Source organism: Cupressus sempervirens, chromosome 2, assembly GCF_028749045.1.
Source record: "Cupressus sempervirens isolate cs-2001-9-10 chromosome 2, ASM2874904v1, whole genome shotgun sequence".
Taxonomy (NCBI): Eukaryota; Viridiplantae; Streptophyta; class Pinopsida; order Cupressales; family Cupressaceae; genus Cupressus; species Cupressus sempervirens.
Genome location: NC_143119.1, coordinates 16518928 through 16591016, shown reverse-complemented (window position 1 = coordinate 16591016; position 72089 = coordinate 16518928). Strand labels below are relative to the sequence as shown.

General features: G+C 37.1%; 1 protein-coding gene across 3 annotated transcripts; it reads right to left on the bottom strand.

Annotated features, from left to right (window-relative positions):
- Positions 1–35428: 35428 nt before the first annotated feature.
- LOC149570862 (uncharacterized) lies at positions 35429–61922 on the bottom strand. Of its 3 annotated transcripts, none has more exons than XM_089812419.1 (3): positions 61510–61922; positions 50637–51178; positions 35429–35888 (listed from the first exon to the last, which is right to left on the bottom strand). In XM_089812419.1, the coding sequence occupies exons 2-3, from the start codon at positions 51038–51040 to the stop codon at positions 35876–35878; spliced, it is 417 nt and encodes a 138-aa protein (XP_089668545.1). In that variant the 5' UTR covers positions 51041–51178; positions 61510–61922; the 3' UTR covers positions 35429–35875. The 3 variants fall into 3 exon arrangements, with proteins under 3 accessions (XP_089668545.1, XP_089668546.1, XP_089668547.1); XM_089812420.1 differs by having other exon boundaries at positions 35429–35885; XM_089812421.1 differs by having other exon boundaries at positions 35429–35885; positions 50695–51178.
- Between the last annotated feature and the right edge of the window lie 10167 nt (positions 61923–72089).

Sequence of the window (72089 nt, the reverse complement as noted above, 5' to 3'; positions counted from 1 at the left end):
TCGAATTTTTGAATAGGAGTAGATTAAAGTTTCATATAGTTTAACCTTATATGTTTGATTTATATATAGGATTCAAAAACTTTTTGATTTAGATATTTGATAATACATTTCTTTTGCATATTTGTAATGTGCATGTTTCAATTTAGTTTTACATTTCCATGTTTTACATTAGTTTTAGATTTGCATATTTCAAAATACTTTTGGTTTCCATGTTTTAGATTTTTATGTTTCATAATAGTTTTATACTTGCATGTTTCAAAATATTTATATTTTTAATGTTTCATAATTAAATTTAATCGTTGATGTGGACAAGAAGGTCACCTTATCAATAAAATTTGCATTTTATTAAAGTTAGTGATTAATTTAAAATAAACGAATCATATATTTAGTTTATATTGTCATTATTTAATTAGATTATATATGTGTTTTATTTAAATATTTTTCATACTATATATAGATTTTTATTAATATTTATGTTTGTAATGTTTGAAAAGTGGAAGACAATGCCACCATATTTCAAACATTACAATCTAAGTATTTCATTTGAAATAGTTTTGATTTTTATTTAGGTTATTTTGAACATTATTCATTTGAAAGAATTTATGTTAACTATTAATACTTTTTCATTATGATTATTTCCATATGTTAATTTTTGTTTATAAGTTTGCAGGTTACTATTTGAGTTATGGATACCTCGAATAGAGAATCAAACATTATTGGATACTAGAGCCTAACTACTTCAATGATCTCAAATGATTTCTTCAAGATTGAGTTTGACAAATGCCTACAAATAATTAAAGAGGTGCACACAACTATAATTAAAGTTGTAGAGAAGCAATATTTCTGATTGACTATGTTGAGGAAATGGAAGAAATGCATATGGAAGATGCATAAAAATTTCTGTGTGACACATCTACAAAAGTGGATGGGTTTCCCTCAATGATGAAAGAAGTATTTCATAATCATTGTTCAAATAAAGGTTACAAAAGAATCCTAATCATTGAAGAATGTGATATGTATTTACACCATCATAGATATATTTTTTGTATATAGTTTATTCTTGTCTCCGGTTTCAAATTTTTACTTCTAATTAGTTGTATTGGCAATTTTATTTCCCCATTGTTCAATGTAACTTTCATGAAGAAGAGAGCAAGACAAAATAAATTTATTGTTGTACGAAAAATTTCTTCAATGGATGTGGCTACTAAATATATTAATTAAGAAAGAAAATCATAAGTCTAAATGGATTCCTTAATGATAGGGAGATTTATTGATTACTAATGGATGTGGCTACTAAATATATTAATTAAGAAAGAAAATCATAAGTCTAAATAGATTCCTTAATGATAGGGAGATTTATTGATTACAATTCTTAATCATTGCAATAAAAATTGCATTAGCATTATTAAAAATTCAACAATATATAATGTTCTCGCATCATCATGGAGAAATAATTTTCATAAAATTAACTCTTATATATTCTTTCACACTTTTAACATCATTTGAATTGTTGTGTTGGAACTTATAACTTCCCTTTCATGAATTAATTTTTCCACTATTCGAGTCATTTGTATAACATATATCCCAAATTTGACCATAGTTGTACTCCAAATACTCCAACACTACACCTAAATCTCATACTTCCCTTAACCCTGTCCCTTATTTTAGTGTAACATTTAACCACTTATTAACCCTAACCATAACACTGAGTGTCATATTAATGAAATTGTAAACCTTGGACCTAACTTTAACTCTTACTCTATATATGATTATACTAATCATTTAGTAAATTATATACCTTAGCCTAACCCTAAATGTACAAGTATCTAGAAATAATATTATTTTTTTTATAAGTGATAATATGTACACACACACACACACACACACAAAATATCTGTAGACAAGAAGGAGCTCATATTATGTTTCTTATAGAGGCATGTTTTATGTAGAGAGAGAGAAAAATAGATTATGAGGTGTATCTAGAGAGTAAGCACAGAGAGAGAGAGAGAGAGAGAGAGAGAGAGAGAGAGAGAGAGAGAGAGAGAGAGAGTAGGGGTGTGAGCATAAAGGGATAGAGAGATTAGGAGGATTATCTAGAAAGTAGGGTAGGAGAGATAAGTGGGTGTATCTAGAGATTAGAGAGACATATTAGAGGGGCATTACTAGATACTACACAGAGAGAGGGTATATTTAGATAGTGGGGCGAGATATTAATGGGTGTAGTTAGAGAGAGAGGGGAGAGAGAGGGAGGGGGAATTACATTATTAAAAAGGTTAATAACTTGTATCACAATGGCACTAATCATGGGCACTATAATAGAACTAACCCACATTAAAATTTAACCTGTTAGTTATCCTGACACCAAGGTAAAGTGTAATAATAGCACTAACATCAGCTATAATATGATTAGTAACCAAAAAATTATCTTAACCACAATAATAACAAAAACCCTAACTCTAACTCTAACTCTAACTAGATGATTCTAATTTTAACCCTAACCCTAACCCTAACCCTAACTCTAACTGTAACTCTATCTCTAACTTTAATTCTCCCCCTAACCCTAACCTTAACCCTTTATAATCCTAAATCTAATGCTAATTCTAACCCTAACCCTAATTCTAGCCCTAACCCTAAGCCTTACTATAACTCTAATCCTAACTCTAATTCTAACTCTAATGCTAATTCTAACCCTAAATCTAACCCTAACCCTACACCTATCCCTAATTCTAACCCTAACTCTAACTCTAACTCTAACTCTAACCCTCACTATAATTATAACTCTAACTCTAATTGTAACCCTAACACTAACCCTAACTCTAACCCTAATCCTACCCATAATCCTAATCCTAACACTATATATAACGCTAATCTTAACCTTAACATTATATGTAACTCTTAACTCTAATCCTAACCCTAATTCTAATCATAAACCTAATCCTAATTCTAACCCTAACTCTAACTCTAAACCTAAATCTAACCCTAAATCTAACCCTAACTCCAACCCAAACCCTAAATCTAACCCTAACCCCAACTCTATCTCCAACTTTAACTCTAACTTGATCCCTAACTCTAACTCTTATTCTAACCCTAACCCTAGCCTCAATTCTAGCCCCAATTCTAACCCTAACACTAACACTAACACTAAAACTAATAGTAATTATAACCCTAACCCTAATGCTAACCCTAACTCTAACCATAACCCTTATGCTAACCATAATCCTAGCCCTGATTCTAACCCTACCTCTAACTCCAACTCTTGTTCTAATTCTAATTCTAACTCTAACTCTAGCTCAAATCCTACCTCTAAATCTAACCCTAACCCTAACCCTAATTCTAGTCCTAACTTTATTTGTAACCCTAATTCTAGCCCTAACCCTAATTATTACCCTTGTTGGGGTTTGAAAATGTTACCCATTTCCAATTACCCTGATGAGAACAAAATGCATCTAGGGGTAGCTAACTCCCATTATCAACACATCCATTCAGACACCAAGCCAATTATAAGGCTATACTCCTTCTGCACTTCAGGCTCTGCAAAACCTAGGCGGGTGAACCTATAGATTCCTTATATGGTACCAGTTGTCAAAGCATACACTGAATCTATTATGAAGCAGATAAAAACCCTTATTTCTCCTAATAACTTATGAAATAACATATATTTGCAATAGCTAGATGCAAAACAATGAAATTCGTAAGCTGAGTGAGGGCATTCTATTATAGCTCTTCAACATGAAAGGGGAAAAGCGTTTGATTTTTTATGTTGATTTCAACAACCCTTAGATATGCAGTAGTGAGAAAGTAATGACCCTGTAGCTTATCAGTGCCTAGTCCATTGGGCAAATTCATGGATCGCAAACATATATATGAATATCTGAGACATGTGTGTATCTTTAGATATAGATCTATCTATTTAACTTGTAAATAGATATCTATGTTCAGTTTAAAATCTCGTTCTTACCTGATATCCTCCTCAATAAATCTACAACCCTGTTGATTTCTATGAAGCATTTACACAATTCCTTGAACTATCAGCAACAATGAAACAACATATAGTCTTAGGGGACTGCAACTACGACCTAAACTCTTTGTTCAAAGATTGTAAAACATTGAAATTCAATGAGACTGGAGACAAGATTCAATTGAAACTTAATTATTTGTTGCTCTTTGCATTATTTCTTTGAAAATATACAATCATATGCATGAAATGAAAGACATGAAACAGCCTAACAGATCTGAGCTATCTGTATTTATCTTCCTACTGTTGTTCACATGAGAGAAATTGCTTAAGAAATATGTGGTATCACAGTATGGGAACATATCAAAACTGGATCCAAAATCTGGTATCTCAGTAGTGACTGATTTTTCTCCAAAAACTGGAACCATTTCAATAGAGAAAGAAAAGAAAGATATAGGAGAAAGATAATTCCCGGATCTGAATCTGCAACTGACATCTGTCCACCTGAAAAAACCTTCTCAACAGGTTAAAAATAACTTTCAAATCTTTTCCCTCAAATGCTGAACCAAATCCTTTTCCGTTATGGCTCTATGAGCATCAAATATCTGAAAAGTATGATTAGAAACAATAATTGATTTGATGCCTGATCTTTACCCATGGTAAAAGTTAAAATCAGTTTAAAATTCAACTTCTAAAAGCCAAGAAAATCTTCTGGAACTGATTTTCTTCACATTTAGACTTTACCAAGCCTTCTAAACTGCTCTGGAACCCACTTTGATGCTTTGTGATCAAATTCTGCCTACTACACTGAGAATACACCAAAAAATTTAAAACTGCTTACAGACTGAACTGGCAAAGACCTGTGCATAATCTGACTCCATAAATGGATAGTTCATTTTCTCCCAGTTCCAACGGTATATTGGAGTGCACATTTCTGATAAAAAATGCCCCTGTTAGAGCAATTTGAAAAACAAGCCCAATCCACTAAGAACAGAACATTAAAATGAAAAAATTTTAAAATTATATAGTTTGGACTATATAAAATTTAAAATATTTGAAATTTTTCATTTGATGTGTTGATCCTCTTTGAAAATTCATTTTACTTTCAATATCCCAATCCCCCAATTTGCTATTGCCACATGTCGAACTCTGATTGACTGAGCAAGATTTAAGATATTTTAAATTAATTAATATTTTAATATTAATTAATTTTCCTGAAGCCTTTCTCGTAGCACCACGAGCAGTCAAAATTTGCTTCACATTCTCATGTAGAACACTTCCCTTTTAGGTTCTTATGCATCACCATAAACCCGGGACCCTTGAAAATTTCATTTACGCCCATACAGGCACCAGCGTACCACCGGAAGCCTTTATTTTATGTCTTACGCTCTTACGTGAACTCCATTTTCGTGTCCCCAGAGGCACTTTAAAATTTGCTTACGCTCTTTTGCGCACATGAACTTGTGAAGCGTATGAGCGTAAGTCTTTAAATTTCTTCTCCCGACCATCCGCAATCGGAGAAACGTAAGCCTTTTCAAACCAACTTTCGCTCATACGCGAGCGTAACCTCATAAAGGCTTTTGCAATCAACTTCTGCTCTCCCGACTGCCTCCCGGAGTTGCCACGTGTTGTCGTTTCCTTCAATCTCCGGTTTTGGGAACCAACTCATCATTATCGCAGGCTTGTTTAAAAATTTGCTCTGTCACGTTGACGTCAATCTTTACTATTCCTCCGGCCGACCACGGCCCCACACGCAAGCTTTTCCTTGCCCTTTGGAAAAGGTGCGTCTTTAAGACATTATACTTCCTGCTTAGAATCATACTTAAACGTTTTAAAACATCCCCCACATGCAATGTGGGATTATTACCTTTACTGGTTTCCTCTTTGACTGCATTGTTTTCTCATGAGTTGTTTCTTTCTACATGGCGTGGAGTGTTATTTGACTGGGCAGCCTTTTTATTGTTCAAAACTCCTCTGCTAATAGCATTCACTGTAGGTTCATGTTGATTTTTAACCTTCTTTCTATGCTTTGAACTCTCCAAACTGCGGCTTCTTCTACTATTGGCACTAGGTCCTCACGTGGCTGCCCTCTTGATGCGTGGACTGAGAATGAGGTCCCCCTTTTTATCTGCGGGCATGGAGTGTATTTTTTTCACAGGTGGGATAATCAACTCTTGCGAATGATTCACGATAGCTGCTCACGCTCTCCACCAATGTCAAATTTCTACAGCAACCTTTGAATCTGCACACCCCATAATAAATCCAAAATCTGCTTTGGCGTGGAGTTGTAGATTATGTTTTGCAAAACAAAAGTTCATCCTATGCATGCGTAGGATCTCTGTTCTATGGCTGAATCGACTTCATGCTCCTTCTTAGGCATGGTCATTGTCTTGTTCTAAATATACATGCCGATTTTAATACTCTATTTTCTTTGAAAAATGTGTGACCATTATCACTACGGGCTCTACTTTGTGGTTAGCGCTGATGGTTTCCTTTTAAATGCTATTCCCTGTTGGAGTCATGTTCTCCTCGACAAAGTAGCTCTTTCCTTATTTTACTGGCGACTTTCAGCTTTAAAAATGGCGGATTTTTCCATATTTGTCTCTTTGCTAAAACATGCATCTCCATCTTGCCTTGCATTCTCTTCCTGAGCCATTCAATGCCGCCCTCTCCTTCATGTTTGCATTCCTTTGAAGATGCCCTTTCAAAATTTTCGGCTTTTTCTTTTTATTTGCAATGTCTTTCAAGGGTGAGTGTACCATTTCTTTTAAAATGGCCAGGCGTCTACCTTCATTAAATGTTGAGTATTTAGATTTGCCAATGTTGCCTTTGAATGATATGTTTTGAATGTCTTATCAACGAATCATCAATGAAGAAGCCTCACCCAAACTATAATCCACATTTTTCTTTCAACCTAAGAAGAATATAACTAAAATTTTACCATTACAAACATTGCAAATCCCTGAATACAACGTTCCACGCCCAAACATCTTGACAATTCTAACTGGAGTTAGTCGGGCCCCAGAGTGGGTCTGACTAAAAAAAAATTCATTTTCGGGCGACTGACATTACAAAGTAACCTATTGATCAATCTGATACTAATTAAACTCAAAATCAAGCATTGATTGATCATTAAAAGTTATTTCACCACTTTTTGCAAACTATCAAATTGGTGCCAGATGGTCCATTGACTGGCCTTAAAAACTGCCCCAAACCTCTAACCGGGCTCTGAAATCAAACATATTGATTCTCTGTTCTGCACTCTTTTACCTTGTCAGATCTCATCTTATGACGAATTCCCAATCAAAAGATATTTACTGTCAAAATTGCCTTCTTAGATTTACCTGCAAGAAAACACGTCAGAAAACAACAAACAGGGTTCAGATTTGGCTTGGAAAACTGGGCAAATGAGCACATGGGGAGATGAAAACTGGGCGTTAAAACTATGTCATGAGGTGAGTATGACTATGCAATTTTGGCTCATGACGAATAACTGGGCGCAAATGGCGTACATTCAAAGTAGGCTACCTGGATTTGCAGGACAAAGGACATGAGTAAAATATCATTTTTTGTGAATGGAATGACCCTGGTAAAGTGTGAAGACGGATTCATCAAATTCTAAAAACTAGCACATTTGTAGTATTTTCAGTGTACAATGTAGGGGAATGAACCATTTGGTCCTGCCAATCCTAGATCAAAAGATATAGCATCACGAATAGGGCACCTGAACAATCTGCATCTCTGATTACTAGTGAAATGCTATAAATTGCAACCGGAATCGCATTTGAAAACTGATCAAACGGATTCATCATGACTTCAAATCTAGAGCGTAGCTAGTCTTTGACCCCTGGAATATGATGCAATAGGGATTTTCTCATTTGGTTCAACTGGTCAAAAGTTATGATATGTCGAACAGGGCTTCCCAGAATTGTGAACAACTAGTCAAATGCACAAAACAGTAAATGACCAACTTTGGGGGGTCGAAACCTAGTCAAATGGACTCGAAACGACTTGAAATCTGAAACATAGGTTCTCTGGTATGGACACTAAATAGGCTCAAAGCAATGGTTCATGAAACATTCCTGGGTGCAAGATATTCATATGCAAACATGGCCTCCTATCGTTCTTTGGCACTTAGGGCAGAATTGCAAATTTTGACACTAGCTCAAAATGGGACTTCGTAGAATGGTTTGAAATGTCAGTTTAACTTCATAGAACACATAGATGCACTAAATGAAAGGTGTTAGAAGCATTAAACACCTCTTATGCATTAATTCAACATCGGGGTACATAGGCTTCACAAAGCATTTATAGGTCTGATTTTCTCAAAAATTTTGAAATGTGACTAAAAATGAAGCATGCAATTTTTAGTCCCAACAACCCTTACCCTAACTCTAGCTCTAACTCAATCTGTATCCCTAATTATATTTGTAACCCTAATTCTAACCCTAACCCTAATTCTAACTCTAACTCTAATTGTAACTCTAATTCTACCCCTAATCTTAACCTGAACCTATATAACCCTAACTCTAACCCTAATTCTAACCCTAACCCCAACTCTATCTCTAACCCTAACCTAATTCTAACCCTAACTATAACTCTGTTCCTAACTCTAACCCTAACTATAACTCTAATTCTTACCCTAACCCTAACCCTAACCCTAACCCTAATTCTAACCCTAGCTCTAACTCTAATGCTAATTCTAATCCTAACCTTGATTCTTACCCTAAATCTAACTCTAACTCTAACTCTAACCCTAACTCCAACTCTAACTTTATCCCTAATTCTAACCCTACCCCTAATTCTAACCTCAACTCCAACTTTGACACTTTTTGTAACCCTAACACCAATATTAACCCTAACCCTAACTTTGACTATAAACCTACCCCTAATCCTAACCCTAACACTATATATAACTCTAACTCTAACACTAACCCTATTTCTAATCCTAATCCTAGCCCTAACTCTTACCCTAATCGTAAATCTAATAAGGTAACTTTAACCCTTACCCTAATCTAACCCTGATCACAACTCTATCTCTAACTTTAACTCTAACTCTAACTTGAACCCTAACTCTAATTCTAACTCTAACTCTTATACTAATACTAACACTAACATTACCTCTAATTTTAACTCTTACTCTAATTGTAACCCTAACTCTAATGCTAATCCTAAGAATAACCCTAACCCTAACCCTAACCATAACCCTAACACTAACCATAACCCTAACACTAACCATAACCCTAATCCTAACCTTAATTCTAACCCTAAATATAACCCTAACTCTAACTCTAACTCTAACTCCAACCCTTATTCTAACTCTAATTCTAACTCTATCTCTAACCCTAACCCTAACTCTTATTCTAACCCTAACACTAACCCTAACTATATTTGTAACCCTAATTCTAACCCTCACCCTAATTCTTACCCTTACCCTTACCCTAACTCTATCTCTAATCCTAACTATATTTCTAACCCTAATTCTAACCCTAACCCTAATCCCAACCCTAACTCTAATTTTAAACCTAACCCTAACCCTAACTCTAACTCTAACCCTGACTATAACTCTAACCCTAACCCTAACTCTAGCTCTAATTGTAAACCTAACCCTAATAAGAACCCAAACTCTAATTCAAACCCTATCCCTTACCCTAATTTTCATCCTAATGCTAACCCTAACTCTAATTCTAACCCTAACCCTAACCTTAACACTAACCCTAACCTTAATTCTAACCTTAACCCTAACCTTAACTCTAACTCTAACCCTAACCCTAACCTTAAAACTAACCTTAACCATAAACATTAATTTTTCCTTAACTCTAACCCTAAATCTAACTCTACCATAATTGGACTCTAACCATAACCCTAACCCTAACTTTAATCTTGGCTCAAAACTTTTCCCTAACCATAACTCTAGAACCTTAACCCTTACTCAAGCCCTAACCCTAAACCTAACCCTAACCCTGGCCCTACTATAACCCTAACCCTAACCATAACCATAAGTCTAACCCTAACCTTAACCATGAGCATAACTCTAACCCTAAACTTAACCATGAACATAACTCTATCCCTAACTCTAACCCTAAATCTAACTCTACCATAACTAGACTCTAACTCTAATCCTAACCCTAACTTTAATCCTAACTAAAACCCTAACCCTAATCCTAAATCTATCCTTAGCCCTGACTCAAACCCTAACCCTATCCCTACAATAACCCTAACTCGAGCCCTATAATAACCCTAACCCTAACCCCAACCATAACCATAACTCTAACCCTAACCTTAACCACATGAGCATAACTCTAACCCTTAACTCTAACCCTAAATCTAACTCTACCATAATTGGACTCTAACCCTAACCCTAACCCTTACTTTAATCTTGACTCAAACCCTAACCTTGACTCTAACCTTAACCCTGACTCAAACCCTAACCCTAGCCTTACTATAACACTAACCCTAACCATAACCATAACTCTAACCCTGATCTTAACTATGACCATAACTCTAACCCTAACCTTAGCCATAAACATAACTCTAATTCGAACCTTAACCGTAACCATAACTCTAACCCTAACCTTAACCATAAACATAACTCTAACCCAAACCTTAACCATAACTCTAACAATAACCATAACCGTAACTCTAACCCTAACCTTAACCATAACTCAAACCCTAACCCTAACTCCAGTCCTAACTCTAATGCTAACCCTAAACCTTATTCTATCCCTAAGGTTAACATTAACTGGAATGGTAACTTTGTCCCTAACCATATATCTATGTTTGACTATAACATTTTACATTACAATATGCCAAAAATAAAATTACTTTTTTAAAACCATAATCCTACCCCTAACTCTAACCCTAAATATAACCCTAACTGCAAATCTAACTCTACCATAATTAGACTCTAATCCTAACCCTAATCCTTAGTTTAACCTTCACTAAAACTGTAACCTAACCCTAACTCTAACCTTAACATTGACTCAAAACTCTAACTCTAACCTTAACCCTTACTTTAATCTAGATGAAAACCATAGCCCTAACCCTAACCCTAACCTTAACCCTGATGTAACTCTATATACTACCCTAACTCTAAATATAAACCTAACCTTAACCATCACCCTAAAACTAACCCTTTCTCTACCCCTTTCTCTAACTCTAACCATAAATCTAATTTTAACCCTAACCCTAATCCTAATTTTAACCCTAATTATAATCCTAATTTCAACTCTAACTCTAGCCCTTATTTGAGCTCCAATTCTAACTCTACCTCTAACTCAAACCCTAACTCTAATTCTAATACTAACCCTAACTATATTTTTAACCTAAACCATTATTCTTACCCTCGCCCTTACCTTAACCCTAACCCTAACTCTAATTCTAACCCTAACTATATTTGTAACCCAAATTCTAACCCTAATCCTAACATTAACTCTAACTTATATTCTAAACCTAACCCTATCTATAACCCTAACAAGATTCGTAATCCTAAAAATAACCCTAGCCCTAACCCTAATGCTAATCCTGACTCTAATTGTAACTCTATTCCTGACTGTAACTCTAACCCTATCCATAACTCAAATCCTAACAATAGCCCCAACCCTAACACTAACCCTAACCCTAACTATAACTCTACTCCTCGATATAACATTTTACGTAACAATATGCTTAAAATAAAACTGAATTAAAGTGATACAAATAAACACCATATATAGAATTAAAAAATAAAATATTCAAGAATAATTTTATAGTAAGTTTACACTATTACATTTTTATAGTAAGTTTATACAATTGCATTTAAAAATAAATAAATAATTCAACACTAACGTTAAAAAAATAGAATTTTTTTTTAAAATACTTTTCCTGTTGCGCCGCGATTGCCACTAGCTTATATATACCTCTATATATATTACACCAAGAGTAATCGTTCTCGAGGCGCCTATTTTCATTTTCATAATTCCAACTGTGATTAAAATAACCTTGGGATTAAATGAAAATAGGCACCTCGAGAATGATTAGTCTCGGCGTAATATATATAGAGGTATATATAAGCTAGTTTATCAACTTTTTTTCAAACTAGATTGAATTTCATAAGTGAAAATTAAAGTATGTGTTTTTAAAATTGTAAGATTATAAGTTCATAATTATCATTTAGGTTAGTTTATTAAAAAATTATATATTTTAATGTTACTTTATTACATCTACGGTTGTGTACTCTTAAAGTTCAAATTAGTTTAAATTAATATGTTTTTTTAATGTTATATTTTGTAAAAGTTCTCTAAAATAATGTATTGGCTTACCTAATTAACATATTTTTATCCACATAAAACTAATATTTATCTTTAGCGGGTTAGTAATTGATAATTTAAGAAATATGTATCTTTCTAACTTCCTACTAATTGATAATTGATATACATGTACACACGTGTCTTAAGATCATGTTCTATAGCTATAACACAAAAAAATACACATATGTACACATATACACATCTCAAGAATAAACATCTACAGATCTAATATATCTCTATGTATCTGAAATGCAAATTGTAAATCTCGAATAAATATACGTAAGTAGCAAAATATAAAAAGTCATATATATGTACATGTGATGGTATCTAACTACTGAAATACTCAATAATCAAATAAATAATGAAAGTACATGCATGTCATCAAGGAACTGAAATACACGTGTACATGTAAACTGGACCTCCAATATATATGCATCAAAAAATATATAAATCTGATCTACTACTAGAGGGACCCCTCAAGATGCATACAAAAAGAATGACCCTCTGATCGAGTCTCCTGTACATCCTCTCGCCGAAGCGCATCAACCAAGTCCTGCAAATATATATACATATATACATACATGTGTTAGAGTTCTATCTTTAAAACATATATATACATACGTGCATCATGTACATGTACATTCAAATTAAATACAAATTTGCATATATATATAGTTTTCAAAATATTTAAATAACTTTAAACAAATTATTTAAAACTCAAGTACATGAGCACTACCACGTGCCTCAATAGAATCATCTCTCTCATGTACATGATGCTCTGAACCAACAGTATGTGTAACCATGTGCTCAACGACTTGTGCCTACATGATTTATTACGAGTTAAAGATTAAATTAAATATCTACATATATATCTGAACTAAATTTTTCAATAAATGAATATATTTTTTAATTTCATATATATTTAAAATTAAAAATAAATTATATATGTACCTGGGTCTTCGGAGGTGGAGGATGATCGGCAGACTCCATCGTATCATCTACTGATGCACCTGAGCTTGAAACTCCATGTCCAACTGCTAGTAAATCTAAGTGAAGTGGACTGTGTAACTGGCTGGGTACATTTGGTGTAGAATCAGTGTTGTCAGGTTCGAACAACAGGTCTATGTACGATGAAATACCTAGGCTCGAACTAGTATCAATCTCAGACAAGCCTCGCACTGCTCACCAAAATCATCAAGGCCCTCAGCTGTGATATGGACATCTCCAACTTGTATGCTCGAGTCCTCTGTAGAGTGTCCTAAGTCTGGTGTCGAATGCTGTGAGCTACGGACAGGTGTATCATCTGTCACTGGTGTGGTGCCTGTGTCTATGGAACTGTGTCGGGGCTCTAATGTTGTCTAACAACATCCATCACTGCGTGTACTAGAATCCTCTATGTATCGGAAATATAGCTAATAAAGTGCAACATATCCTCCAAAGAATATAGTGACATCCATATGTGTCTGTTGTCTTGAAAGACCACGAATATCGCCTGGCAGTGGTAGCCCAACAACTCTATATGCATCATCAGAGGAGGCACCTGAAGTGCGACTAGCTGCATGTGAAGATGGTCGACCAAGTGGACAAGGACGTCGACTATGAAGATAACGACCAATAGAATATGATGTGATACTAGTCGCCGCAAATGCAATGTGCCCAATAGTGTCAATTGCTTCCCTCTGGGAAGCAATGACAACTCTATTTGCAATAGGCGCATGTGTAGGAATCATTGAAGGCATCCTCGGTCCAACAAACTGTCTAAGATTTGCAGGTGGTAGATGATCTACACTGCAGTACTAGTCACGATCTACGATCTGACCACTCCCCTATTCGCAATAATCAGGAATATCTAAGTAGTTGACGTTGAGCCCTATACGAAACTCAGCGTACAACTGTTGTGCAAAATAAAGGGGTATCTAGTCGTTATTAGGATAACGTCCATATGCAGCTAAAAATCATGGATAGATCATGCTAGCAATAATAGGGTCTCTGCATCGTGTGACTTTGTAGCCTCTCACCCTACCCTATGTCCCCTCATAAGCTGGAAAGAGCTCTCTCTAGATGACGTCTTTGGGGGCTACCCTCTTGATGTCATCGAATGATGCATCTCTTGAAACCTCAGCCCTAAGCTCCCTAGATATGGAAGTTAATATGGCAGGAGTAAATGAATGGTGAGCTCTAAACCTAGCTGTCAAATCTTGTAAACTCCTACATATTGTAGTACATATGCCTCTATAAATACCATCATCAGAGGTCAATATAGAGTGTTGTAGTCTAGCAACCTCCTGCTCTGAAAATGCAAATAAAGCATCAATATCGATGCGTGGAGGTGGTGCAGCAGGACCTCCAGCAAAAGCTGCAGGTGCAGCCTGACCTGGAACATGAGCTGCATCAAGAGCCACGACAGGACCTACACCACTAGGAGCCGGAACATGAGCTGCACGATGAGCCCTACGTTGAGGTGCACGACAAGCCCCACCAGAAGCTGCAGCATGAGCCCCACCATGAGCTGCATGAGGAGCCATATCAAGAACTGCATTAGGCGCTGCAACAAGCATCGCATCAACCTGTGCTGTAGTAAGAGTCACAACAGGAACTACATCAAGTGTCACACCAGAAGCTGCATCAAGCATATCGTGTGAAGCCATATCTATAGAAATGTATGAAGAGCTAAACTTTAGTTAGGGTTGGGGAATGGATAAAGGTTAGGGTTAGGGTATGGATAATGGTTAGGGTTAGGGTTTGGTTAGGTTAGGGTTAGGTTTTGGATGTACATGTATGTTATATTCATACCTAGATATGCAAATTAATCTATATTCTTATATATGTATAATTTAGGATATCCCCTTAAGACATGTCATTGAATTATATAGTTAATTATATACTTCTAATTATTAAGACATTAAAAATAATAACATATGTATATTTAAACATGAATATTGAAAACATATGTATGCACGTCTATATCTAACACATGAACATATTTACATGTACATTTATGAAATAAAATATACATTTTAATCTACATTCTTATGTATAATTTAGGATCTCTCCTTAAGAAATGTGTTATTAAATATAGTTAATTACACTTAGTTATAAGATAAATTAAGATCAATAGTTACCATATACACAAATTATACATATAAAAATGTGAATTTATTAAAAACATGTACATACATCTACTTTTAACCATGAACAAATATACATGTACATCTATGTTCAAAATAAAAAATTATACATGTTCTAATCTATATTTTTACATGTACAATTTAAGATTTAGACCCTTAAGATATGTCATTTAATTAAACTTCTAAAATTAAAACAATAAAGTGAATTTGACATATATATATATATATACATATATATATACATATGTATATATACATATGTACATATATATATACATATGTATATATATATATACATACATATATATATATATATGTATGTATATATATATATACATATGTATATATATATGTACATATGTATATATACATATATATATATACATATATATATATATATGTACATATGTATATATAAATATGTATATATATATGTACATATGTATATATAAATATGTATATATATACATATATATACATATGTATATATATATACAATGTATATATTGTATATATATACATATGTATATATATACAATGTATATATTGTATATATATACATATATACATATATATATGTATATATATCCAATATATATATATATATATACAATATACATACATACATACATACATACATATATATATATATTGAAAACATACATGTCTACATTAGATATATATATATATATATATATATATATATATATATATATATATATATATATATATATATATATATATATGTGTGTGTGTGTGTGTGTATGTATATATATATATATTTTTATTTTATTTTTTCATTTTTTTTTTTAATTTTTTTTTTAATTTTTTAATTTTTTTTCAAATTTGTTTTCTAAAATTTATATTATTATAAATTTTGTAATATTTTTCTAATTTTTTCAAAATATTTTTTCTAATGTTTTTCTAAATTTTATAATATTTTTTTTTAAAAAAATTAAATTGTTTTCTAAAATTTATATTATTATAAAATTTCTAACATTTTTCTAATATTTTTTCTAAATTTGTTTTCTAAAATTTATATTAAATTATAAATTTTGTAATGTTTTTTCTAAATTTTATATTAAATTCTAAATTTTCTAATGTTTTTGCAATGCTTTTAAAAAAAAATTGTTTTCTAAATTTTATATTAAATTATAAATTTTCTAATATTTTTTCTAATGTTTTTCTAAATATATTTTTTAATTTTTTCTAAATTTTATATTAAATTATAAATTCTCTAATATTTTTGTAATGTTTTTTCTAAATTTGTTTTCTAAATTTTCTAACTTTTTTAAATATTTTTTTCTAAATTTTCTAATTTTTTAAAATATTTTTTTCTAAATTTTCTAATTTTTTAAAATAATTTTTTATAAATTTGTTTTCTAAATTTTATATTAAATTATAAATTTTCTAATTTTTTTTTTTAAATTTCTAAATTTTCTAATATTTTTGTTATGTTTTTTCTAAATTTTCTAATGTTTTTTTTTTTCTTTTTCTAAATTTGTTTTCTAATTTTGTTTTCTAAATTTTATATTAAATAATAAATTCTCTAATGTTTTCCTAATGTTTTTTCTAAATTTGTTTTCTAATGTTTTCTATATAATATTTTTTTGTTTTCTAATTTAATATAAATAAACAATAAAAATATTCAATTAACATTTAGATATGTTTTCAAAACTATTAAAAACGTAAATAACATTCAAATATGCTTTGAAAACATTAAAATCTACTTTAACATTTTTTTTGCAAAAAGAGGGGTAAAAATTTATTAAGACAGAAAGGAATACAACAAGGAGAGCTCAATAAGGAGCTCGATCCTGAGCAACAAGATCATCAAATTCTTGCACCATCTCAAAGGACAGTTGCCCCCTATCCCTAATATTCTAACCCGGATCATGACTAGAAGCCCATTTGGCTAAACAATCAGCAGGTCTATTCCATTCTCGCGGAATATACTTGAACCTAATGAACTGAAAAGAGGAAGAGAAGAAAAGAATCTACTTAACAACAGTGGCCAGCTGCCAACTAACATCCTCAAGCTCTTGCGAAGAAAGCATGTTCACCACCACCTGGGAATCAGACTCACAAATAATCTTACTCCATCCCCACAAGCAACACTGTTCCACAACATATAAAATAGCCTAAGCTTCCATGAGATTGTTAGTATAATCACTCTTATGAATTGAGAAGAAAAATTTAACATTCCCAGAACTACAACGAGCCACTCTGCCAATACCAGCCGGACCAGGATTCCCACGAGAAGAACCATCAGTGTTAATTTTCAGAACTCCACAGGGAGGAGGAGTCCAGTGCCCATCCCGGTTAACCTGACCCTTCCTCTGATGGTGAAGCTACCTGGACATAGAAGGAAACCTATGAGCCGCAACCTCATACTGCAGATGAAAATTGAGGCGATTACAGATAGCAAGATCAACCGGATCCATACCCCCATCAAGCTCACACTTCACAAGAATAGTTTCCTGTAGAGAATGTGATATTTTCCACAAAAGATGCAAAACACCAAGCCGAACATCTTGGAATATGCGACGATTCCTCTCCAACCAGATATGCCAAAGCATGAAAGATGGGCCAGCAATCCAAGCAGCATGGAGAGAAGAAGACTTGGAGGGAGCACTACCTAAGCGAGCCCAGAACTCAGGCAAAGAGGAAGCATGTCAACAAGAGCAACCCCAAGCGCTCCACCAAAGGTGCCATATCTGAGTAGAATAGGAGCAATGGAAGAACAGATGGGAGATAGACTCCTCTCCATTACCACACAAAACACAATAAGAGGGGCCCTGAAATCCACATTTACAAAGATTATCCCAGGTAAGACAACGGTTGTGAGCCACTAGCCACATGAAAAAATTGCACTTGGACCAAGAAACTTTATTCCAGACTTGCTTCCACCAAGGGACCTCAGCATCCCCAAATAATTGTCTAGTTATCTCCTGATACCCAGCAGAGACATGATATTTACCAGACAAGGTACCGCCCCAAGCCAATACATCTGGACCAAGCAAAGAGGAACACTCTCTAGAGGCCAGAATTTGAGAAAGCTCCTGACGATCCATGTCTGTACCTCCAGGAGGCCAATCAGAGGAATGCTTCCATCTATAACCAACAACAGGTCCCAATTGATAAGGAGTCTTGTAATGAGCCACTTTATCCCATCCAGCGGCAAGAAAAGAGTCACAAAGAGGCTGAAGATGAGGGTATATGGATAAAATGGAAGGGAATCCATCCCAAGCATCAGACCAAAACAAAGCCTGAGAACCTCCTTTACATATCCAGAACAGACCCCTCTTCACCAACATCGCACCTGTCTACATAAAATACTTTTAAAACGTTAAAAAATAATAAATCAAAAATATTTTGACATACTTGATGATGAGAATCAGAATGAAAGCAACAGGATGACGGTGACGGAAGTAGCACAAATGACAGGTTCGCCTAAACGCTTTGAATGAATAGTAGTCGTCATAAAAGTGAGTTGAAAAAAATGAGAAATCGATTTTATGCGCCGAAAATCTATCCACCATGGGTTCGTGCGAACGTACGTTCACGCGAACATATGTAAACGAGTTCGCGTGAACCCATGACGGGTACATGTTCGCACGAACACGTCAAAAGGGTTCGCGCAAACGTATGAAGTTTGAAATGGCAAAAATTTTGCAACTTTTTTGAATTTGTTCGTCCCACTTAAGTGGAACCCATTATTGTAGGATCACCCAGTACTCCTTTATTCGCATATGCCAACAGGTTACATACAGAGCATAAGATCAGATAAGATGATTTACAATGATCCCAGACGGGGTATAAATACTTTTTATCGAACCTTCCCGGATGGGGTCCGTCAGCTACAAAACAATCCTAATCTACCTGTCGGCTACCAAATACAAAATCTCCAATGACATAACCCAGTCAGCTACAGAATGCAAAATCTACCAACGACATCATCCCCCCCAAAAAGAAAATTCATCTCCTGATGACTAACAAAATAGGAGACAACCCGCATACACGACAAAAAATACTAGAGAGAAGATGATGCCCCTAAAATAGTGTCGTTGGCGACACAACTCATACACTTGATCTATCCAAATCCGCAAATCCTTCTGAATCTGTGAATTAACCTTGACGGCCTCCTTTAGAAGAAGCGTCGCATCCATAGCCTGCGTCCTAGCTAACTACAACTCCTGTTTTGCTGCATCCTTGTCCTGCACAGCCGCTTCCTTATCCCTCAACAAAGCTGCCCGCTTAGCTGCCCATGCTGCCTACTGACTGGCCAAATCCGCTGCTAACTTCTCTCTAGCCTCCCTCTCAACTGCCAGAGATCTCTCAGTTGCAATCCTGGCTGCCTCCGCGCATCTATGAGCATAATAAACCTAATTATACAGTCCCACAATCTCATGCGCTAGCTTCTCCAGCGAAGTGTTACGCAGCCCCAACTCTGGCTCACTGGCCCAATCTACCAACATCTCCGGTGTCTCAACTGTTGGCCAACCTCTCTCCTCAAAACATGAACGGAACCGCTGGGGACAAATCCCCCTAATGTAAGCTCGAACCAAATGCCACTCCCTCCATCGAGTCATAGCTTGCAATGCCACATTGTGTCCCTTCTTGAGTGCAACCTTCATAGCCCTGAGGTAGTCCCTGTACCTGTCCTCATCTGACCCATAATCCTCCTTTGCAAAACCCTCCATCGTCCACTTGGCATCACTATTCTCTTCCTCATTTGCAGGGACCATGCCCACATCCAATGTGACCTCCTCTGCTTTCGGTGCAACCTTGGCCTGTGGCACCCCCACCTCCTAAGGCTCTAGTATTGTAGCTGATACTCCTAGGTGCCTAGGAGACTAGATGGACGGACCCACCTCGGCAGAGATGAGTCAGAACTACTGTCTCAAGAAAGCACTAGCTCTATCCATCACCTCCAGCTGCTCTGACTGTACGGGCTCCATGCTCTCCTCCTGCTGTGTTGGCTAGGCTGACTAGACTGTCTGTACTAGCTCAGCAGTTGCTAAGAAGGAAGATGAAACGATGATGATTGCATCATAGTCAATCACATCCAAGAAAACCTAGGGCTCATGCTCTGATGCTGGCAACTCTACCTTTTGTGAGACTGGCTCCACTGGTGCAACTAGAACACCATCTACTACAGCCATGGAGAAAGTAACACTTGGAGTGGTTGTTGGTGTAACAATAGCTGTCGTCAGTGGGACACCCTCTGCCACTACCCGTGGGACATCTGCTATTGTTAGCGGGGTCATCATGACTAGTGCATGATGCTGACCAAAAGGAGGAATGTGTGATGGGGGAGTGGACAAGTGCGCCGAAGTTGACAACTATCGCAAGGTGAAAAATGTGGGCTCACTATCTGCTAGTTCGTTGCCAACCTCTATGGAAGTACTCTCTTCCTCATACTCTGCCCCACTGCTCTCTGAAGTCTCCTCCCGTCCACTGTCAATGTCCCCGTGAGCCGCTTGCAACCCCAAAATACCTTCTTTTGTCCCACTGCTATCCCACTCATGTCCAGATGTCTCCAATAAAATATCAGAGGCTCTCCCTGTGCCAACTTCCCTCGAGGTGGCGCCTCAAAATCATCCATGGTTATCTGATTAACAATTGACTCCAGAAATAGGACAATCGCATGATGTGGCATAAAGAATGTGCGGTGCTGGAGTGTCATGAACTCCTCCATCCTGTTAGCAAGAACTGTAGCCCAATCATACACCGTGCCATTCATGATGCCATTCATGAATACTATCTACGACAATGCTATATCTAAAGCCTGAGTTTCCCCTGTCAGCGTGCTCTTGATAACATCCATAATACACCTCCAATGGCCTTATCGAATGAGATCTCGCCAAAGTCCTCTGCATTTTGACCCCTTGATAACTGATTCCATCTCGTCGGGTGTAAGATCGCAGCCCACTAATTGAATCCAGTGTTCCTTTCGTTCTTGAGAGAGCTTGTGATTCTTGATTTCCACCTTCTTACCTCTAGGACCAAGGATGCCAAAAACCCTCATGAAATCCCTAGGCTTAAAAGAAACTGTCATCCGATGCTTTTTATACAAAAATGTGCTCGTTCTGTTGTGCTGATTATATGCTTCTATCATGGTCTTCAAAATTGGTTCGAATAATCGGATAGAAAAAACTAGAAGCTAGATGGCCCAATGCACATGCGCCCATATCAAAATCTACTTAACCAGGTCTATGTCCAGAGTTTCCTGCCACCATTATTGGCATTTGCTGCCATTGAGACCCTCAAACTAGACAATGAGATGAGTGAGTTCCTCCCTGACTTTCTGTTTCTTGCTGCTAGAAATCGATGGCCCTGCAACTCAGATTCCAGATGCTAAAACCCTTGCATTCTTTTCCATACTTGCCTTCAGCTGACTCTTCCACTGCTTTTGTTTGCCTACCGATTCCATGCAATAACAGCTTCTTGCTCCTTATATAATGTAGATCCCTCCTTTCGTTACTTTTTGTTTTCCGCAGCAATCCCTAAGAATTCCTTTTCCTCCCAAGGAGATTTACATAAGAGAAGTGGTGAACATTCAATCATCCATAGACTGGGGAATATCGACTGAGGAGAGGAAGCCACTTGCCCTTACCTTCTTGTACCACGCAACCCAGTTACATGTTGCTAACGAGTTGTAAGGCACAAGAACTGGGAATGTTGTTAATGCCAACTCCAAACCGGGATCCTCCTAGGCTAATATGGTGTTAACTGCTCCTGTGAATATAGTAATTCCTGCTTTAAGAAAAATTATCCATTGCCTTCATCAATGCAAATCCTGAACGACTTGTCCCTACAAAGTTCAAAACTCGACCCAACTGAAATCAAGGTCATTCTTCCATTTGGTTGCTCTCAATTCGCACTCTTGCTAGTTAAGAACAAAACCCCATATGCTTAGATGTCGAGTTTTCTGCCTCCCAGAGACATCTATTTGACAACTTTTTGGTGCTCATATGAATCGAAAAGATCCCCCGCGTGGTTAAGGCATTAGGTAGAATGGTAGATACTCCGCGAGAAGGTAGTCTCTGGCAGGAAGATGACGCCCGCGGAAGACCAGACAATGCACCCCACGGAAGACGAGACACCACGCGTGAAAAATCTTAGAAAGATCTAGCAATGGCGCCCGGAGTAGAGAAAAAGCCCTCGGAGAGAAAACCAGCAGAAAAAGAGAGGAAGTCCACAGGAAAAAATAAATTGGGGTCCACGAAAATAAGGAAGATCCACGGACACGAAAACACATTCGCGGGGAAGAGAAGCCCACAAGGGACATCAACCCGCGAGAAGGGGGTCCACAGAACACCCCATAGAAAATTGTCCATAGGGTGAGCCCACGAAGACACCCACACTTTTTTTTTTTCTCAACTTTTTTCTCTCTTTTTGTTTAACATAAAGTACAATTGCTCAATTTTCCCTCCCGACCTCGCCAACTTGGGACGATGAGGGAGACTGTCAAGGTTTTCCATTATGCAACGACGAGCTCTTCCTTTCATGGTATATCCTCAATTTTGATCTGTTGACTGCCTAAGGCACTTCTTGCCAGTCCAAGGTCGACAATTTAATTGCTCCATTATCACCGACCTCTCGGATCTGGTATGGTCTGACCCATCTGACCTTAAACTTTCCTGGCTTAATCTCATTCCGCCCGTCATACTTTAGTACCAACTACCCCGGCTGAAACCTATTGAGTTTTAGATGCTTTTCATGCCACACCTTATGTCTGTTCTGTGTCACCTCCGTCACCCACTGTGCCAACAATCGCTTCTCCTCAAGCTTATTCAATTTATGCAGCCACTCTCTTAAGCTTTCCATGTCACCTAGATTATTTTCTAGTGCTATTTGCAAGCTTGGTATCATGAACTCCGTTGGTACCACTGCCTCTTGTTCGAACATTAATTGGAAAGGTGTGTGCCCTATCATCACTTTGCATGCTGTACAATATGCCCACAAAGTAGAAGGTAGCTATTCCTCCCAATCCTCGCTTTCGACTGCACAAGACTTGTAGATAATGGATACCAGAATCTTGTCTGTAGTTTCAGTCTATCTATTTGCTCTCGAATAGTAGTGGTGAGTAGTCTAATGACATGATTAACAAAATGTCCACCCCTATCACTTGTTAACTATAATGGAATTCCATACCTGGTGATGACCTGCTCATAAATAAACCTTGTTGTGCTGACGGCTGAGTTATTTAATAGTGTGCGTGCTTCCACCCACTTCGTCAGGTACTTTGTTGCGACAATAATGTATTGGCATCGTCTAGTCCTGCTCACCTTCAAGGGTCCAATGAAGTACAATCCCCACCATTCAAAGAGTTCCTGGGCATGTGAGGGATTGAGCGGCATAAAGTCTCTCTTTAGCGGCTTCCCGGCCCGTTGGCAAGTGTCACAACTGATGACACATTCCCGAGTGTCATTGTACACTGTTGGCCACCACAATCCTGCCAGTAGTATCTTCCTCGCCATGGTGTCGAGTCCCATATGTCCACCTGTTGGTCCCTCATGTGCTTCCTTCAGTACTTTCAGTATTTCTTCCTCCAACACACACCATCTAAGAATATGATCCAGTCCCATCTTGTAGAGCAATCTGTTGATCAGCTGGAAGGTACGGCTCTTGATTATCAACTTGCGCCTTTCATTTGCTGGCATTTCACTGGGAAATTATCTTTCTAACAAGTATTCTCCAATGCTCCTGTACCATTCTGGCAGTACTGCAATTTGAAACAACTGTGCGTCAGGAAAGTCATCATGCACCCCGTCCGCGAGTTCCCCTATTTTGATTCTCGACACATGGTCAGCACTGACATGCTTCTTCCCTGGTCATACAATGATTTTGAAGGTAAACTCTTGCAACAGAAGCAACCATCTGCTGATTCTTGCTTGAATGACAGGTTTATTGGCAAGGTACAACAAAGCTTGATGGTCCACATAGAACACAAATGGTGTCGCCAGCAAGTAGTGTCGGAACTTCTGTACTGCGTACACCATACCCAATGCTTCCCGTTCTGTGGTGCTATAGTTCTATTTTTCTTTAGATAATAGTCGGCTGGCAAAGTATATTGGGTGATCCAAGCCGTGGTTACCTGTCTGCACCAAGGTTGCTCCAATCGCATAGTTGGATGCGTTGACATGAACATGGAGTTCCTTATCCCAATCTGGATAAGCCAAGATGGGTGTTGTAGCCAATCGTACCTTCAACGCCTCAAATGCCTCATCATGCTCCTCCCATTTGAATGATTCTCCCTTGCAGGCTAACCTATCCAACGGATATGACACCTTGGCAAAATTTTTGATAAATCTTCGATAATAGCCTGTATGTCCAAGGAAAGACTTTGCCTCTGTCACATTAGTGGATGGCTACATTTTTCAGATGACTCTGACTTTGTCCAAGTCGATCTTCAATCCTTCTTTACAGACAATGTGTCTAAGCAGTTTTTCCTACAAAACCATGAATTTGCACTTCTTGGAGTTCAAAGCTAGCCGCGCCCTTCGACATCTCTCCATACATTCGTTGAGTGCTGCTAGATACTTGTCCTCCGCACTAAATACAGACCAATCATCAAGGAATGCTTTGAAGTTGCCGACAGACATCCTGTCAAAGATGTGCAGTATGATCTGTTGGAAGGTGGCCGATGTGTTGCACAAGCTGAATGGCATCCAATTGTATGCATACACCCCATCTTCAACAACAAACGTTGTCTTCAACTTTTCTTCCTCTGCTATAGAAATCTGGTTGTATTCGGAGAACCTATCCATAAAAGAGTAAATTTCATGTCTGGCGACCTCCTCCAGGATGCTGTCTGTAAATGGAATCAAAAAGTGATCCTTGATCGTAACTGCATTAAGACATCTGAAATCGACACAAATCCAGATCTAGGTGGTGTCCTTCAGTGAGATAACTATAGGGGATACCCATTCACTTGTCTACACCTTGAAAATAATTCTGGCTTCCAGCATTCCATTGATTTCCTCCGTAACTCGTGCCACATAGTTCTTATTCATTTGGTAGGGTCGCTTCCATACCGGTACTGCTCCTTCAACTAGTGGGATGCGATGCACACACAACTCCGAAGGTATTCCCTTCAGATCCTTGTATGTCCATGCAAACACATCCTTATATTCTAGGAATATCTTGAATGTTGTTGCTTTCAATACTAGATCCCAATTATCTCCCACTAATATGTTTCTTGGTTCAACTTCATCTCCCAAATTCATAGTTTGTAGTGTGGCTTCATTATACGTGATTGTTTCCCCCTCACTGAATGTATGGGCAGGTGTGAGATCCAACAAGGCATCCCCCTCCTTTATCTCGATGAATTCTCTTGGAAATTCATCTCTCGTCGGACCTTCCTCAATTGTTAGTACATTGCAGCTCTGGAACAGTTCGTAGTCCTCTATTTGCCAGTGGTAGAGACCATTGACCGAATCCAAATTGTCATCTATTGATCCTCCTTCCAACCGCAGGACTCCCTCCTAATCTGGTTCTATACGCTGCCTACCTTCATCTTCCTCTTCGGAATCTGATGACAAAGCTTCTTCTCCCACCATCTGAGTGTGCAAATCAATGACAAATCTTCTCCCTTCGCTTTCCAGTGATAAAGTGTTCCTCTTCCAGTCATGTTTAACTCTGGCTTGAATAAGCCATTCGCGGCCCAAAATGGCGTCATATCCTTTTCTTTTCAGCGAGATGATGACAAAGTCAAGCAGGAAAGGCTCTATGCCAATTGTTACCGGTTGCACCATCAGAACCCTGAGAGGTTTTATGCCATGTTGGTCTATTGTCAACAACTAAAATGTAGGTGGCCACAGTGTCGATTGTCCCAACTTCCTCCAGGTATCCTCAGGTAAGACGTTCACGCTGGACCCACTGTCAACAATTGTGTATGTCAGCACACTTCTGAGAATGCCCATCTCAATGACCATTGGATGCCATCTGGATGATCATTGCGTCTTCTCCACCAGCGGTGATTTCCTTCCCTTTTCTTAGTTCTCCTATCGCTGGCGCAATGTTTGTGACGGCCGATCTGAGCTGAGGCATTGTAAGAAGCAAATCATTTATCTTGACCCGTACCTCCGTTTGTAAAATCTACTATACAATGTTTTGTTCTACGATGTTCCTTGCTGAGGTGTCGGTGGTGTCTTTCAGCTGAGAGGTCTCTGCTTGCGATGCCTTTTCAATCTCCGCCCGCACTTCCCCCCAATTTCCTCTTTTCTTCTGTTGGGTTCAAGTACACTTATGCTTGCTTTTGCATAATTGCGAGAACCTCCTCTTCATCTGTCCCGAAAGTGATCAAGTTTACTTCAGATTTTGGGCACTTGGCATCTTCATGATCACCTAGTCCGCACCATCTGCCTAACAATTTTGGTGTGGTTGTTGTTGTGCACTCCCGGGCAAAGTGACCCCACAAATTACAGGCTCAACATTGAACAATCAACTATTCGTTCATATCATATTGAATTTGACTCCTCGCACCATTATTATTGTCATTGTTCGCATTGTTGTTGTTTTGCCCGCGTCTATTATTCCTATATCCTCCGAACGTGGCACCCTTCGTGCTTGTATTCCCGCTCCCTCCAGACGCGAAAGCCTCCTGTGCTAGGAATACCTGTTGAGGGCCTTTGGTTTTCATGTTGAAGGGGCATTCTTTTGTGGAATGTCCCATGATCTGACAAATGTCATAGAACTGGTTTTTTGGATAGGAGCCCTTTGTGTGACCTTCTATCTTACATTCTGTGCACCATAATTCGCTTCCCTTTGTTTCTTTCTACATGTTCTTGAATTCCTTCATCATCTGGATCATGTCCTTCTGGAGAGCTTGGACCTTTTTGCTGTTGTTTTCCTCGTCGCTACTTTTTCTTCCAACGATACATTGTCATCTGACTCAAAGGAGCTACTCTTCTTCTTTTTCATCTTTTGCTCACTTTCCAAGTTCAGTACTCGGTTGTATGCTTTAGTGTATGATGAAGATGACATGATCTTCATTTTCTTTCACAATTTCGAGTGTAGGCCTTCAATGAACCACCTTTTCTATAATCCATCAGTTGGCTTATTCTCCATTTTGTTGATCAAGTCCTTCAACTTCCTGGCATAGACTCGGACTATTTCATTTTTCGCTTGTCTTGTATTGTATATCTTTGCTACAATTTCATTGTCGTTGCGGAGTAGTTGAAATTCCACCGTAAACTCCTTCTTAAGGTTATCCCAAGTGGTTAAGTTTTGGGGATCTACATCGGCCAACCAGTCGATTGCAACACCCCATAGGGTGGCTGGAAACTGCCGAACCCATTTGCTTGTATCAGTTATGTCATTCGCCCTCCAGATCATTTCACATATTTTACAATGTTGGATCGGATCAGCCGTACCATCACCATCAAATTTTGGCAACTTTTCCTTTGGTCTTGCCATCACTATTGGATTTTGTGTATGGGCGTTGTTTGGTTCTATAACACTAGCGTTGTTCACTCCCACACCGGCGGTCTATACTCCCATACCGGTGGTCTACACTCCCACACCGACGGACTGTTCTCCCACACTGGCGGACAGTTCTCCCACACCAGCCATCGGCACTCCCACACTGGTGGACTATTCTCCCACACCGGCGGTCTCAATAGCTGCGAACATTGGTGAAAAAGGATCTTCTAAAGTTGTCCCTTCTAGAAGTGTATCCTGGACGAAGAGTTCACTGCATGCTCTTGCTCCCTCGCTGTGCGAGTCGATTCTCTTCCATCTGGACTGTCTTCGCTCGACGAATACAAATTCAAAAATTCCTCCCTTGCTTCCTCCACCAATTCCACCCACTATCGAGTCTCCTCCAACAATTCTTCTGCACTTCTATGTCTGTCGGTAATCTTCTGGAACCTCCTTCTACGTTCAGCTTGCTGTGCGAAAATTAAATTTTCTTGTGCAATACGTATGCCATCTTTTCCCTTTATCTTATTTTGATCCTTGTTAAGCTAATTTGGCATTAAGTTTCATTCCTCCCAACTTCTAGGTTCATGGGGCAACGGCGCCAAATGTTCACCGCATAGATTAATTGATTGATGCACACAAACAATGAATAAGAATAGCAACCGCAGTACTCATTTATTCGCATATGCCAACAGGTTACATATAGAGCATAAGATCAAATACGATGATTTACAATGATCCCAAATGAGGTATAGATACTTTTCGCCGAACCTTCCCGAAGGGGTCCATTGGCTACAAAACAATCCTAATCTACCCGTCGGCTACCAAATACAAAATCTTTGATGGCATTTCCAGTCGGCTACAGAATGCAAAATCTACCAACGACATCTACATGCATAAAAAACAAGTTATTCTTTTTCATAACTCCAAGCTGTTATATTAGGAAACTCTCTTGTGGCATTGAGTATGCCCTCTCTTTCTTCAGGCATATAAATTTTACCTATGAAAAAAAAAATTTCTTATCTGTTGTCCCTATGTTTACCCTTTCACACTCACTTCCTTTTTTCCTTTGGCACTTGAGTGCATACAACTTGTTAGGGTCAACAAATATTTCTAATTGTAGTATATCTTTTGGAACAATATTGATCTTTAAGTTCACAATGATTTCTTGATCAAAATTTGCTTCCTTGATTTCCACTTCATCATCTGACTTGCATGCATATCTGAATTTGTGAGAAAGTCTAGTACATGCTCGTGATCATCAATACCTAGAAAGTGGGAATATCATCTAGCACTGATGATACTGACAGAAGTCCCAACTCTAAATTTCTACAATCCCTCCATGGAGGGGTGCTAGAAAAACTTGCAGCAAGGCTAATGAGTTTGCCACTTGATTGCCTTATCAAAATCTCCAAAACACATGCATAATTTTTTCTTTTTTCTTGATTGCAAGCAACAAGCTGTGAATGAGTGATTCACATTTTGTGACATCATTTTTGCATGAGAATTGCAATCTATGAGCTGCTAAGTATGCTTCTCTAGATGGACTGATTAACTAAAATGAAACTCCAACTCCCATTTTGGATTTGGATATGGCAAATCTTAATGTCCGCACTTGATTATCTTCTCTAATATTTTCTCATGTCTCTTGGAGTAAATGTCGATTATTATTATCTTCATTGTGCTCTCTAGAGGACATTTTGATTTTTCCTTGACCAAGCTTCACTGGTTTCATCCTTTTCTTCTTTTGATTTGTCACATCTACTAATCTTAAGTGTTTTAATACTTAAGTATTAATGCTTTGGGATATCTCTTCTAGAATTATTCTACAGTTGTCTTGTACACTGTGCAAGAAATTCAGAGTGATGATCATAATGTATTGTTCAGTTTAGTTGGGCGACAACAAATATTGGACTAAAGCACTATTTGGAAAATGCATGTCCCACATTTTAAAAAGCAATAGATCGTACATTTGTAGGACTTATTGACACCATAATGGTGGTATATTAGGATGATTTGACTGTATATTCTGAAAAGGTAGAGAGCACTTCATTTACAAAATGTTTTTGATAGAGCATTTGAGTTTGGGACTTCTTTGAATCCTAAGAAAGGTGCATTTGGTGTAATAGAGGGGAAATTGCTTGGTCATATACTCCTAGAAGAGGGAACTGGGATAGACCTTGAAAGAGTAAGTTCAATCGATAAGATCCCCATCCCTAAAACAATAAAAGAAATATAATTCTTCTTTGGTCAAATCAAATTTATAAGATTCATCTCAAACCTTACAAAGATTGTTAAACCAATATCTAAAATGTTGAAGAAGATGTAAAAATATATTGAGATTACAATTATTTTCTTTTGCTTCTTATCATATAATACCAACAATATCAAAAGAATTGTAAAATATTTGAACAACCTATATTATTTTGAGTAAATCTTTATAGTCAGTAGAATAAAAATATGACTTGGTAAAGAACAAACTATATGCTATTTTCAAGGTTGTTGAGACATCCATACATTCATGCTTGGTCATAGTCCAAGTCACTACTTATTTTCTAAATGTTGCAGTAAAATATATTTTTATCCAATATAAAGTGGTAGGAATAAGATGAAGATGAATCCATATGGTCAAAGAGTTCAATATTGATATTCAGATAACGAATCTTGTAAGAGGACATGGCTTGGAAAAATTGCTAACAAAGATTAACAATGTTGAAGCATAAGAGATAAAGGTACTCCTTGGTATTTATAGTTTATATAGTTTTTAGGAAATTTAAAATGTCCTAAACATTTGATTGATCATCACAAAAGAACCCTGAAGTTGCAATTGAGAAATATGCTTTTACTCATGGAGGCTTAGGTATTCGAAAAATAGAGATGGAGTTATAATATTTTGTTTAGATGAATGCCAAGATCAGCCATGTAATCTGGAATAGGTGTATGCATAAGAGATTATGAAGGATAATTGCAAGCAATAAAAGCTTGTCCCATTCGACCACGAACTAACAATGTAGCATAGGCACAGCACTATTGGAAGGTTTAGTTTTGACAAAGAAGGGTGGTTATGAAAAGGTGCACATTGAGGGAGATTCATTGATCATTATAAATGCCTGCCTTACTAAAAATTTGGTCTGGTGGTTATCTTGCATTATGGAGCGAATTTGGCAACTGTTAGACTCTTTTAAGGAATGTATAATTTCTCAAACTCTGCAAGAAGGAAACACACTTGCTAATCATCTTGCAAATTTGGCGTGTCCAAAAACTTATTATCATTTGTATCCTACCATCTTCCAAATTTGGGGTGCCTGAAAACTAATTATCATTTGTATCCTACTATCAATGTATTGGTAGACTTGGAAAAGAAAAGGTGAACTATGATCAGGACAGAAGGTGAAAAAGGTGGAATCCAGTCATCATTTTGGTTGTGATATCATAGTCTAGACTCAGCCTTTTTAGATGTCAAGGTTATTGTAGTATTACTATGAATCAGCATTTGTGGACTGTATTTATGTTCCACTGCCAGGTTGAGATATTATGTATGTAAAATCGGGACATGGATCCTCAAATTGCATGGAGAGTAATTGTTGGTTCTGACTCCTGAGTATCCTTTGCATGGTCCTCTGCATACACACATGCATAGGATGGTGCATAATTTGTAGACTGATTCACTATGGGATTTGATATCTTAAGAAAACACAGATTGGATGGGTGGTTGGGGCCAACTATGTCGATAAATTGATATGTCAGTATACCTAGGATAGGTTGCTTTTGCTTTGCTTTAGACTGGTGGCCTTGGGGGGTGGGAGTTTGGTGGTAAGCCTGTTTTCTGTTGGCTTCCACATTTTAGAGTTGTTTAGTGTGTGTACTGGTCTGAGAGGCCACGGGGATTTGAAGACTTTGTTCATGTCTTTGCTGGGTTCAAGATCCAGGTTGTCCAAATGATGTCTTGGGCTGCTATGTTTATACCTTTTACAAAGGAATAGAAACTCGAAAGATGTTATGTCTATTTGCAAAAGGGAATCCTGCTATCTCGGTCTGCTCAGTGGCACAACAACCAACAAAGACGTGGGTGTAGTCTATCCTCAGTCTCTGGTTGCAACTTGGCACAGGGCTGCTTATGGGGTCATGTTGAGGTATGCAGTCATGGTAAAATTTGTGAGTGCAACCATCCCTGTCAAAATTTTAGATGGTGGTTTCGTTTCTAAGCAAATATTTGTATCGTATTCCTGGCATTCTTGATTTTGATGGGAAAGAAGATGCAGTTGGGGCTAAGAAAGATGAATATGCATTAGCATTTCATCTGAGTACACAAAGATTTCCTCTAATTGAAGTTGACGGGTAAGAGGTATTGGGAAGTTGGTGCCTTTGTCCTCTTTAGGTGAAGGTGCCTTTCAACATAGATCGATGGATTTGTGACATGTGTTTAACTGCCTTCTCTGGATCCTTTTCTTTGGCTGTTGTGACACTCAGTGACAGTTTGAGCTTTTGGTGTAATGGCAATGGTGAGTCCAACAAGTGGTATTAGAGCGCTAGATTATGGGTTCAAATCCCTCGAGTCATGCTGAGAGAGGGATTGTTGCGAGGTTGATATCTTTGTCCCCTCTATGTGAAGGTACCGTAGCTGCAGTAGCTGCACACTAATTGTCAGCAAGAATAAAAGCTGACAAAACTTTTTCTCGGAATGCATGCACCAACAGTATTATCGTTTTAACAAGGCGTTTAAAAATGGGGTTTGGTCTTTGCATTGATGCCTCCAAGAGTGGGATATATTCTGTTGTTGTTGGGGACCATTGCTAGTAGAATACAAACAAAGTGGACAAAGTTGACTTGCATTTAAGTTATGGTTATTCCTTAAGCAAGATGTTGTTGTGTGTGTTATCTAGTTCTTCTGTTAGAAAGTGGGAATGTCATGGAATGATATATGAAATCATATTTGAAGATCACATTTTGAGTAATGGGAATGTAGCTTGGTGTTATTGCCCTCCTACTGATGTGTTGCATGTATTCGTTTATACACAGGACTTCTGTAGGAGTTAGGCTTTTTTCATCACACTGAGCAATTAGAGACTCTGGATGCTTTTGCATCTTCCCCAGCTTGGAAGGATATTTTGATTGTAATAACTTAAATGAGCCTTAAAACATTTTTTAGGCAGATGTATGGAAGAGTTTGTGGTGATCATTATAAACCAATAGTCACAACCCATAAGGTTTTAAGGGTTGGTTACTTTTAGACCACTCTTTTATCAAATCCTTATAAAACGATTCCAAAGCATTGTTAGGGATCATCTATTTTTTCCCTCTTCTTGGTTTTACCATTTTTAAAAAAGGTTTACAGTTTCAAATCAATTAGGAATACTAAAAATCTTAAACTCTAAAATCTAATGGTCTACATTTTTCTTGGTTCTAATTTGTTGGTATCTGTTAATAACTAGTTCTTAGTCATATAAGTCATAACTTAAGCCTATCCCACTATCATGTTGACTTGCCCCTTCTGTAAGCACCCTAGTTTATTTAATTACCTAGGTATAAAATGCATTAGCCCTTTTTCTTAGTTGACTAGACTGACGTATCTCCTCTTATAGGTTGAATTCTTTAAGTCGAACCATTAACTAGCCCTTCCTAGATAGTTCATTACCATTTCCTAATTAAACCTTGTGCCCTAACTCTAAGCCACACACATGTTGATACACACGGATGGTAGACATGCTTGTACTGTTGCACAATCACTTTCATTAAGTAGCTTGCTCCACTGCTGTAACCAAGCCAGGGTTTTATGCTAGCATATCTATCATAAGTTACATTAGAAATTAAAATCTAAAATCTGTATTTTTTTTCAACAAATGACGCCACCTAGTGACCATTTCATCATAGATTTCCACATGTTTAGAGTCTAGACTGAGGTAGTCAGCTAACAGACCCGTCAACAAATTCCCAAATGCACCATGTTTAACGATTGATCATTTTGATGGAAGAAAATGGTGATCCATATTGCACATGAAAGTTTGAAACTATAAAATAAATTCAAGGACAATCAAGTTCTGGATTGCTCATTGGTGAGGTTGGCATTCAAAACCGAAATATTTGCAATTACATGATTATAAAAACATACAAAAAGGAGTTGTTGGCACCTTCAAATTTTTGAAATTTAGTGTCCAATTATGAGTTTATTTTGCATTAGTGGCACACATGCTAGATTTTTTCAGATGACCTACTTGAGAAGGCTACAATTTGAAGTATATTAACTTCCATGATGAATGGCTTCATAGGTATGCTTGCATGTTGGAACCGATAGGTTTTTAGACCACTTAAAGTTGTTTTTAGTAAAATGTTGCAGTATGTTGTTTTTGGATCTGTTTGAGTCGCCTACTTTGTGCATTAGTATTTCAAACCTTGATAACTTTCATGGTAAAATAAATGATTTCCTAAATTTTCCTTATGAAGAAATGTCTCTCAGTACAATCTCAAGCCTTCAACATCTGATTCAAAATATTTTCGTATGCCAAAAGTAAATACAATATATAAAGGTTTATACCTGTGCACTATCAATTCTCTTAGAGTAGCCTCTTGTTTATGTGAATATTTTTAGGTCAGATGATTGTGATTCTTCACAGATCAGTTTGATCATTTGTTCATTTGCAGAGCCTCAGGATGGAGTTTGATAATTTTTCATGTGCAAACTCAACATGATTTTTGTTGTTTGCACTATTGAAAGGGCTTGAAGTGCTAGCTTTGGAGATTGATATTTTGCAACAAAGGAAGAATCATGTTAATTTTATTGGAATACCAAGATCACTGAGAGGTGGGTGAATCAGTGATCAATAAAACAATTTCAAATTCAACTTTGAACCAAAAAACATCTGCAATGTTTACTTTAACATCATTAAGTACATATGTTTTAGATGCACAATTATGTAAGCAATAAGACATGTACACCTTCACATCATTCACACTGTTTATAATGTGTTTCTCTAGTATTTAGTCAGACCAAAATTTTGAAGTTTACATTCATATCAAGTGAAGTCACCTTTAAGCTGGTTTTCCCTCTGCAATTACTTGCAATTCCCACAGTTTGTCACTGTCAAATTTCCAAAAATCTATCTTTTTCAGTCTATGCCCAGAGTTAAAACATCAAAGTTCCATCTTTAAAATGCTTGATCTTATGTAAAACTTGGTTGGTTTTATTAGATAAATGTCTTTGGCTCCTTCTCATCTCCATCCTGCATTTTGAAATCTTGAAAAGTAGTTTTTAAATCAAAAGTTATCTTAGTTAACTGAGCCTCAGTTTTTACATTTTTCTTATGAACTCATTAACCAAAACAGTTAAAGAGGTTAAGAATCATTTGAAAATACATATTTTTAAGTGATTCATTAATCTTGCTTGAAATAGAAACTAAAAGAAATTAATGAAAGAATCAAGAAAATGAAAAGTTAAGTGATTCATTAACCTTGCTTAAAGTGGAAACTAACATAAATTACAGAAAGAATCAAGAAAACGTAAAATAAGAAGACTATCCTCTCAAAATACTTAAGAAAACTCATTAACCTCTTGAAATGTATAATTATATTCAAATTAAAAAAAGGGAATTCAAGAACATACACGAACATTGTGAAGTGAAAAAATACAGAACTAGAAAACAATAAAACAATGAACTACTTGATTGAATGCTGCAAGACAGAATGTGATAATGACTACACAGTACAGAGTGGTCTTCATCAACTTTGAACACTTGGCTGAAGTTTGTGTTGGAATCATAAGGATACCTTCTATGAGAAATTCACAGCACAAAAAAAAATTTCCTCAGCACGCATGCCAAGTGACAAAGAGAGGGCGTTGAGTGAACTCGGCATGCTAGAATGAGCTGAATGGAGTTTGCTCGACAGTAATGGATGCCAAGTGAACTCAGAAACTATGGGACCTAAGTGAAATCGGTCACCGAAGGAAGTTGGAGCTCAGCAGACTCAACACACAGCCAACACAAAGATCAAGTGAACTCCGTCGACAAGAGAACCGAGTGAGCTCAGTAAGACTCGGTAGTAAGGGACTGAGTCAAATCAGTGAGCAAGGCGAGTGGAACTCAGTAGAACCTGCTGTGACTCGGCATAAACACCAAAACAAGAATTAACTGAGTTAGCACAAGGAGAGCTTGATTAACATGTGAACTAAGCGTGTCAATAACAGATGTGTTGTCTGGTTTACTCCACCATTAATACACAGAGAAGATAATGACATAACTTGCAAATATGAACTTCCCAAATACTAAGCATCATACATAACGAATAGAAAGAAGACAAAAAAGAGCCAAAACAATTGGATCGACTAGTATGCCTGCTTGCTTTCTATTTATAAACTGATTCAACTGAATACAAATCTGGGAGCATAGGGCTTCAACCAGAAACAAAATTCTTTAACCTATTACTTCTACTTGAAATGTAAACCTGCAGCACTACAAGACTGCATATAATAATGCCTAGAGTAATCACTACTTCACAGGACAAACAAAACAAACTTACAAGGAACCAATTGATCTTGTGCAGTTGCAACTCTGATCCTCTGTTGTTCCTTCTGCTCTCTGAACTCTGCTTTGATTATTCCTTTCTCCTCTACTCCAATCTGCTAATCTATTCTCTACATTCTATCGAATGAATGAACCTCATCCCTTTTGTCTTGCATCAAAAAAATTTCCCTCTATTTTGGATTTCAAACTCACCTACCAACTTAACTATCCTGACAAGGTAGGTAGGTGTGTGGCTCCAGTTGTGACTTTAAATTTGTTCTTGCCATATTAAAATATGGAGGTGCAGAGAAAAAAGAAACCTGAAATGTCAGGCACTTTTGTATCAACATTTTATCCCATGTTGAAAGATCATCCATCTGTTTCTGAATTCCTTGATGTTAAAGGTGTTATGAGTAATGTGTTGTCCATTGATCATCACAACCCCAAAGATCCTTACCAAATTTGGAAGAAGGTCTAACACTGCAGAAGCTGACAAAGTGGTTCAGTTCACCCAGCCTTATTATTCTGACTATGTAAAGAGTTCAGACAGACCCTATCACAAGAAAAATAGGAATCTCATTAAATTCTCCAAGAAGAAATATCACAGAAATGCATTGAACAAGTGGTGACCTGTAAGAGCACAATTGATCCTGATCAATATGTGCCAAAAGTAAAAGTGTAGATGAATTCCAGGGAGGAGAAAGCAATATGATACTGCTTTCTTTGGTAAGAAACAACATTCCTCATTTGAATGTAAGAACATCAGAAAATGTAGGATTTCTTAACAATTCAAACAGAATTTGTGTTGCCCTTTCCAGGGCTAGAATTGGTCTGTATATTCGGAAATGATATGTTGCTCACAGACAATTCTCCAGCATGGAGTGATATCATAAAGATTTTACAGATAATGGGTAAGTTGGTGATGGAATACCACTATACTGTCCTAAACATCCATGACACTGGGCCTATTTTTACCAGAACTCATTATTTAAGGAGGTACAGTGAGGAGGTATGCACTTTTGTACCAGAAAATGCAAAAAAATAAAATAAAATCAATTTGCGGTCATCTTCGTTTCCGGAAATGTCATCAAGGAGGACTTAAGAATTTGATCCGTAATGCCAGGTGTATGAATTGGTTTGAGCTTTGTGGGCATGTCCACAAGAAAGTCACAAAAACATTAATAAAAGTAATAAAAAGCTTTATATCTATATGAGTCGAGAGCTTTAGAAGTAAAACTATAAAAACTTTTAGAAGAGAAGGTGAAAGTAAGAAAATCCTTATCTGCCATTAACATGCAACTATGAATATTTTGATGGCAGTTGAGGTGTAGGGATAGATCTTTAGAGGGAGCAACCATATAAAAACAAATGAAGACTGCCCTGCATGTTTCTTCGATGACGTCAGTTTTCGCTTCAATAACAGACCTAGGCTAAATTTTCATCCATAGCAACTAAAGGAGAGAGACATTGTGCATTGAAATTCTTTATGCTCATCTAGGAAAAGGGACTGTTAAAATTGGGCATTTTGTCTAAAAGACCATGACAAAATTAAGTCTTCCTTGGAGGACCATGCTAAAACTAGGCTCTAAGTAGAAAAGATGTGTTAGTGTTTCTATGGCGAGAGTTATGGAGATGTGAAGCAGGGAGGTGCAGGTTCACATGGTGTAACCTATGTGCTGAGCTCTTTTATTATTGTCCAATATCTATCTCCATGGAAATAAGTAGACTAGAATATTTCATTTTTATTATTTATTGAAGAAAACAGCACTTGAACTCCTTGAATCAGGAAGAAGGGCTCTTGCATGGAGGACCTGCTACATTCAAACAGCAAAGTCTGCACTTGCCTGATACATAGAGCCTCGTGATTTAGCCCATTTGCATCCTCAAAAGTTCACATTATAAGACCTTGTTTTCCATGTATTTCATTTGGTCTTGAGTGTGATGGCGTATTGTCAGAGTGGCAGGTGCTTTTATGTGGAGACAAGACGCCTGCATAGCCCATCATGAAAGTGGTGCAGGACAAAGAAAAGTTGGTAGCAAAGAATCTTTATTTTCATTTTTATGGTTCACAGGGCACAATGCATTGGAAAATCCTTTTATTGGAAGGCTCTAATTAAAATTGTAGTATTTTCTACTGTTTGGCAATCTGCTTGGATAATCGTGCATTCTCTCTTATTGAAATTTATGTGCTGCTAAGACCTAACAAGCCAAGGAAAACAAAATATAATTATTTTTTTATTAAAATTGATTTAGAGTTGAGCAAATTCTGTATAATAAACAGAGGAAAAATTTGTCCAAGAACGATGGGGTTGGAACTGAGGAGCCTGGGGACAAAGGCTAGGACACTAATGTTGCTGGGGTAATTCCCCTATTCAGAGTGAAGGCAAAAATAAGGGCAAGCCCCCCCACCTGCTTCGTCCACCAAAAGTGTGAGAAAACCCAAATCTATTTGGGGAAAAGGAAAAGGGGTTAATTTTGAGTCCTCCCCTAGATCTGATACTTAGGATGAGCCTATTTCTCCTCTTTTTTTCGAGGGCTCTTCTGGTGAAGAGAAGAATAATTATGTTGTGCATCTTAGTGAAGCTGACTTCCATCCTAACAGAGAAACCACTATCAGCGTCTTAGAGACTGCTAGCAAAGGTGATGTGGACTTTTATAGGGTGATAGGATGGGATTTTCATGAAACCAAGACCTTAATACCAAGCAGCAGGCTCTCTCTAGCAAGTTGGATCTTCTTGACTCTTCTAGCGTTGTTAAGGATAGTGTGAAGGATTCTAGTGTCAAAAAACTTTGGACGAAAGGGGAGAAGAATTCTCTTACCGAATGCCTTTCTCAAACTGTTAAAGATATGGAGAATCTAAAGGACTATGATTTGAAGGTTGGGGACCTAGAGACTAGAATGAACAAAATGGAGACCACTCTACATAAAACCATGGAGCAAAGCCATAGGGTGCTCAAATTCTCTGTTGAGCATGTGAAAATCTTGGTAACCAAACTGGAGCAAAAAAGATTGGAACAAATCATTGTGGAGGTGGGGTCTTAAAAGGATGTTAGTCCTAAGGCATCTACTGGCCCTAACAAACACGCTTGTGCAAACACTAAAAAGAAGCAGGGGAAGCCTAATTAGCAAATTGAAGAGGTGAAGAAGACATTTGCTAAAATGAATCAGCTGGAGCTTAAAGCTACAGAGTTTCTGACAAGCCTTTCTCGATTCTGCATTGTGTGCTTGTCCTTTTCGTGTTTTATTGCTAGCCTTAAGTTGGCTTTTGTTCTTTATTGTTCTCTTGTTTCTTTTTTGTCACCATCGTAGTTTTCAGTAGACTCTTGGTCTAAGTTTGGCAGTTTCTTTGTTTTAATGCTTATCTTCTATGTAATCTCAATATAAAGGGTTTCAGGTCCCTTCAAAACCTGTTTTTACCTTGATCAAAAACATAGAAAAAGGAACTCATGTATGAAAATCAGGCAATTTCATTGGCTAAATGGAAAAATATTGATAATTATTTAAACATCACATCCTCTGCTATAGTTCCCTGGCAGGAACTAATAACCTGTCTAATGGATTATGTGCTTACTACCATACCAATAATGTAAAAACAAGCATACATGCATAGTAGTGTAAGTATCTCGATAGATGTAACCAAACACACTTAGGCGCATACATACAAGCATGTGGGTGTCTCAGATCTCAGAAAAGCACATGCATGTTTATGAGAAATATAAACAAGACCTTTTGTACTTCCTAACCTTATTAGTTATTAGTATTGTTTTTCACAAACAAACACTAATGTGCTTCAGGCTAAAGCACAAACTATACACTGCCCAAAACAAGTACAACGTGAATACAAAGAACTAATCAATGAGGATGCCTTGGGAACCAAGAATGGCAGCCTATTCCACACAAGTGACTTTCAAATATTTCCATAAGTCTCCTTTGTCTATGTAGGGTGCTCCAAAATAAATTTTATCTTCTCTTTCAGCTGCTAGCCACATTTTCTTCCAAGATCTATAGCCTTTTTGCAATGTATCAACTGCTCTCTCACTATCCTCCTGGTCGCGATTGTTGGTAGCATACACACAATAGGGTTTCTTTAAAAACTTCCAAAATCTTTCAAGCCAATGCCATTTGCAGGCGTAAAGCTGAATTCTTGGCCAGCATCCTCCCAGTCCATGCCAAATTGAGAGCTCTGCATTGTTTAACATAATGCCTCCAAAAAATGTGGTTTCATGGGTGCCGTGATTGCTTGATGCACACAATACAGATTTCCAGAAAATGGATTTTGTGAAACGGCTTTGGAGTCTCAAGAAAATGAAGTTGATTGGTGTAAAATCCCCCCATTAATGCCTTGATTGCTCCTCCTTCTTCCTAAACACAAACTTTGAACTCCCTGCTTTGAGGGGCCTTCAGATATTAAAGTTGTCACACCTTAATTTTATTTCCCACATCATCTGTGCCATATTGGATGGCCGAAGACATGAACACAACACCTTATTAATTGTCGGTTGCCTCCTCTATACCTGCACCCCTTTCTTCATAGTTGCAAGTCATATCCTTCTGCCCTATCTCTGGTGCAACATATATGTGTGCTTTGATTGACAACCATCCCTCTCAATGGCATCGTCATCAACCCTCACTCAACTTGAACATTGACTGCTGGGATGTGACATCATTCTCATGAAAATCGATAAATTTTCCCTTATCCATCACTTTCAGACATCCATTTTCAATATGATATTTTGCTGCTGATTTAATCATCCAGAGAATGCTATTGTTACATTGTTGATTTTGATATCACCCACATCATCCCAATCCAAAGCACGTCTGATTCAATGCTCAAGGAGAGGTTTGTGTGAATTAAAATTAACATTTAAACTCGGTTTTACGTACTTTTTATTGCTTTATTCTATCTTTGCTTGCAGACATTTTAATGTACCCAACATGAGCCCTTCATTTAATTCATTTAATTTGAGGATTCAATATAGGCTAGTATGAAGATCTATTTTTGACTCCCTGAGTGTGAGTGCAGTTTTCATATGTGTTTTGTAGTAAATGACTTCCCATGCCATTTATTCTAGTAGCTAGTTGGCTGTGATTACAAAGCAAAAGTGAGTTGCAAAAGAACCCTATTTAATTGCTTAATGTCAGAATCTAAGTTACTGATGCTGGTTCTGACGTTGATGCGTGGATGCACGATTTATTTATTTTTCTTTGAGATTTTGGATTTGTTTATATATATATATATACACACACACACACACACACATAGATATATATATATATTCTGTTCATATAGGCTATTCAATATATAAGGTATTGTCTTCATCAAGCACCTAGAATTGACAGTTTGCTGCTCGTTATGGTCAGACAATTAATTGCAGATTTATCTCTGTGTTTAGCTCTGCAAATCAGTACAGTAGTCATCTATTAAATAGATAAAGGTTGCTTCAGAATTCTTATGCATAGCTCTTTTGTTATGAAAAATCAGCCATCAATAGAAAGAAATATTATAAATTTTGTTATACAGATGCACCCAGATGTTGTCTGGGTTCTCTCTGAATGCTTTCGGACGAATCCCGTGTGCATCCACAGGCACTGGAAGAGCAACCTGTGTGCATCACTGCAGCACCCAAATGCGTTTGCACATCCTTTAAGCACCTGCACCAGCATCTGAGGAATTCCTAAATGCACTGGTATCTAAGACCAGAATCATAGTTGCAGCTTACAAAGGGTTACGAAATGAGTATTCTATTGTTGTGAATTGATGTTTATTGTGATTACCTCACTTTTGGCTGCAGCTTCCTCTAATAGAAATCACCCATTAGCAAGGAGTCTTAGTCAAACTTGAATGAGATAATTGGTATTTTGCAAGAAAATTGGTTGCAACTTCTACTATTCAATAAACTACAAAAAAATGTGGTCACCTAGACTAGTCATGATTTCCAAATTTTTATTTGCATGGGCAGCCAGGCTAGTTGGTATTTGATTAATCTAGCATCTTTTTATTTTGGAATTTTCTGCAGATCACTTTTCATCAAAGTTGCATGGATACGGATACGGATACAACTGATACGGCTCGACACGACATTAATAAATAACACGTACACATATATTTAACACTGTTTTCTAAGCTATTATAGGAGATTTTCGCTACTCCAAAATCAGTATTGACACATAAATATTTATAAATTAATTTAACACTTTACAATATGTAAACATAGTAGATTTGCATTAAAAGATAAGTTATAACCCAACAAAACGAGCTGCTGCAATCGGAAAACATTTTATTTGTCTTTCTCATTTGGTGCTGATTTTGTTTATACTATTTTAAAAATCAAATTGCTTTAATAAAGTTTTTTTTTACATTAAATTTCGGAAGATTTACATCAAATCTTTAAAAAAATCAAATCCCATAGTACAATATTCGACGTGTATCCAGGCAGTATCGGATACATTTCCAAATTGGATACAGAGATACGCGCGCCCAAGGAGGGAGAGAGGAGTTTCCAGCAACTCTTCTTTCCATGCATTCAAATTATTTAATCATCTTGAATTTCCAGTCAGGAAATTTGCCTTGACTTTCTAGTCACATGATAGCCTCAATATTTGTTTGATAATTGTAACTTCTTCAAATTTTCTGCAAAACTCATTTCTTGATAGGTGGGCATTCTTGTTCAATGGCATATTCTTTATTATTTTGCATCCTCCTTTCATGTGGAGTGGTATATCTTTGGACTAATAATGATTATATATAGCCAAGTTCTTTGCTGTAAGATACTAAATTTTGCAATTAGTTGTTGTTAGTTAAAGCTAGTTTTGAGATTAATTACTGAATTAGTTGGATTCAGTTGTGAATCCTATTGCACAACTATATGTACTTTGATCAGAGCATTTTATCAAGAAATTGTTCTCTATCCAAATTATTTATGCAACTCTACAAGTTAATGATATGGAGATAATCATGAGAATTTTATTTGCAATGGTTTGATATCCTCATTTGGTATAAGACCGCTAGGGAAGGATGGGATCTTTGTATTTTGTGAATTGGATCATCCAATTTATAACTCTTTACTAATATATTTGTCTATACCAATGTAAGATATAGCACTTAGATAGAATCATGGACAATGAGCCAATACCAATCTCTATGTTGAACATACAATTTAAAATCCAAATGTCCCAATAGTCCCAATAAGAGTTTGACTTGGTCTAGTTGTTGTTGATGTCAGTTTTGTACCACTTCATAACACATAGCGATTGAATACTTGATATGGAATATCAAACACTCAATCCCTCTCTTCAACAGTAAATACTCATGAAGGCATGAAAAAAACTCCAATGTTCATTACACCTGTGGATACTAACTCAATTATATTAATATGATTTGTTGGTTAATAACGTAGGCTGCCTTACGTTGTTCATTCAAGGATTGTCGAACTCTCGTTGTGATGATGATGATGTATGGCCTTGTAAAGTATATGAGCACCAAACGATGTTGATGGTGATGATAACGGGGGGTGTGTCTGCCAATGATGCTTCTCCTCTTCCAACTTTCTAAGAATGAATTCCAACTACTGAACTACTTGCCGCTTTACTTCTACTCCTATGAATGGAAAGATTAGCAAATGGATGGGGATCAAATCTAATGAAAGTTTACCAGTGGCTCGACCTCCATAGATGCAATGATTCAAGGGAAAAAAAGACTAGATTACAAAGCAAGACTTCCTAACCAGCCGCTAGGATGCTAGAGGCCTAGTTTATAGATCCCTATCAAACATCCACTAATATCACCATACAACTATCCATCTACTTTTACTCTTACTTTAACCTTCTTGAAATAAAATCTACTTTAAAAACTTCAATGAAATTTAACTCTAACTATTCGAAGTAGAAACCATGCAATAACACCAAGTGTTCTTAATCACCATGCAAGTCACAACGATGATAAAGAAGCAATTTTGGTATTATCTTAAGCAACAATTTTCTTCAACTCTTTACAAATGAGAGCAAATGGTCTTATATAGGGGTCAAAATTATAGCCAACGGTAGAGATTAAGAGGCAAAATCAATGATCCAGATCAAATCCCAAAAACCCTAATTAGGATTGCCACCCCATCGGCCAACGAGAAGACACCACCTCATTAGTGGACCACTGAAAAAAAAAAAAGTGGCAACCAATGAGAAGGCACCAAAATGGTAGCCAATCAGAATTAGACACCTATTCTCCCCGATAAGAAGGAGAATTGGCCACTTGGGCTTACATCAAATGATCTTCTAATATTATTCTAACCTTTCCTTTCATCTTTTAGCCAAGGCAATGAACTTGGCTAGTCTGTCGTTGACTTCCTTCATGGGAGAGCAAAGTGTGTGTTTCATCTTGAGCTCAACTAAATTCATCATGGTGCTCGTTGCTTGCAATGTCTTCTCATGATCTTCTCATATTCATTCACATATCCAATAAAGGCATTGAGGGAGGCAAGGGTGCCCAAATGTTTCTTCTTGATGGCAACTTTCCCCAACTCATCCAATATCGATCCAAACTCTATCTCATTGACTTTCTCCTCTATTATATCTTCAAAATCAAATGCAACCCCAACATCGCTCATCATGGTTAAAATGGAAGTGTCAACGCCTAGGCTGTGCTGTGCAATCTTGTTCTATATCTCTTCAAGTATCCTCAATCCAATGGTCAAGGCAACAAACCAAGACTCCACCGTACTCATTCATCCTTCATCTACCAACTTGGTTCTCTCCAAATATCTCTTCGGTAGCTCAATAAATGCCTATAGCCTAGGAATGGTTAAGTCCTTAACTAGAAGGAAATCCTTCCACTCCCCTTCAAATGCTCTGAATTTGTCTCTAATAGCCACCAATGACCTGAATGTCAAGATAAAGGAAGGCAAGAAATTTCGCCCATCTTGAATTATATCACTGATCCAATCTTTGACTTCGCACAACTGAGCAAATATCTCTTCTATGTCGCTCCCGCTATATTGCGGAAGGACTGCTTGGTGTAACTGTTGGATAGACTGGCAATCTCTCCAATACTTGTTCTCGGCCTCCAACTTTACAATCCTTTTGTTTTCCTTGCTAGATCTCCTCACACTCCATGTCATCCATGATTCTTCCCAAGTTATGCTCTACTATCTCATATTCCTGGACTACAATCTCATCCACTGCCATGCTAACCTTTGGTATAGCAATCTGAACTTTTCGGTGGCCCTCATCATCGCTCCTAATTACCTTTGCCACCATTTTTGCAATTTGTTTTTGTTTCTCGCTATCTTCCTTTTCCACTAACCCTTGAATATCTTCAACTGTTCGGACACTCACCACCTCACCTCTTGGCATAAACATTTTCCTTAACCATAGCGGTGCGGTGCATCTCCCCAAATCTAAATTTGGTTCAACTAGCAAAGCATCACCAACGACCTCAGGCACCTAGCTTATTTCCTCAATATCAATTGGTCTATCCTCTTCTTCACTAGTGATTCTCACATCATCTCCATGTTGGTTCTCCGAGAGAGTAGAGTACTCAGTACTGTTATTGTAACCACTTGATTCCGAATCAGAGCTCACCTCTACCACGACCCCTTGTCCACTAGTATTATCCTCTTGGCCTCTAGCCTCAATTATGCTCTCCCTTGACGGTGCTTCATTTCGTCTCTTTGCTTGAGGCTCCTAATGTTCTCTACTTTTCTCAACCTCCAAATTTCTCTTCTTGCTCTTAACTACTCTTTGTTGTTGGCTGGTGCCTTCATCTTTTTGTTTAACTGACTCTGTTGGACCTTCTTTTGGTTTCATCTTCTCATAAGTAAGGCATACCTTCCGACTTTGTAATTGCTTTAACTTCTCACTCTACCACAACTCAGTGTGCAAATCAACTGTCCTTGTAACTGCCTCTAAGGAAGGATCCTGATGATCATCCCAATCCATTGGACCCAATTCCGTTCCATCCACTGTATCATAATATTCTCTTAGCACATTTTCATCATCTTCCAGTTGATCGGGGCTATCAAAGCCTCTCCATCTGATTGCCCTCATCATGCCCACTGACAATCTTGAGAAAGCTAGCTTTCTCACATGAAAGTCATCCTGTGCATTGGCCCAAAAATCTTCTATTGTAGGAACATGTTTGAATGTGTTTTCGTGAGATGCCTTGATAAGACCATTAGGATCGAATCCCTGTCTTGCTTTATACTATCCTAGATGATACCATTCTAACTCCTCCGCAGCTACAAAGGCGACAGGATTGGGGCAAGTATCATTGCCTATTCCAAATGAGAAGGTAATCCCTGTCTCACCTTTAAGTTTCATCATCTTTTCATAATGCTCAAGTTGCCTAGCCAACTCCATCAAAACTATCTTCTCGGGTGGGTACCTTGGAAGTCTCTTGGGACAAACCGTACTTCCTACCACTCTAATGTATGTAAATTGCGAAAATTGGATGAAACAACTCCCATACTTCTTAACTTTTACTTCCGCTTTCGTTGAGAGCCTTCTAGCAAGTGTCCCTTGTAATATCCTTACTGTCTTCATGGAAAAGGCGTCATAAAACATCTTACAATCTTTGGTGTTGTGCAAATGAAGTTGTGGATAGAACTCATGCACCAAACATTGCCTCGGCATTTCCAATCACTCCTAGGGCCTTAAGTCCATGATTTTCATATAGTCTCGCAATCAAATAGAAAAGATAGGATCCCATATAGAATTGCTTTTGAATTTGCACTGTCCGAAGATGCAACTCTAGATTTTCACTTATAATTCTAGCCCAATCAAATTTTCTCTTTCCATTTTTAATTTCATCAATAAAGTTGTACATCCAATTCTCAAATTGCATACCTTGAGCTATGCCCATGATTCGGTTGAGAAGCGCAATAAGGTCACCATACTCTAACTTGAAATCTAACTTGGTGAGCTTTGATGACCTGGTAACTCACTTCTTGCCCTCGTGTAACCAATTCTTCTTTAGATGAATGAAATAAGCCTCATGATTATCTTGAAATAACTTAGCCACTTGATCCATCATTACCATTGTCATGCTTTTATATTGGGGAATATTAAATACTTCTTCGACCACTTCTCTACCGATGTTAGCTAACACTCCAAAAATGCTAGACTTGGTTACAATATCAAACCGGGATGCACATTCCATTACCAATTCCGGATAAAGCAAGGTAGGAGGGAAAGTCGTCGCGTGTACAATTCCACTCTTGTAGATCTTCTTTGCCATGGGGGATTTTCCTTCCTTCAATCTATCCTTCAACTGTACTATGTTCACTGTGCTGATATTGGTGTCACTTATTCGCCTCACTTTCGAAAAGACGATGGTGTTAGGCATCATGTCTTCCTTGTCTCTTTTGGTATTCTTTGCCTTTGGGTTCTTTCTTGCACTAACATCTACCATCCTAAACACTTATTTCTGCCCCTTCATTCTAAATGGTATGGACTACACTTATTAATCTCCAACCTTCTTTCTATCGATGAAATCTAGTTTATTTTTGCCTCTCCAAGTCCTATCTCTACACTTATCAATTTTTAAACTTCAATCCTGAGGGTGGGACTACACTTATATCTCCCAACTTCAATCCTAGGGTGGTCTAGCTTATTTCTACCTCTCCAAATATCCTATCATGAAAACTACACTTATATCTCCAAACTTCAGCCTATCAATGGAATGAAGTGGTGGATGATGAGTGAAAGAAGAAAATAAGGGAAATGTACTATGCAAGAACAAGGAATAAAATCCACTTTTAAAACCAATCTTCACTTCTAAAAATGAATAAAATTTTACCTTAAATCTGCTTTTACCAATAACTAGGCCCCTTCAAATCCGGATATGATCTCAGAAAATTCAATCTCTCTTGCAAATATGATGCCCTAGCAAAAATTAGAATTTCTACTTCCTTGAAATCGCCCGCACTTGACAAAAATCAGACGTTAAATCATATAGCCTTTCACCAAGAAAAATCGCCCATTTATGAAAGGAGAAAATCACTGCCAAAGATGGAGAAATTAGACTTCAAAAAAAATCGCCCAAGCTAGAAAAATATCGGATCTGCTCCAAAATCGCCCTAGGGCAGAAATTTGCCCAAACAAGGAGAAAAATGCCACCAAGAAATGGAAAAATCTGTTCCAGAAATCACCCAAGTCCGAAATTCGCTTCTCTTTGAAGAAAATCACACATCCAAGGAGGAGGAAAAAGGAATGAGAAAATAAGAGGAGGGGAAGCCCCTCTTATACCACACTTTTTGCCTCTCCAAATGGACTGACTTACCTAGAGGGAAAACAAAATTAAGTTAGTCCCTTGATTAATGGCCCAAATTCAAATGCAAAATTAAAATTACTTAGCCCATAGTGAAATTGGCCCATTTAATTGCCAGTTTTGATCAGAAATTGCAAAATAGAAATAAGGTCAGCCTAGGAGATGTCAAAATTTTCATTTAATAATGTTTTGGCAATTAGAATATCATTAAAATGGAATTTAGCAAGCCAAAATCAATTTTCAATTCCAAATTACTAATTTTCTTTAACATTTTAAAAATCTAGGCAAAATTTCAACCAAACTAATGCAATTTTGCAATTCAATCCAATTTCAATTTTGCAATACCATTTCAATTTTTTAACAAAATAAATCTTTTTCCTGGCAGTCAAAATTCGAACTCCAATTCCAATTTTACTGTCAAAAAATTCCTTTTCACCAAAAAATTTCCAGATTTTCCAAAACGACTAAATCTAAAAATTTCATTTTGAAAATGCCCAAGCTTATACAATTTTTTTTAATTTTCAAAAATCCATCTAAGTCCAAACTTTGCAATTTATCCTGCCAGATATCATTCTAACCATTGAAAAAATGTTGTTCTTGAATTCTGTTTGGCTTAAGGATAAAATTACATGTTCCGGAAAATCAAGTTTCACACCGGATGAAAACGAATCAAATCCCCCCAACCCGAAAGTGTCCAAAGTGTAAAATTATCAATTCAAAAAAAAAAAACTTCTAGACAACTCCAAATTTTGCTAAGGCAACTAATAAAATTTCAACACTGCAAAAATTGCCAAGGCTTGCCTGAAAAAGTGGGTCCCCAAAAATTTTGGGGTGATGGTGTGAAAACCTCAAAACAGTCTTCACATAAAAAAACACATATTAAATGGCTACACCCTAGGACCATATTTATCACCAATTTAACACTTGTGTATAATATAATTTAAATTTTTAAATCCTAGATATGACACTTGTGTATAATATAATTTAAATTTTTAAATCCTAGATATGACTCAGACCCAATGGACCAAGTCATATTACAAAGCCCTATTTTCAGCTTGCGATTAAAACTCATACCATTCCAACATTAATATCACTGTTGAAGAAGCGTGGTCTTCCAATTTGTGTGAGATAGGTGTTTATTCAAAAATAAAATTACTCTCATCTTGAATTGTTTCTTAAAGCATGCAAGTCCTGAAAGAACTGTGAGATATCCTCAAAGACACTGTGTGTGCATTATTTGCAGAGAGAAGAGGGTGTAACTTCATTTTCATTTATTTATTTTATTTTTGGAGAAATTTTTCTACACAAGCAACATTGTAATGTGTTTCAAAAACTTAGAATAGAGGGTCTCACAAAATATTTAGGAAATTGTACTAGTAAAAACACAAAATTTGATCTTGAAGTTTCTTTATGCCCCCTTTTACATTTGTAAGTTTTAACTATTCTATTCATTCTGTTTAAGTTTCAAACTTAGATTCATGCATGGATCATTTATCTATGAATAATGCCTTTCTTTAAGTTCTTTAAATCAAATCTTGCTTAAAAATTTTGCCAATTAGCTGGTAGATTGACAATTTAAATTTTGACAAAGTACCATTCTTAGAGTACTCATTTAATAAACAATTCTTTCATCTTCTCTCTATTACAAAAATGCATTACAAGAGTAGTATATGTTCAAAGAACCATAGCACATTAGGCGATTCCTTAAAAGATCGTTCGTGAGGCTTTCCAAGAAGAGGATCTAAATTATGTCCCTTAACAGTCTAGAACATGTGAAAGAAGAAGATGTCAAAGGAAGAACGTAACAAAGAGCAAGTATAGGCATTTGCAAAACATATTACGATAAATATTTAATCTGTAAAGTAGGGATTTCAAGGGACTGTATAACTATAAATCATCAAAAGCGAAAGAAATTGAAGACCATTGCATCAAAAAGAGGAACAAGAGTGACATCATCTCAATCAAAGTATTCATTATAAAAATTTCAATGACAGATAAAACCTTTGACCTAGCAACACAGGTGGTAATAAAAAAGCCCTAAACTGCAAAATTAGTAATTCTCGATATCGACTTACATTTACCTTTGACAAAGAATATTTTTTAATTTCCTACACATGCTCAGCTTTATGAGAGTGAGACCTTGTTCTCTATTGAGCTTTACATGCATCCTCAGTTCTCTAGCGTGCATTCTCATAGGATGACGAAGAAATTCTGAATATTCTGGTGAGGGTGATCTTGCATGCTCACGACAATCGTCTAATGGCAAGTCTGATTGTAAGACGCGATTGATGTATTGGATTCTTGAAACCATCTGTTGTTCCTTACCATCCAAATCATTTGGCTTCTCCATCCATTTGCTCTCCATGAGGAGGAGAGAGTGTTCTTTAATGCGCTTTATATGCATCCTCATTTCTCCAGCGAGCTCTCCATTACGGTGATCGGAGACAGATTCTAGACATGGTGATTTTTCTCTTCTTGAAACCATTTGTTCTTCTTCAACATCCAACTGATTTGGCTTCTCATCACATCCACTATTTCTTTTCCTTTACCTAGGCTCTTCACAAGGAGGAGAAAAAATGCCTGACATTCTGTAGAAAGCACACGCGCATCACCGCCGAGGGAACTGAAAAAGGAAAAAACATGCAAAACATTCACCCAAATTAGAGCATAAAGCAAAATGTTATTATTCATTCTAAGGCCTAAAGCATAATTTTGAACTAACTAATTAATTATTTTTCATAAATATGTTTAATCTATTAATCCATTCCAAAAAGGAATTTTTAAATCTTTAAATGAAAGAAAAATTATTATTCGAGAGTAAAACAAGAGACGCCATGCGTCATAATTCCTTCCATGTGTAGTGGTTGCTAAAATTGTAAATCCATGTGTAGCAAAAGTGCAGCCGATATGCATTGATCAAGGAAAACAGTGAACAAGTTATTTAGTAAAATTAAATAATGAAGCTGTACAACACAATCTAGTATGAAGTTGCAGTAAAATAAAATGTTATTTAGTGGTGCTGGTAAATTAAAATGATATTGATATTGCCACTGAATCTATGCACAAATTTTGTCCCTAAAAGTTTTATCTGCAAATTGGATTGGACAACCTATGAGGGTTCTGGTCTTCAATATCGTAGAACGCTGGAACAGATTGCTGTCACCTGTGCTTGTGTCAATGTGGAAATAGTGTATGTGTTTTCTCTGTGATTATAATAATATGGTAATTCTACTCTAGTCTGGGCAACTTTAATAAACACAACTAATGAAAATATAACACCATAGTCAAGTCTATTGAATCAAAGAATAATTGTCCATGGACTTGAAGTCAAAGAGTGGAGCCGTTGCTTTTAGTTCCTTGGTCAATGTTACACAACAGAAATAACAAGAACAGTGTTCTCTAATCATTAACATATATCATTCCATGGTGGATGACTTTAATATTTATAAACTGTTAGTGTGAGCTTTGTCTACACGCCTGCAGACTATTGCACTGTAAGGAAGCATATAAATATGAAAAACATTTGCCTGTTCTGCAATCACTCAGTCTCATAAACCAGGGTTTGTATTCATTCTCAAAAATGCAGATTGCTTTGTTTAAGGAAATCATTTTTTAATCGTTTCAGATGTATATGTATCCAACATTCTTTTTCCCTTCATGTCCTTTCATGTTTCTAAAAATCTTGAAAAGCTAGAAACTGACAATGAAGTTTAACAGCGGAATTTTTCAGGCAAAAATGATTCTTAGAATTAAAAGCTCTTTAATGGCTCCTTTGCAGCATTGACTCTCAGATTCTCTGAATAAATGAGGTAAGGTAAGGGCTCGCCATGAGGGCTTGCTTAAGAGGTTCACTAGTTAGTAACCACTATTTCTAGTGGGTGGAATGATTGGAACATAACACTAATGCACAACAAGAATGTCCAAATAATGAGAAAAATTTGCATTTTTTTGGCATTGCAAAAGGCTTAGCTACAAATCAGACTTATTATATAACAAAAAAATGTTGAAACAATAAAATGATATGAATTCTTTGGCATTGCACCAAGATTACTTTCAAATTAGCTCTACTGTACAGCAAGAATGTCCAAATAATGAAAAAATTATTGCACCAAGCTCAGCTACAAATCGTTCTACAGTACAAAACGAATAATCAAGTAATGAAAACCAAAATATTCATTCCTACAAAGTGACTATTTGGAATGTGAAGCCTAATGGTCACATGACCCTACGCATTCCCTTCATTTCATCTTCTAGCTGAATATAATTGTTTATATGCATGTGCATAGTCATGTATCTAATATTGCTTGGTGAATAATAAAGTGGATTCCCTGTTGAGAATGGGTGTGGCCACAACTTGTGGTGAACCACTATAGTTTCTTGTGTCTTGTGTCTTAAGATATTCCTCTTGTTTATTTTTATGTTTTTAGTTTAGTTGTTTTCATTATATTTCTCTGCTCATTTTGAATCTACAACTAGTGTCAGAGCCAGCTTTGGCTTGAGCAGAGATGGAGGAAGAAGAGGATGACATTGATTTTGTTATTGAAGAATTTCTTGAAAATCTAGACTCGGTTGAAGAGGAGGATGCTGAAGCAAGTGAAGATGAAGTAGAGGAAGTTGAGGACAAGACTGAGGAGGATAATGAAAAGGAAAACTTTGTGAGGTTAAGGAAGAGAACTTCTTACTCGCAGACCAACTGTTTTGTTTGGACCAGAAGTTGGAGGTTTTGTGTCGTATACTTAATGTTGAGAAAGATAACTTTGAGGCGTGGGAGTTTTTTGAACAGTCTCTGTTTCGGGAAGATGAAAATGATGAGATCTTGACAAAGGACTCTTTCCTCACAAAAATGTATGCCTCTTTGATCAAAACATTGTCCTTTGATTGAAAAGAGTCGCCAGAGGATTATGTGGTGACTGAAGATCTCATAGGCACTAGTATAACAGAGCGCAAGGAGGCTGGAGAGAGCCCTTTGCTCAAAGATGCCTCTTGCACGTCTGAAAATAAAGACTATGATGATTTATTGTTGCAGATTGCGACTGTAGAGGCAGAGTGGTATGCATTGACTGCAGTATCCCTTGTGAATGAAGGTCAAGAGATCCAAGTTTCTACGTATTCGAAACCCCTGACTGACGAATTAAGGCAAAAAGTTGTGCATGAGCAGACGGACATAACGTTCTTTGTGGAAGAAGGTGAAAACGTTGAAGGGCAAGAGAAGGATTCTGTGGGAGGGTTCCAATGGAATGAGCAGCAGCAGCTGAAGTGTTCAGGCGAAAGCCAAGGCACAGAGACAGATGAGATATCGAGCATGAGCCAGAGAAGCCGACGGGAGGCCAAGGTATCCAGCAAATCGCTCCCTCTCCTCGAATGTTTGAAGACTATTGACACCCACAAGTTTGGGTCCATCTTCAAACATAGGCTACAATCTCAGGGTGAGGTCTGTCGAAGCATGATTCGAAGACACATGGACTTGAGCATGCTGAGACCTAAGCTAGAGGAAGGCTCCTATTCCGGCAGTCTGGAATTCTTCAGAGATGTGCTTCCGGTGTTTAATAATGCACTTGTGTATTATACAAAGTCTTCTCAGGAGTATGTAGTCACGTATCTGCTTCGTGAACTAGCCACCAAGGCAATGGAGAACATTTTCCAAACAGAGGTTTTAGCTTTAGACCCAAAAGGCGAGGTCTCAGTAGGAGACGCTCAGGTTGATTCTGATTTATTAGAAGCTGAAGGTGAAGGAGATGGATCGTCTAAAAGATTGCTTCAATGTATTTACAAAGACATGCTTGCTACAATTGATAAGTTGGTCAAAGGTGGTAATTTTGACAGATAAATAGAAGGAGATGGAAAGGTAGGCGTCTTAAAGAATTTGACAAGAAAACATTGATCATGTTGGAATATTAAATGCATATTGACGTTTGCCCCTAGAGCCAAACGCCCACCTACCACCCCTAAAGGATTGCACAACAGCCAAAAAATTTATTACGGGCAGGTGAGATTTTGAAATCGAAAATGAGAGGGAAAATAATTTTGCTGAAGACAAAAGGAATGTTTTATCATTCATTCGACCAGTCAAGTTGAGACAGAGAAAGAGCTCAGAAGTTGCAAAGAAGAAAGAAGGAAAAGTGATCAGCAGATCCATTGGTGCAGAGATAGGAGGAAGTGTTATTCATGCCTACAGTTGCATGTGCTCCTTTGTGTCATTCTGTAAGTTTATAGCTTATTGTTTTCATTCATCCTGTTGAAGCAGCGATTGCTCCAGGTGTTATTGTATGCAACCATTAGAGCTGCAAGTTTAATGTTTAAAGTTTGAAGCCTGAAGTTTTGAAGTTTTAAGATTTTTAGGGTTAGGTTGTGAGTTTTGAATTTTGTTTTAATATTTCTTACATGGTATCAGAGCTTTGAGGCCCCACATCCACAATGAGTTAGGGCATTTGTTTTCTTGGGATATTTATCATGGCAGGAGATGCAGGAAAGGTTTGGCAACAGCCACCATCATTTAATGGACAGAATTATGATACATTTGCAAAGAAGATGAAAACCATTATGGTTGCAAATGATTTGTGGGAGTTTGTGGTCAATGGATTCAATGATGTGACAGACCCAGTTCAGTATGCTGCCCTCACAAATGCACAGAAGACTCATTTGAAAGAGTCGAGGAGAAAGGATGCTCAGGCATTAAGTTTGATTGAAGCAGCAATGACAGAGACAGTATTCCCAAAGATTGCAGCAGCAAATTATGCAAAGGAAGCATGGGATATCCTTGAGACAAACTTCAAGGGGACTGATAAAGTCCGTACAGTAAAGCTACAGAATATAAGGAGGGAGTTTGAGAACCTTCAGATGAAGGAAAATGAATCAGTTGCAGACTTCAGTTCAAGGACCTCCAATGTGATTAACCAGCTGAAGTCAAATGGAGAAGACTATCAAGAGCAGAGGATAGTGAAAAAGATATTGAGGAGTTTACCTCATAAATATGACCATTTGGTCATGACAATAAAAGAGGCAAAAGACCTCACTGTTTTGACAATGGATGAGTTGATGGGTACACTTCAAACCCATGAGCATAAGATCAATAGATCTACTTCTTCATCTTCCCAAGAGCAAGCATTCAAAGCTCAGTCAAATCCAAGAGGAAGGGGGAGAGGAAGAAATGGCTCAGGCAGGAACTCTAGAGGTAGAGGCCGAGGTAATGGAGGACAAAGGAATGCTGCAGCAGAAAGCTCAAGAAGAGCAGATGGAGCAAGTAGCTCACAAAATACTTCAAGAGGAGGTAAAAAAAACTACAACTCTAATAAAAGTAATGTAGAATGCTACTACTGTCATAAATATGGGCATTATGCAAATGAATGCTAGAAGAAGCAAAGGGATCAGTCAGGACAAACAAATGTGGCTGATGTGAATATGGGAAGTGAACCCAATGCCACTGCCTTCATCATGTGTAATGTTGGTGAAGAAGGAAGCCCTGAGGTTTGGTACTTCGACAGTGGATGTAGCAACCACATGAGTGGCAATGAAACCTTATTTTCATTGATTGACAAGAGTTTCAAATCAGAAATTAAGATGGGTAACAATGAAACCCTACTAGTTGTGGGCAAAGGATCTATTATGGTCCACACCAAGAAAGGTGAGAAAAGAGAAATACAAAATGTGTATTTCGCCCCTGGTATGAAGCACAATTTGATGAGCATTGGTCAGCTCATTCAAAATGGATACAAAGTGCTGATGGAGAATGACATGTGTGTCATTTAAGAAAAGGATGGGAGCAAGAACCTACTTGCAGCAGTTCAAATGACCAAGAACAGAATGTTTCCCTTGAGGATTGAGACATGTTTCTCATCTCAAGTTAGTGTTGCACCTCCCACACAATCAGCTCTAAAGAGTGTGATTGAAGACCCCTCACGACTATGGCACCTCAGGTATGGTCATCTTGGCTATGCTGGTTTAAATTTGCTATCAAATAAAAGAAAGGTAGAAGGTTTGCCACGAATAGGAAATTCATGTGACAAGTGTGAGGCTTGTATTTTGGGTAAGCAACATAAGCTTCCCTTTAATTCTGAAAATTCTAGGAGGGCTAGATATCCATTAGAGTTCGTGCATATTGACCTAGTCAGTCCTATGCAAGTTACTTCCATTGGAGGGAGTACTTATTTTATGACTTTTATAGATGATTTCAGTCGTAGGACATGGGTGTTATTTCTTAAAGAACAAATCTGAAGCATTTGATAAATTTGTAGAATTTAAAGCCTAGGCTAAAAGAGAATGTGGACATTATATCAAAGTCCTTAGATCAGATAGAGGAGAGGAGTATACCTCCAATTCTTTTGTAAATTTTTGCAAGAAACATGGCATAAAGAAAGAGCTCACAGCCAGCTATACGCCACAGCAGAATGGAGTGGCTGAAAGAAAGAACAGGACCATTGTTGAAATGGCAAGGAGCATGATGAAAGAGAAAGGTCTCCCAACTGAATTTTGGGGAGAGGCTATGGCAACAGCAGTTTACCTAATTAATAGGTGTCCTACAAAGGCAATCCGTGACAGAATTCCAATGGAAGCGTGGTCACGAATAAGATGGACAGTTGAACACTTAAGGGTGTTTGGATGTGTTGCATATGCATATGTGCCTAAAAAGAAAAGGCAAAATTTGATGACAAAGGTGTCAAATGCATCTTTACAGGGTACAGCCCAAAATCAAAGGCATACAAATTGTATGACCCATTGAACAACAAGATGATGCTTTCAAGAGATGTGGAATTTCTTGAAAATCAATCTTGGTATGGTTCAATTGATGAGTCACCGAGCACTTCAAGTAAAGTGTCAATTATGAATGAAGAGGATGCTGATGAACAACAAGAAGAAGGAGCAGATAGAAAGAAAGGCAAGCAGCCTCAGTCATTACCGAGCTCCTCTAGGCATGACCGAGTGTCAGGGCCAAGCAGCAGCAGCGAAGATTCTAATCCCACACTCTCCTCCCTGTTACCAAGAAAGACCAAGAGTCTTAGGGAGATATTCCAAGATGAAAGGTATGAAGATTATGATGAGAGTGTTAATTTTGCATTATTTTCTCATAGTGATCCAATTTATTTTGAAGAAGCTATTAAGGAGAAGAAATGGTGTAAGGCCATGGATGAGAAGATAGATGCTATAGAAAGAAATGAGACTTGGGAACTAATTGAATTGCCTCCAAAGAAGCAAGTGATTGGAGTGAAATGGGTCTACAAGACCAAATGTAATGCTGAAGGCAAGATTGATAGGCATAAGGCAAGGCTGGTAGTCAAGGGCTACAAATAGTAGTGTGGAAGAGACTATGATGAGACCTATGCCCCTGTTGCAAGAATGGAAACCGTGCATGCTGTCATAGCAATTGCAGCTCAGCACAAGTGGAAGGTATTTCAAATGGATGTGAAGTCTGCCTTCCTAAATGGTATATTGAAAGAAGAAGTATATGTGGAGCAGCCACCTAGTTATGAAGTTGCAGGTGAAGAGAATAAAGTATATAGATTGAAGAGAGCTCTTTATGGGCTCAAGCAAGCTCCAAGAACATGGTACAGTAGAATTGACTCATATTTGATGAGCAATGGCTTTAGCAAAAGCAATGGTGAGCCTACTCTCTACATCAAGGCAGCAAATGGAAATGTATTGATTGTTGTCTTGTATGTAGATGATTATATTTTTACTGGCAATGATAAGGCTCTAATTGGTGAGTTCAAAGAGGTCATGAAAAGTGAATTTGAAATGACAGACCTAGGTCTCTTGAAGTACTTTCTAGGCATAGAAGTAAAACAAATGCATGATGGCATCTTCATCTCTCAAAAAAAGTATGCAGGGCAGATCTTGGAGAGATTCAAAATGCAGAACAATAAGGCAAGCCCCACACCAACAGCAGTAGGTCTGAAGTTGAGCAAGGAAGACTCTAGCAAGAGAGTGAATCCAACAATATACAAGAGTATGGTTGGAAGTCTAATGTATTTGACTACAACTCGGCCAGACCTAATGCATCCAGTAAGTCTGATTTTCAGATTTATGGAAACCCCAAAGGATTCCCATTGGCAAGCAGGAAAGAGGATCCTAAGGTATGTGAAAGGTACCAAGGGATTTGGAATTTTGTATACTACAAATGATGATTTCAAGTTGGTAGGTTATAATGATAGTGATTGGGCTGGAAGTATAGATGATAGGAAGAGCACTTCCAAATACATGTTTCATATGGGATCGGGTGCAATTTCATAGGCATCCAAGAAGCAACCTATTGTTGCTCAATCTACAACAGAGGCTGAATACATAGCAGCAAATGCAGCAACATGTCAGGCTATTTGGTTAAGGAGGATCTTGACAAATTTGAATGAAAGGCAAGAGGATGGAACCACAATTTATTGTGACAACATCTCATCTATTGCATTGTCTAAGAATCCAGTCTTCCATGGGAGAAGCAAACGTATAGAGATCAAATATCACTTCATCAGAGAGTTGGTGGAGAATGGGGATATCAAAATAGAATTTTGTAAGTCTAAGCAACAGCTAGCAGACATTTTTACCAAGCCATTAGGCATTGGGACTTTTGTACACCTAAGAGAGTGTCTTGGTGTAGTTGATCTGGATCAGCAGTGATCCTTGTTTGTTTGGCTCGGGACAAAGGGGGAGTGTTGGAATATTAAATGCATATTGACGTTTGCCCCTGGAGCCAAACGCCCACCTACCACCCCTAACGGATTGCACAACAGCCAAAAAATTTATTACGGGCAGGTGAGATTTTGAAATCGAAAATGAGAGGGAAAATAATTTTGCTGAAGACAAAAGGAATGTTTTATCATTCATTCAACCAGTCAAGTTGAGACAGAGAAAGAGCTCAGAAGTTGCAAAGAAGAAAGAAAGAAAAGTGATCAGCAGATCCATTGGTGCAGAGATAGGAGGAAGTGTTATTCGTGCCTGTAGTTGCACGTGCTCCTTTGTGTCATTCTGTAAGTTTATAGCTTATTGTTTTCATTCATCCTGTTGAAGCAGTGATTGCTCCAGGTGTTATTGTATGCAGCCATTAGAGCTGCAAGTTTAATGTTTAAAGTTTGAAGCCTGAAGTTTTGAAGTTTTAAGATTTTTAGGGTTAGGTTGTGAGTTTTGAATTTTGTTTTAATAATTCTTACAGATCATTCCAAGACTAGCCTGCGGGAGTGAGAAAATTGGGTATATGTGCCCCATGCTTGGAGGCAGCAGTTCTAACATAGCTAATTCCCTGTGTAAAGGTTGCATACAGAAGGCAACAGATAATAAACCGCTTCTGCCACAGTGTCCCAAAATGATACAACATGACACGCGATTCTTCAAATGATAAAGAGATTGTAGTTGGCAAGCCAAGAAATGAACAAGTAGAAGGGAAGCGGCAAAAAGAGGTAATCATAGATTCCAAGAAGATAATGATAAAATCTAAGCAAAAATTTATGCCAAAAGATAATTTGAAGATAGAGATTGGAGATGGTTGTATTAGAATACCAGTTTACACTGATATTGAGCGCAGGGTTATTTTTGATGTTTCTAGTGCGAACCTAAATCCAGTTTGTTTGTTAAACGAGACTATGTCTACCTGTCTGGCCTATACTATTTATAAAATAGGTTTGCCTGAGACAGACTCGCTTAATGTTACATTTGCTGATGTTGGACATGCCAGCACACAAGTATGCGTAGAAACCTTCAAGAAGGAAGGATAGAAGATCTTAGCTCATGCCTTTGACATATCTCTAGGTGGAATCGATTTTGGTGGTGTTTTTCAGGCATTTTGTAGAGTTTTTCAAAAGTCAGTATCAAATTGACGTGCCTAGTAATGTACGTGCCAGTCAGCATCTATCATTTTCCTGTGAGAAGCTACAGAAAGTTTTAAGTAGCAGTCCTAAGGTGTCTCTTAACATTGAGGCCCTGATGGATGAAAATAATTTGATGGGGTTTATCAGAAGAGACGAGTTTGACCCGATATTTTTTTTAAAGAAAACAAAGATGAATGACGATAATAACCAGAGAGGTGATGAAATAACGCTGCAGAGAACAGGTCGAACGGCAAATTTAGTCGTGGCGGCCATGGAAGAAGGGAAACCTATGACTATTACGAATGTTGGCGGCCATGGAAGAAGGGAAACCTATGACTATTACGAATGTTGGCTGTGAAATTGAAAAGAATAGCAGACTATATAGGCACCGTTACTTGTCAGCATGCAGCCAGAGCTGCAGCGGAGAATAATACAGAAGCAGGTAAACATCACACACTCACGAAGAAATTAAGCGTGGAAAAGTAAGTCAAACTTTGATTATTTAACACTTTTACTCTGGGAAAAGTAAGTCAAACTTTGACTATTTAACACTTTTACTTTAGGAATGAAGCATTAGTGTGTGATGTTTAAGCTGTTGGCAGGTATGAGAGTTGTAATAGATATTGCCCAGATCAATAACGATATCAGTATGGCAGAGGTTGTAGACTTTAATATTAATATTAATAATGTTTCAGCTGTGACCTGCAGAAGCATATATGCATGCTATTATTTTGTAGTTTGTAATCATATGGTGCACTTGGTGAAGGCAATATTCTACCAATGAAAAATTGTAGTTTAAGTTCCCACTTTTGAGGGCTATTTTTGCCATTGGACCACACAATTCCATCAAAATTTGATATTCTGAAATACTACAGAGAAATTAGAGAAGTATGTAGCGCTTCAGTTTCCTGTAAGAGATCATGGCGGAGCACTTGGCAGCTACATTTGGGACTGAGATGGATTCAATCCATGAAATATAGACAGATATAAAATAGGCGGAAAAATACAGGGGCCGCAAAAAATAAACAAAAACTCCCAATTTTTTTCTCAGATGAATCACGAAATGTAATACACCCTGGCACAGATGTAAAGTGAATTCAAAACCCACTAAGATTAAAACAGCCCAAAAAACTTATCAACCAAAGCCGGTGAGAAAGGGAAGATGTACCTTGTAGCATGCACTCGAAGATTCGAGACCTTTTTCACCCGTACAAATATGGGCCACAAATATGCGAGATCCTTTTCCCGTGCAAATTTATTTCTCGCTGCTTTGGCTTTTAATTTCGACCCAATATTTCTCTTTGGAGAAAATATTTTTCATTCATCCCTAAATTGCTGAGTGCCAATGAAATTCTAAAGAAATGGTATCTTGACCTTTTCAAAATATTTTCTAATTATTAAACTTTTAATAGAATTTGGAGGTGGAAAAATAATTGGTGGCGCTGCTGGGCTTCTCCACCTTGTCACGGCTCTCTGCTGGTCACCGATTCCCCCTCCTATTGCTCCACCTTGACCTGTAAGCACCAAATGACCTTTCTGCTTGAATTTAGCTATCTCTCCCCTACATGCGGAAGATAACATAAAGAACAAGTTGTTGATGATGTCGCTGATGGTTAGACTGTTCATAGTCTGCCTATCAATCCCAGGGATGCTTGGGGTTTTAATGATCGTGATGAATCGCCTCCCTCTCTTGGAACTACTCTTGCGACCTGAGGGGTTGCTTAAATTTTTTTTTTTTGATGAATAGTTTGTGTATCCGGCTTCGATCGTGTGAACTCTTGCGGGGTGATTTTGTATCCCCCGGCCTTTTTTTTGTGAATTTGTAACTAGTATATTAATTTATTAATAGAAAGAGACTATTCATCAAAAAAACTAATGAACTAATAGCATCGTCATGTATGCATAAGAATTCGAGAACTACTAATATTATTATTTACTTTTAATCTTATTTTAATTGAAACTACTAGATTTAAAATATAATAAATTAAATATTAAATTTGTATTATAAAAGAACAAGTTTATATTTTTCTTTGGTAAAATAACTAGATTATAATAATTTAATAAATAGAATTTAAGTGAATTTGACATTCATAAATATTCTTTATTTAAATTGACATATTAATTTTAAATTTCTATATAAATGTTTTTTTTATAAAAAGTTACAGGAAAATGGGTGTTGGAAATCTATTGAGAAACTTTTACCCTTTCAAACAAATATAAAATTTGAAAACAACACCTCTAACCCTTGTCTTAGCAATATCAAATAAATATTTACTACAATGATGTATTAGATCTAACAACCAATCACATCCATGAACATGTAAACAAATGATCAATACATAACACACAGAATTTGGTTACTTAGAAACCCTCCAAGGTGAAGGTAAAACTAGGGTGGGGATGGCACCCACAAATCTTCACTACTGCAAGAATAAAGTTTATTTATTAGGGCTACAATTTTGATTGCTTTTGTTGAGTTGCCCTGTGAGGGGAGTATGATCCTTTTTCACTAATTTGTAGCCTACATCCACTGCAATACAAGGTACACTATTGAGTCTACTAGATTGGTAGAATTTATGTGCAATAACTCTGATAGCAAAGTCAACAAGAGGGTCTTGGATGGTGTCAATTGTCATCCCTCTATTATTTCATTTGGCACCAATATTTTTCTCAATTGCCTCCTTAGAATCACTCCTAAGGGTCTTTGGCCAATCTAGGGTTGGGTACCCTGTCACTTTATGCATAATTCTCTTGGTGATTTTTACTGGGCCATCCTCCAACCATAAGATTCCATCATGTATTCTACTAAGCACTAGCCTAATCCATTCAACCTTGAATACTATAGGGAATTCTAGGGCATGCGTTAAACCCTTCTTTTCAACAATCTGGTATTCTTCCTTCAACACTCTATTTTCACAAAAAAATTCATAAGCCTCCCTCATCTCCATGTCTCCTATGGCTCCAATCTTGCAATTGTAACATCTTCTTACATCCTGAACCATAACTACCTTAGGGGGTATGATAGATAGGGCTCTAGCTAGGTCATTCTTATATGCTACTTTTGGTATTGGGTGGAAATCAAGTTGTTTTACCTCATTGGACACTAGTTGGCCCTTGAAAGGTTCCTTCTCCTGAGTTTTCCTAGAGCTAGAAGCCATTTGTGCAATTCTAGGGTTTTAATCACCAAGAAAATATTAAACTGTGTAACTCAGCGTAGACATAAATACCTCAAAACAGATGAATTTTTTTTGAAATGTTGTTGAAATTTGCTTCTCCAATGTGAGGTCACTCTGCACTCTTTTTCATCTTTGCTCTTTGTTCAAGATCAAGAAAAATGATTAAAAACATGATAATATACCCTATTTTCATTGCATTTAATGCTTAGTGCGGTTATAACTATCCACTTGGCTTTTGAAGGATTTCTACATTACTCGGCTTCCATTGGGCTTTTATCACTCGACATCCACAGGAGTATTCTTTACTCAGCTTCAACTGAGATTTCCTTTCACTCGGCTTCTACTTCCAACTCGGCTCCAACTGATCATTCGACCTCTACTATCGTTGATAATTAACTTGGCATGCACTGGGGTTTTACTCATCATTTGAGGGCAACTCAACAACACTTGTAAAATCTTGAAATTTTGACTTTGCATCTCTAATCATGTTGATCTCTTCTTTTTAGTACTTTCTTGTTTAGGAACTAATGTATGATAAAGCTTTGTCAATTAATCCCTCATGCCTTCTCTTGCTTAGTTTGATGAAGTGTGACCACTTGACCTATTAGGTGAAGTGATCCCTTCATTTGATGTGCTACACCCATCTTTCTTCTTCCATGTCTTATTCATTTCTCCTTTGATGTGTTCAACATCTACCTTCTCTTTACCTTAATTGTTCTTTGAGTTGGATGCCTTGACCTTATTGGACAATTCCTACTAATATGACCAGTCTTCAAGCAACTAAAACATGTGGTTTGGCTCAACCATCTATTGTAGTTTCCTTTGAAATGTGTTCTTATGCAATTTTCAAGAATGTGTCCATATTCCTGATAGTAATGATAGCTATACTTATTCTTGTAGTACCAATTGTAGTGGTGTCCATGATTTCTAGCTCGTTGATTTGATGTCCACATAGGCTTTGATTTGCACTCAAAAGCTCTATGTCCATACTTCTTGCAATTGTAGTAGTGACCTTAAAATCTTGGTATTCTGATAGTGCTAGTCCTACAGTTATGTGCTTGATGTCCTTGCTTTTTGCACTTATGACAATGACTCACATTCTTAGGTTTGTCATGTTGATGAGTATTCTTGCTCCTGCATACATTAAAGGTATGTCCCTTTTTACCACAGAAATGACAAGTAGGTTTAGTGTTTTTACTTTTGTTACTCCTTTTTTCTGTAGTCTTGGATGACTCTCCTTGTTTAGTGTTGATGTATCCTAGTCCTATAGTATTATTACTAGCCCTTGGTGATTTTAGTAGCTACTCAAAGTACTTGATTGCCTCATTGGGTTTATTGAAGCTCTCTGCAATTTCCTTCTCTCTTTTTAGATCATTTTGTAGTTGTTCATTTTGCATCTTTAGTGTAGAGATCTCAATATCCTTGACATTCAGTTCATGATTTGCATTCATCATCTAGCTTAGGGTGTCTAGCTACATGTTTGAAATTCTAGCAAGTTCAATTGACTTTTCTTCCAATCTGTTGACAAGATTTCTATTGTCTTCTTCTAGCATAGCCTTGTCTTCAATGGCTCTTTTCTTCTATTCAATTACTTCACAAAGCATGATGGCTTGTGACTCTTGTTCAAGCTTGAGTGTTCTAATTTCTTCTGCTTGGAATCTATTCTTCTCCATTAGGTCTGCTATTTCTACATTAAACTCTTTGGAATCCCCATTTGCAAATAGGTTTGAGGTGTCGATCTCCTTGTATTGTGTATCATTTTTAGCTATGGCAATCTCTCTTCTTCTCTTTAAGGATTTTCTCAGTTCCTCTCTAGCTTCTTCCAAAGCATGTAAAGCAAGTTGTCTATCAATTTCCTGATTCTCTATGATCTTCCCAAGTTAGTAGACTTCCATTTCCAGATCTTTTCTCCAAGCTATAAGGCTTCTTCTTGTGAGAATAAGGCTTTGATACCAATTGTTGAAATTAACAAGTGGGAAGATTTACTTTTGAGGGGGTGGGGGGTGAATCAAAAGTAACTAACTTTAACCTTTTCAAAACTTTTTAACTGAAAACATTCACATGCATATAATTCATCTAATAAACATTAAAGTAAAGACATGCATGAAAATAGATAATACACAAATTTGGTAATCCAGAAACCCTAAAAAATGAGAAGGTAAAACTGGGGTGGGGATGACACCCACAAAGTATCACTATAGCAATATGTAACTATTGAAGGTTACAAAGTTTGACCACTTCCAATGGTTTTCCCTATGAAAGGCTTGTCTTATTAAAGACTTTACACCCAGTTAAAAGTGACCTGGTTAAAGGATTTACAAACATTCACTTGGAATGTCACCCAATTAAAGGATTTACAATCTTGTTAAGGATCTAGAATATGGCTATTAAACCAATGTAGCTGCTAAGCCAACCAGTCAACATAGGATTTTCATTCTCACAATACAATGGTTAGAAAGTATAGAAGAATGTCTTGACCTGATGACATCCTTGTTTAGCTCCATCTACTTTGATCCTTGCTTGATTTGATGTGTCACTCTTCGTAACTTTGATACTCTATTCTTGATCAACTGGATTCTGCAATGTTATTCTGCTCTTCTCTAAGTCTTTAAACCCTTATGCACTTTGCTATAATTCACCCATACACTTCTTACATCCACTTCTTGCACACACATACTGGGGTTTCATCCTCCTTTTAAAGATTTCTAAGACTTAGGATTAGGTATGAATCTATGATCAATATTAAGTCTTTATTTTCTACTCAATTCTTGCACTTTTCCTATTAGTTGCATGCGTTCTCCATTTTTCTTATTGGTTGCATGCTGACTACATAGATAATGCAAAAGATTCAATCTTATCTTCAAGATCCTTAGAGATTCATCCTATGTCGGCTCAAAAAGTGGTTTACATCTGAGTTTGTGAAGATAAAAACTCATAGGTTGATTTTGTGTTACTCGACACTTACTAGTTGCTGATGCTCGGCACATATAAGAATTTTGTCTCACTCAGCTCCTATAGCAATTCTGTTTCGCTCAACATCTATACTCTACTCAACATCTATAGTGACTTGGCATCACTTATTACTCTGCACTTGAACTTCACTCAGCACTTGAAGTTTGCATAGCACCTGAAGTTCACTCAACACCTATTGAATTCTCTGGCTCAACACACACTATAGCTTAGCTTCGGTATTATAGTCGGTATCATCTTGAGAATTGGTTAAGTGTGTTGACACTCAAATGTCAAAACCAATTTGAGACTAACAAGAGTATTCGACAACCATTGACTTGCTCATCTATTACTATGATTTCCTTAGGAAACCATCAAATGGGGTGTTGTCTAAGGTACAAATCCATTATGTACTAGACGTTGATTAACAAAAAGACTAGGAAGAAATAGAAAATAAAATCCATATTCTACTTCTATCAAAAATATTATTTTTATAAACCACTAATTCACCAAGTTAAGTCATATAACTAGTCATAATCTAAGCTAAAGTTATCATAATGAGTCTTAAAATTAATAAGCATAATATCCACACATGATAGAAACATAAATAGTTTATCTTTGCATCTAAGCTAGCAAAGAAAAAACCCTTAGGGCCAACAATATCACCAAAAGTTAAGACAACCATAATGAGAATGAGTTATCCCTCCTTCTTGGATAATAAGATGTTGGCCCATTTCTCATTGGAAAATATAAATAGGTCCTTGTTATCCTCATCATCAACCTTCTTCTTGTCATTTAGTAAAATAACTAGATTATAATAATTTAATAAATATAATTCAAGTGAATTTGACATTCATAAATAGTCTTTATTTAATTTGACATATTAATTTTAAACTTCTATATAATTTATTATTTTAAAAAGTAACATCAAAATGGGGTTTTGGTCTAAGGTACAAATCCATAGCATACTAGATGTTGATTAATAAGACTGAGAAGAAATGAAAAATAATGTCCAAATTCTACTTCTATAAAAAAAATCTCTTCATAAACCACTAATTCACCAAGTTAAGTCATATAACTTGTCATAATCTAAATTAAAGCTATCATAGTAAGTATTTAAATTAATAAGCATAATATCCACACATGCTAGAAACATAAATAGTTTATTTTTTCATGTGAACTAGCAAAGATTTAACCACCACACCCAACAATATCACCAAAAGTTAAGAAAATCATAACAAGAATGAGTTATCCCTCCTATTTGGATAATAAGATGTTGGCCCATTTCTTGTTGAGAAATATGAATAGGTCCTTGTTATCCTTGTCATTGACCAACTTCTTGCAATTTATTTTCTCCTGCAGAAGGTAGAGGGTGGCATCAAACACATGCATCACCTTCAACAAGAATTTAATAGCATCATTTTTCTTATTGTTCATGGTCAAGATCTTGTCCTTTAGATGTTGAACAACACTTTCTAGACCTTTAGATGGTTAAAATCTAGTGTGTGGATTAATAGAAAGAACAAGGGACATATCACATTTGTGGCATTTATAGACATGGTAGGAGGACCCTTCTTTAAGCCTTTCTTGCAACACTTAGTCTCCTTAGAGTCCTCAATGTTAAGTTCCTTGATGGCTTGTTTCCCTTTTCCCTTAGCAATCCTATTAGAATGATGATGGGTTTCAGAATATTCCACCTCATAGTCAATATTATGGATTTTTCCTAGTTTTTTTTAGGGTTTGAAGTTCAAGGGTGGGGTTCTCAACCTTTTTCTTCTTAGTTTTTGCAAGGGACTCTAATGTCAAGTATAGTCTTTTCTTATTATAATACTTTTATTTTAATTGGAGATTGAGTCTATAAGGTGATTTTAACTTTCACTCTTGAGCTTGTGTTCTCTTTTTTGATCAACTCCTAACAAGGTTGCAAATCTATAACAAGGTCTAGTCTTCTAAAAATGACTCATGTAAATGTTATGTAACGACTCTTAGTATGGTTAAACATCTTGTAAGAATTTGGCTTAGGCCAGAATTCACCCAAGAACTAAAGAACTCAACACAAGCACACAATAGACCAAAATAGACAGAGTATGATCAGAATGACGATATTCATTCAATAACTAGTTGAGAGTACACTAGGAGTGCTTGAATATAAAGGCCGCAGGAGAGCTTCTAGAATGCATAGAAGTCAACATCATGATATGTCATACAACTAGGCACATGTCCACCAGATATGGTTTATCCTCCATTAAGCACGAGATTAAGTACGATGATGTGAGGATAAGCCTACAATGGTGTAGCACGCAAATCAGTGGTGTAGACAACGTGTGCTAAATGAGGAGTGTGGATAACTGTGTTTTCATCATGAAAACTCAGTGAATGATGCATACTCCTGTGTTGTAGACATCATGTGCATAATTAGAGTTGCGTAACTCAATGAGAGTTCACAAACTCCGAAGTGTCTCACCTAAAATAATAATAAAATAATGCAAAATAATAAAATAATGCATTAACCTAAGTAAAACTTAAGTAAGTGCAATAAGTAAATACTTATTTACACCAACACCCCCCCTTAAGTGAAACTTAGGAGAATGCCCTTAAGATTACAAAATCTAGGATGAAATGCAGAATGGGTCTCGGCTACTAGGCCATGTTAGGTACCCATGTACATAATGATATGCAATCTCTCATAAAACAGGGAAAGAGGGAAAACCTCATGGGAAAAACCCTCCCCCAAAAAGAGAGATAAAAGAGGATGCATGGATGGATGGAGTAATCAAGACCCCCCCATAATGACATACATCCAGTATATACATAAGAGAATGATGAGAAGAGGAAGAGAGACAGGATAGGCTCCCCCCCCCCCGAAAAGAAGAATGCCAAACAGTGACCGCTCTGATGAAGAAGCTGATCCAAGACTGCAAAATGGTTTTCCTCCCCTTAGGAAGAAACGATGCCAAGGGTACACATGAGATGCTTCTACTGTGCATGGAAAGAATCCCATGGATAAGTGATGTCTCTGAAACCTGCTCAACTAGCTGAAGAACCTGTCCCAAAGAATTGTCTATCTCTGAAACTGATGATGAACCCTGCTGCGACTGCTGATCATAAGTATCCATAATCACTTCAACCTGTGACGATTGATCATGTAGAGAATGAACAAGAGAGTTAGATGGAACCCTCATGACAGCTAAAGAAGGTATTTCTGCATCAAGAAGAAGAGGCAGATCATGAATACTATCCCCCAAATCTGTCACTGAACCTGTATCTGGAAGACTAGATGTACCCTACTGTTCTGGACCTATCACTGTGGCGATGTATGCATGTGGACTAAATTGATGAAGTGACCTCTCACTGTAACTGTCGATAGAACCTCACATGTCTGAAGCTGTTGAAGCACTATCGCTGAAATCACTATCAGTATCCACACTATATGATGTGTGAAGAGGAGTAGAGGACAAGCTTGGTGAACTTTCCTCAAAATGCACTTCCTTCTCCACAAATATCTGATGTGTCTCAAGATCTAGAAGTCTATATGCCTTCACACCGTCTTCATAACCAATGAAGGTACAAGGCTAAGATGACTGTGCCTTGCATCCCCTGGAAGATTTCTTTGCCCATGCAAGATAATCGAAGACTCTAAAGTGTGTCACAATAGGTTTTCTACAACACCATGCCTCAAAAGGAGTTTTTCCATCTAAGGTTGAATGAGGAGAATGATTAAGAATGTGAGTGGCACTTGAGATTGCTTCGAATTCTAATGATGGATAGAGAGACTTGGCATGAATCATGCAACTTGCCATAGACTTTAGAGTTCAGATCCTCAAAGCTACAACATCTGTCTTATGCGGACTGAATGCTGGTGGAGTCTGAAGACCAATGCCCTCATGTCTGCAAAATTCCTTAAGTCTTCTGTTCACATCCATGTTTCCATTGTCCATGTAGAGTACTTTGATGGCCTTTTTGGATTTTTGTTCTACATGAGCCTTAAAGGCTAGAAATGTGTCCAACACTTCATTCTTACTATGCAGAAAGTAGACCCAAGTGAACCTTGAAAAGTCATCAACTAAGGTAAGTATGTAGCGACCCTGGCTGAATGCAAAAGGACCTGCTAATACCATGTGAACCATTTGAAGAATGCTCATTGCTCTTGAAGACTTTCCTCTTTGTAACTTCCCTTCTGGATGCATATCCACTGAATCTGTTGAACACTTACCCTTAGAAAAGTTGATTTGAGGTAGACCTTTCACCATTTGGTATGTGAAAAGTTGCTGAAGATAGCGGTAGTCAAGATGACCAAACCGCTCATGCCATAATTGCATGTTTGAATGTGATTGAGATAAAAAGGCTTTTGAAGAAGACTTGGGCACAAAATGAGAGAAAGAGTACAACCTCTTGTGATCATTCACTTTCCCCATTGCAACCAAGGAATTATCTTTAAGACTGTGCACTTTTACTGAGTTTGGAAGGACTCAACTCTATGTCCATCTCCAAAGTGAGTGACTTGGTAGATTGAAAGGAGATTTCAACTTAGGTTTGGAACATAGAAAACCTCTTGAAACTCTCCATTTTCTATTTCCACGTTTCCTTTTCCTTCAACTTCCATTTTTCTATCATTTCCCATAAAGATGTGCGGTACCTTGGACTACTTCATTGAAGAAAAATCCTCCTTTGAAGAACCCATGTGATATGAGGCACTTGAGTCAAATATCCATTCTTTTGAAGAGTTTGCATTTGCCATGAATGCTTGCCCTTCGCCCTTTGAATTTGAAGAAGATCCCTTCTCCTTGTAAGCATTAGGAAATGGAACATTATGTTTCTTCATGATGTGAGTCAACTCATCAATCTTTTTAAGATAACACTCATGCTCTTCATGACCCGATTTCTTGCAATAAGCACACTTCTTCTTCTCCTTATTGTTGTCCCCTTTCTTGTTTGAATTTGAGGACTTGCCTTGTTGATTGGATTGAGGTGTTGTCTTTTTTGCATCCTCAAATTTTTCCTTCTTCAATTTCTTCTTACCCTTTCCTTTATTAGAAGATTATCTAGCTGAATTTTGAGAACCCTCATTGTTGGCCACCAATACTTTGGACTGAGGTGATTTGAGAATCCCCATTGATTTCAACTTCTTTTCTTCATCATCCAACAATTTAGCATATTCATCAATAGTGACTTTCTTGTAGGTAGACCCTAAGGTAGTCTTTGAGGTGTTAAAAGAAGATACAAATGTGGAATATTCCGATGGTAGCTTGTTATGGATGAGATATATTAGTCTATCATCTTTTATAGAATTTCCACAATCAGTAAGCTTTGTCCTTAACTCATTCACCTTGATGATGAAGTCCTGTATTGAGTCATATGACTTAGGATCTAAGGAAACAAGCTCATCTTCAATTTTGAACACATCCTCTTCAGACACTTTACCATATAGGCTTTTGAGGGTATCCCAAGCTTCCTTAGATGTAGTACATTTCTTGATTTGATACATGATCTTATCATCTAGCCCCAAACATATATCACTTAGGGATTTCCTATCCATGGCTACCCAATTTGAAATATCACATGCAAAAATATTATCACCTACTGGTTTAGGAAGTGTACCATCTACATATTGTGAAACTCCATT

Excerpts from the sequence above, each read along its gene's own strand:
- LOC149570862 (XM_089812419.1), bottom strand. The coding sequence starts at position 51,040 with ATGGTTTCAAGAAGAGAAAAATCACCATGTCTAGAATCTGTCTCCGAT.